The sequence below is a fragment of the Gorilla gorilla genome, chromosome 14 (genome assembly GCF_029281585.2).
Source record: "Gorilla gorilla gorilla isolate KB3781 chromosome 14, NHGRI_mGorGor1-v2.1_pri, whole genome shotgun sequence".
Classification (NCBI taxonomy): domain Eukaryota; kingdom Metazoa; phylum Chordata; class Mammalia; order Primates; family Hominidae; genus Gorilla; species Gorilla gorilla.
In genome coordinates this window covers 38,948,471-39,019,602 of record NC_073238.2, presented here as the reverse complement: position 1 = coordinate 39,019,602, position 71,132 = coordinate 38,948,471, and the positions used below count along the sequence as shown (strand labels likewise).

Sequence of the window (71,132 nt, the reverse complement as noted above, 5' to 3'; positions counted from 1 at the left end):
GGTTCAAGCAATTCTCCTGCCTCAGCCTCCTGAGTAGCTGGCATTATAGGCACATGCCACCACACCCAGCTAATTTTTGTATTCTTAGTAGAGATGGGGTTTCACCAGGTTGGCCAGGCTGGTCTCGAACTCTTGACCTCGTGATCCACCCACCTCAGCACGCCTGTTTATGATTTTCATCATAAACTACTGTGCCAGAAACAACCTCTTACTCTGAACGCAAGTGACATAAAGATAGATCTGCTGGGAGACACTTCCTCCTGCTGCCACTGAACCACACAGTTGAGTACATCTTGAAGTTGTTCTCTAATTTTTAACACAGCAAAGCTTTTTTCCAAAAATCCAAATGCAGCAATGGCCATGGGGCAAATTGCTACAGCACACATGGAAATAAGGCACAGCTAATGCACCTCTTACCATGAACCGGTAGGTCTCACCTCTGGCTGCACATTAGGATCACATGGGGGCTTTTAAATATCCCCCTAAACCCAAGTTGCAACAGACCAATGAACCCAGAATTCTTGGAGTGAAACCAGGACATCAGTATTGTTAAAAGCTCCCCAGGAATGGAGAGGGGTGGTGGTTCACACCTCTAATTTCAGCACTTTTGGTGGCTGAGGTGGAGGATACTTTGAGCCCAGGAGTTGGAGGATGTAGTGAGCTATGATTACGACACTGCACTCCAGCCTGGGTGATGGTGACAGAGCCAGATTTCATCTTAAAAATAAATAAATAAATAAATAAACAACAGCTTTCCATAGCGTGCAGCCAGTCCTCAAAACTGCTGCTTTAAACTAACATTTTTTGGTAAACTCTTTGCAAGTGTTTCTCAAATGAATGTAAAAACATTTGCTGCTGAGTTGCGGCCTTTCAATCTTCCTTGCATTACCTATTTACTTCTCTTGGAAGGAACTGACCTCTACTTCATGTTTTGTCCCAAATCTAACCCAGATTTACAAGTTTCCCAGGGCACTGTGCTAGGTGCCAGGGCCTTGGTGAGCAGCACGGTTGGGGGAGGACTTTGCTGAAAAAAAGTGCATCATGAAAAATAAAAACCATGCCACTTACCAAGGGTTAGGACATGAATAAATATCTCAAAATATTAAAAGTCATCTGACAATGCCATGAGTGAACATATCCTGTTTTAAAACAAACAACAGTGCTGCCATTGTTCTGAGATGCTGTTAGGATTTTTGTGTTTAAATGTAATATTTAAAATTGTTATTGATATTGTAACATGCATACAGAAATGCATGCACAAAGCATTCATGTAAAGCTCAGTGCATTATTACAAAGTGGATAAACTTGTGTGACCAAGAAATAGAATCAGCCTCTATCATGCCTGAAAATCACTTTTTCTTGCCCTCCCCTGAAAAGATAACCAAAATTTTAAGAACATTGTAGATAACTTGTCTTTTTAGACCAGTGTTTTATTATAGAAAATTTTAAACACAAAGTAGACAAAATAGTATAATAGACCTGTCACCCAGCCTCAAAAACTACTATTCATGTGCCATTTTTATTTCATCTATACTTCAACCCATTTTCAATCCCATTATTTCTTTTAGTTCTTTTTTTAAAAAAATGAGCTCAAATGTACATATATTCATAGGCACAAAAATTAACTGTATATTTTTGACAATTAAATACACCCATATAACCTTCACCCATTTTAAGAATAGAATAATTAGGCAGGGCACGGTGGCTCATGCCTGTAACCTCAGCACTTTGGGAGGCCAAAGTGGGTGGATCACCTGAAGTCCGGAGTTCAAGACCAGCCTGACCAACATGGCAAAATTCCGTCTCTACTAAAAATACAAAAATTAGCCACTTGTAGTGGCAGGTGCCTATAATCTCAGCTACTCAGGAGGCTGAGGCAGGAGAATTGCTTGAACCCAGGAGACAGAGGTTGCAGTGAGCTGAAATTTTGCCATTGCACTAAGAATAGAATAATTTTGGCTGGGTGCAGGGGCTCACGCCTGTAATCCTAGCACTTTGGGAGGCCAAGGTGGGTGGATCATGAGGTCAGGAGATCGAGACCATCCTGGCTAACATGATGAAACAACGTCTCTACTAAAAATACAAAAAATTAGCTGGGCGTGGTGGCGGGCGCCTGTAATCCCAGCTACTCGGGAGGCTGAGGCAGGAGAATGGCGTGAACCCAGGAGGCGGAGCTTGTAGTGAGCCGAGATCATGCCACTGTACTCCAGCCTGGGCTACAGAGCGAGACTCCATCTCAAAAAAGAATAGAATAATTCCATTATCCCCAGGAATTTTCTCATATTCCTTCCCAGGCAAATTTTTCTTTCCCCAGGGGTTATTTTTATTCTGACTTTTTTCACCATAGGTTCATTTTGCCTGAAATCACACAATATGTATTATTTGGTGTCCAGCTTGTCTCACGTAGCAAGTTTAGGAGATTCGTCTATGGTGTGTTCTTCAGTAGTTTGTTCCTTTCTGTGGTTAAAGAGTCTGCTGTTGCATGAATGCTCTACAGTTTGTTCATCTGTTTTCCTAGTGATGAACATTTTGTTTGTTTGTTTGTTTTACTTTTATTTTAAGTTCAGGGGTACATGTGCAGGTTTGTTACGTAGGTAAATGTATGTCATGGGGGTCTGTTATACAAAATACATATAATATTTTGCCTAACCCTCTCCCTCAATGCACCTCCACCCTCCACTAGGTCCGAGTGTATGTTGTTCCCCTCTATGTGTCCATGTGTTCTCATCATTTAGCTCCCACTTATAAGTAAGAACATGCGGTATTTGGTTTTCTGTTCCTATGTTAGTCTGCTAAGGATAATGGCTTCCAGCTCCATCCATGTCCCTGGAAAGGACACGATCTCATTCTTTTTTTATGGCTGCATAGTATTCCATGGTGTATATATACTGCATTTTCTTTATCCACTCTATCATTGATGGGCATTTAGGTTGATTCTATGTCTTTGCTATTGTGAATAGTACTAGATTGAACATACATGTGCATGTGTGCTCATAATAGAATGATTTATATTCCTTTGGGTAGATACCCAATGGGATTGCTGGGTTGAATGGTATTTCTGTCTTTAGGTCTTTGAGGAATTGCCACACTGTCTTCCATAATGTGTTGCAGGAAGTCATGGACCCCAAACGGCAGGACCGGCTGGAGCCACAGCAGAGGAACATAAATTGTGAAGATTTCATGGACATTTATCAGTTCCCAAATAATACTTTCATAATTTCTTATGCCTGTCTTTATTTTAATCTCTTAATCCTGTTATCTTCGTAAACTAAGGTTGTACATCACCTCAGGACCACTGTGATAATTTTGTTAACTGTACAAATTGATTGTAAAACATGTGTGTTTGAACAATATGAAATCAGTGCACCTTGAGAAAGAACAGAATAACAGTGATTTTTAGGGAACAAGGGAAGACAACCATAAGGTCTGACTGCCTGCGGGGTCAGGCAAAAAGAGCCATATTTTTCTTATTGCAGAGAGCCTATAAACTGACGTGCAAATAGGAGAGATATTGCTAAATTCTTTTCCTAGCAAGGAATATTAATATTAACACCCTGGGAAAGGAATGCATTCCTCGCGGGAGGTCTATAAATGGCTGCTCTGAGAATGTCTGTCTTATGCAGTTGAGATAAGGACTGAGATATGCCCTGGTCTCCTGCAGTACCCTCAGGCTTACTAGGGTGGGGAAAAACTCTGCCCTGGTAAATTTGTGGTCACACTGTTTCTCTGCTCTCGAACCCTGTTTTCTGTTATTTAAGATGTTTATCAAGACAATATGTGCACTGCTGAACATAGACCCTTATCAGTAGTTCTGCTTTTGCCCTTTGCCTTGTGACCTTCATTGGACGCTTATCAGTAGTTCTGCTTTTGCCCTTTGTCCTGTTCCCTCAGAAGCATGTGATCTTTGTTAGACCCTTACGAGCAGTTCTGCTTTTTGCCTTTTGAAGCATGTGATCTTTGTACCTACTCCCTGTTCTTACACCCCCTCCCCTTTTGAAACCCTTAATAAAAACTTGCTGGTCTGAGACTCAGGCAGGCATCATGGTCCTACCGATAGGTGATGTCACCCCTGGTGGCCCAGCTGTAAAATTCCTCTCTTTGTACTGTCTCTCTTTATTTCTCAGCCGGCCGACACTTATGGAAAATAGAAAGAACCTATGTTGAAATATTGGGGGCAGCTTCCCCCAATAATAGTAGTTGAACTAATTTACATTCCCACAAGTGTTCCCTTTTTTCCCAGAACCTCAACAGCATCTGCAATTTTTTGACTATTTAATAATAGTCATTCTGTCTGGAGTGAGATGGTGTCTCATTGTGGTTTTGATTTGCATTTCTCTAATGGTTAGTGATGTTGAGCATTTTTTCATATACTTGTTAGCCACATGCATGTCTTCTTTTGGAAAGTGTCTATTCATGTCTCTTGCCTACTCCCCTCCACCCTCATTTTGTACCACTTCTCTTTACCCTGTTCCAGATATGCTAGCTCTCTTTCAGTTGTATAAGTAGGTCAAGCTCTTTCTAGCCTCAGAATCTTCTGCCTAGAACTCTTTTCCCTGCGCTACTTAAAAAATACTATCAAATATTTTAGCCACACGAAAAAGAATAAAGAAGTATCTGTGCCCGTGTACCTTCCAACCAATTTAATAAATAACCTAGTTTTATTAATAAATCTAGATTTATTCACGTGTTGGCCGATTCTTTATTCTTCCTTGTGTTTCATACCTTCTTTCTACAGTAATTTTTGTTCTTCAAGGACATTCTGAAGAAGTGCCTTTAGCTGAGGGTATGCTATTGGTGAATGATGTCAGTTTTTAATTGGATAAAAACGTATTTTTATCTCACCCTCATTCTCGAGTAATTGTTTAGTAATATAAAAGTCTAGGCTGACAGGTTTTTTTTTTGTTTTTCTAAATTTGAAAATATAATTTTATTGATTTCTGACTTCTATTACTGCTATCGAGAAATTTTCTTACAGTCAAATTGTCTTTCCATATAGGTAAGTTATTATTTTTCTTTGGTATTATATACATTCATTATGATAATAAGGTGTAGATATTCATTTACCCTGCTTGGGATTGATTATAATTCTTGGATTTGGGCATTCTTGTCTTATTGGTCTGGGAAATTGTTAGTCATTTGTCTCTTTAAATTTTACCTCTTCCTTGTCATTTTCTTCTAGAACTGCTATTAGGCAGTAAATTGGACCTTCTCACTCTGCACTTTGTTTCTGTTAACCTCTGTTTTATATTTTCCATTTCTTTCTCTCTCTGTGCTGCATTCTGAATAATTTTTTCAAATATATATTTCAGTTAATTAATTTTCACTTTAACTGGATTGAATCTACTATTTAACATAACCATTAAGTTTTAAAATTTAAATGACTAGATGTTCTTTTTAAAAAAAAAAAAAAACTTCCAGGCCAGGCTCAGTGGCTCACGCCTGCAATCCCAGCACTTTGGGAGGCCCAGAAGGGTGGATCACCTGAGGTTGGGAGTTCAAGACCAGCCTGACCAACATGGAGAAACCCTGTCTCTACCAAAAATACAAAATTAGCTGGGCATCGTGGCACATGCCTGTAATCCCAGCTACTTGGGAGGCTGAGGCACAAGAATCACTTGAACCTGGGAGGTGGAGGTTGTGGTAAGCCAAGATCGTGCCATTGCACTCCAGCCTGGACAAGAAGAGCGAAACTCTTTCTCAAAAAAAAAAAAAAAAAAAAAAAAAAAATCCAAATCTGACCAATTTTTTGGTCATGTTTGGTCCTTTCTTATGTTTTTGATTTCATCTTTTATTTCTTTAATATTTTAAATACATTTATGTCTCCCAAAATTTCTTTCTCTGACATTCTTGAAGGGTCTAATTCTGCAATTTATTACTTTTACTTATTCTTATGCATGACAATTTATTTCCTCATGTATTTTGTAATTTTAGATTATAAACTCATGTTTGAAAGGGTTGACTTGTGGGAATACTGTGAGGCCTGTATTAAGGGTACATTTCTCCAGATTTTGTTTTTGTTTTGTTAAGGTGCTCCAAGGCACTGTGAGTCTAGGGCTACTATAATTTCTTGGCTTGTATTTTCCTGGACTACTTGAAGATCATTATATTGAATCCTAAGCCCACCCGAGGGCAGATGTGCTTAGATTATCAGGGGAGTTTTCTGGGTTTTTTTTCTGCACTCAAATGTATACAAGATAGAAAACTTTTTTGCTTTTTAGCCTCCCTGTTCACTCCCACCTGCAGTATATGAATCTTCTATGAAAATACTTAGAAAAACACTTGACAGCTGTTTTGTTTTGTTTTGTTTTTTGTCTTATTTTTGCTAACTCATTGAAGGCACTATGAGAGCTCCTTGTGGCTTTAGTTTGCATTTCTCTAATGACTAAGGAACCTAACATCTTTTTCATGTTTATTGGTAATTTAGGCTTTTGTATTATTACTTGCCTTTTGGGTTGTCTCTTACAGTTTTGTAGCTATTATTTATTTATTTTAGATCCCATTGCAAATATACTCTCCCAGGCTATGACTTGCTCTTTAACTTTGTTTATATCTCTTATTGTCGAAAGATGTTTTATTTTTCTATGGTATTTTCATTAAGATTTATGATTTTCAAGTATGGTTTGAGAAATCCTTTCTGATTCATTGTATTTATTTTCCATAATTTGTTTTGTATTCCATTCCATGTTTATTCCATAAATATCTTCCATATTTGTTCTCTTCCATAAGCTTCATTGCCTTCTTTTCCTGTTTAAAATTCAGCTTTGTTGTTGTTAGTATTTTTGCAGGAGTGGGGTGCTGTTGGGTGCAATAGAAAACTCAAGAGCCCACTAATTGATACAGACAGGGTCATGAACCTTGATTTATCTTTTACACATTGCTGTAGTGCCATCTCAAAACATGGAGGGAGAGAGAGAGAGACAGACAGACAGACAAGCATAGATATTCTATGATGGCATTTTATTGGGTTTTTTTTTTTTTTTTTTTTTTTGAGATGGAGTCTCGCTCTGTCACCCAGGCTGGAGTGCAGTGGTGCAATCTCGGCTCACTGCCACCTCTGCCTCCCAGGTTCACGCCATTCTCCTGCCTCAGCCTCCCGAGTAGCTGGGACTACAGGCGCCCGCCACCATGCCTGGCTAATTTTTTTGTATTTTTAATAGAGACGGGGTTTCACCATGTTAGCCAGGATGGTCTCGATCTCCTGATCTTGTGATCCATCCACCTCGGCCTCCGAAAGTGCTGGGATTATAGGCGTGAGCCACCGCGCCTGGCCATTTTATTGTGGTTTTTAATAAAGGCTCAAGTATATTTTAACTTTGAGCCTGTTTTTGTTTTAATAAAACCTTGCATTTACCATTTTTCTTCTAGATTTACTGAAAGTATCAGGTGGTAATTAAAATAATTTATAGTCTGGGTGTGGTGGCTCATGCCTGTGATCACAGCATTTGGGAGGCCGAGGCGAGTGGATCACCTGAGGTCTAGAGTTTGAGACAAACCTGGCCAACATGGTGAAACACCATCTATACTAAAAAAAAAATACAAAAAATTAGTCGGGTGTGGTGGCGGGCACCTGTAATCCCAGCCACTCCGGAGGCTGAGAAGGGATAATCGCTTGAACCCGGGAGGTGGAGGTTGCAGTGAGCCAAGATCGTGCCATTGCACTCCAGCCTGGGCAACAAGAATGAAACTCCGTCTCAAAATAACAATAATAATAATAATAATAATTTATAATACAGCACTCTCAGCATATACAGCATGTGCTCACATGTCAGACCACAGATGGCAGCAGGGAGAACTTAGCACCAGCCAGCATGACACAGTCTCAAAACACACCAGAGGGCGCCAGACCCACACCAAACCATTTTTTTTTTTTTTTTTTTTTTTTTTTTTTTTTTTTTTTTTTGAGACAAAGTCTCTGTTGCCAGGCTGGAGTGCAGTGGCGCGATCTTGGCTCACTGCAAACTCCACCTCCCAGGTTCAAGCAGTTCTCCTGCCTCAGCCTCCTGAGTATCCGGGACTACAGGTGCACTCTGCCAAGCCCAGCTAATTTTTTGTATTTTATTAGAGACGAGGTTTCAGCGTGTTGCACAGGCTGGTTTCAAACTCCTGAGCTCAGGCAATTCGCCCGCCTCGGCCTCCCACAGTGGTGGGATTGCAGGCGTGAGCCACCGTGCCCAGCCACCAAATGATATTAGTAGTTTGGTTTTTGCAGTTAGTTTTTGAAGGTAGTTTTCAAGTCCTTTGCCACTTTGCCTCTGACCTTTCTATCCTTAGTCACTAAAAGCAGAGGTGAGCAGTGAAAAGGTTCAAGCTGTTCTCCATACATGTTTCAGAGGAGGTGGAATACCCAACTCTATGACGAAGTGGCTGGCTTTTTTCTTAGAAATTATAGGGCAGTGGAGGAGGAATGACTTTTAGAAATTCCAGAATCCCACCTCCTCGTTTAGGATGGGACAGCTGAAGCTAAGAACCACTCTAACCTTCTTGGGATTGAGCAAGAGCCCTGGGGGTCCTGATTTTCAGACATGCTCCTGCACTTAAAAACTCTTGCTTTGGGAATTACAACAGAGAAGGACTACACAAACATGAATTTTTGGATAAATGGAGAGATACTATTGCTGCTTCAGGCCAGATTTGAGGACCTTTTTGTAGCAATCAGCAAACTTCAAACTTGCTGCTATGAGGAGTTAGGGGACAAGACGGGGCTACTATTTTTTCTTGAGAAATAGCCCCATATTGAGCTCTGGGGCATTATAACTAAAAGTTGGGTAGGTGACCCTGCAGAGCCTGAGGACATGTGCCCTGTGAGCCTCCCTACGGGGGGGGGAGGGCAGAGCATTAGGGCCCACCCACTGTCCTCTCCCTCACTCCTTCAGGACTCCAACACTAGCCCTCACTGACCCTTCCTCCATCCATTCATCAGAGGACTTCTCCATCTGCCTGTCAGGGTGGAGGACTGCTCTCCTGACCAAGCAGGGTGTGGGCGACAGGTAGAGAGCTCAGACACCTCCAGCTTAAAAATCCCTTTCTTGGAGAGGCTGCAGATGTCCCAGCCCTGGAGGTTCTGATTCAGGAGGTTGGAGATGGAGCCCAGGCCAGTGTCCTTTTACAGCTGTCCTGGTGCTGGATGTGCCTAGACTGCATCCTGCATTGAGAGAGAGCTTGCCTTGCCTTACAGAGTTGAGGCTGCATCTTCTGACTCCTCGGTGGTTCACATGCATTTCTCTAGTTCCTTCCATTCCCTGGCATACGTTCACTGCTGCGCGCATCAGCGTTTCTCCTTCCAAGAACATGAAGCTGTAGACACTGTGAAACAATATCTATGTTTCCAGGGATTGCGTTTGTTTCCACTGAGGCAAGTTATTATGCTTAGGAAACCTCAGAAGGGCACCAGTCCTAGCCCATGCCCTGCGTCTACTCTATTGTGAGGCTGGCCAAAGGAAGCAAGTTTGGGATTGACTTTTCTTTCTTTTTTCTCTTTTTTTTGAGTCTGAATCTCCCTATGTTGCCCAGGCTGGCCTCCAGCTCCTGGGTTCAAGTGATCCTCCTGCTTCAGCCTCCCCAGTAGCTCGGAGGGGCTGACTTTTAAGAGCAAAATGCAGCCTGTTGTTTTAGATGGCCACAGAATGGATCCATGTTAGTCACTGATGGTGCCCGCCACTGGCTGCTGGGTGCCGGCCCCAGGGCATTTCCTGGGAGCTACCACAGGCACCTGGCTGGGGTGGAGTTGTGGGGGTCCACACACCTGCAGCTGCTCCTCCTGCGTGGCCAAACTCTGATCTGGCCTCCTCTGTGGTGGGAAGACTCTCCATCCCTCCTTCCAGCATCATAATAGAATAAGAAGTTGAATAGATCCCAAAGCAAAGTCCCGTCTCGGCTCTCATGGGCTCATCACAGCAGTTTTTGGCTACCACTGTCTGTCCTGCATGCCTTCCTACTCTCTCATTCTCTAGTTGGATGTGCATTCCATGCAGCTCACCAACCCTGGTTACGATTCCAATGCAGATGGATCCATTTCAACAATGGCTTCAGAGAGAAGATGAAGAAACAAATGAGGGCCTGTTGAAGCCTAATGGGGTAAGGGGAATTTGAGATTGTGGAAGATTGGCAGCCAGATCATGAGGTCAAGAGATCGAGATCATCCTGGCCGACATGGTGAAACCCCGTCTGTACTAAAAATATTTTTAAAATTAGCCGAGTGTGGTGGCAGGTGCCTGTAATCCCAGCTACTGAGGAGGCTGAGGCAGGAGAATCGCTTCAACCCAGGAGGCGGAGGTTTCAGTGAGCCGAGATCGTGCCACTGTACTTCAGCCTGGCGACAGAGACTCCATCTCAAAAAAAAGAAAAGGAAAAAGAAGAAAAGAATGGCAGCCCAGTGGAGTGGGCACCCCGAGACACAGCACACTCACAAGTGGAATGCAATTCTGAGCCTTCTTTCCCTTCTCAGAGCTTCTCTTCTTATTTCTCCCCACTCCCTCTTCTTTCATCATACAGGCAAGTAAAACTCCCATCTGAATTGACAAGTACTTCTGAAAATACTTATTCCACATGCATGAGCCTATCTGTTTTAGTGAAACAGTATCTTAAATGTCGAAGTTCACCACTGTACTGACACCTTAAGCTGCTTCCAAATCCCCAGTGCCTCCTTCAGACTTCCCCACTCACCAGCACCACCTGCTCTTCAGATCCCTGTCCTTATCAGCACCCTCCATCCTGGCACACAATTATGCATACTCTTTTACTGGTCTTTAACTGTTTCACCTGGGTTAGTCTTGTTTTTGAGGCTAATTGCATGTTCCTAAAGACGGCCACCATCCGATGTCACCCTATATGCTCCCCTTTAATGTAATATTGACCCTCTTCCAGTTGGTGGTGGGTCTGGAAGCTGGTGGATAAGGAAGAGAGTGATACCCAGTGATGCTGGGGAGGTGGGCAAAGGCAGGCCTGGCAGAGCGTGGCAGGTGTGATGAAACATTGTCCTTTATCACGCAGGGGAATGATGTAATCCAACTGCTTTTTCTCTCTTTCATGCTATAAGAAGCAGTTGGTAGCAATGAATACAAGAGCTGCAGTTTTGTTTTTTTAGCTCCAGGATAAGGATGTTATAAAAAATTATGAGGTCATTATTTTGGACTAAGATCCTGCACTGGGCTCCAGCTCACCAGACCAGAAGCCAAGATGGAGTCACTCATACTAAAGTTCCGTGTCACCAAACCAAATCATCTGACTCTTGGAGAAATCAGGAGATAGAGATAATATCCCCAAATAGGCCAGTTTCAGTCAACATGATAATAAAGTTCCCTCTGCCTTTAATCTGCACAACAAAAAGTAACCTGAAATAGGCCAGGCATAGTGGCTCATGCCTGTAATCCCAGCCTTTTGGGAGGCCGAGGTGGGTGGATCACCTGAGGTCAGGAGTTCAAGACCAGCCTGGCCAACATGGTGAAACCCTATCTCTACTAAAAATACAAAAATTAGCCGGCATGGTGGCGGGCATCTGTAGTCCCAGCCACTCGGGAGGCTGAGGCAGGAGAATTGCTTGAACCCAGGAGGTGGAGGCTGCTGTGAAGCCGAGATTGTGCCACTGCACTCCAGCCTGGGCAACAGAGCAAGACTCTGTCTCAATTAAAAAAAAAAAAAAAAGTAACCTGAAATAACTTGATGTTAACTAATCAGTTACCTTTCTATTGTTCTGTTTTCCTGTTTCCACCTTACAAGGAAAGTAACTTTGAAAGGATCAATACTCTTTTTCTTGTTTGTTTCTGCTTTCTTCTACCCTTTTTTGTCTATAAAACCAACTCCTTCTGCTCAGTTTATTGGAACACTTATCCTATTTTACAGAATGGAGTGTTGCCTGATTCTAGAATCACAAAGCCAATTAAGATCTTCAAATTCATTCGAATTCTGTCTTTTGACAAAGAGCTATTATAGCTGGGAGACTCTCCTACCCAGGATCTTGTTCAGGAGGAGGAGAAGAAGGGAAATGGGCCTCCACCACAGGGCGGGGCAGTGTAGTAGGAAGGCTCAGGTCCAGCAAACTGGACTATATGGACACCTATGAGCTATGTGACCTTGGGGCAAGTTGTATCCTCTCTGAGCCTCTGTTTCCTCATCTGCAAAATGGGGATGATAATGGTGCCCACCTGGACAACCTGCCCAGGATGGGGATGATAATGGTGCCCACCAGCACCTGCCCCACGGAGGGATCTGGTGAACACAGGAATAAGAACAGGAGCTCCTGATTCCCAGCTTGCTCAGCCTCTGGTTTAGTCTCTCCACCTTTAAAGACTTTAAGTGAGGTGTGCACTGGAGTCATGAAGGGAGGCAGGTAGGCGCGAGTCAGTCACTGACTATCCGAGCGACTTTAGGCAAATTGTTCTCTCAGGAACTCATTCTCTTCCCCTGTGAACTGCCCAGATCATTTCTAATGTCGGTTATGAGGATCAACTTGAAAGGGCTTTGCAAACGTCTGTTGCGAACGAGTGTGAGGTATGCGTGTTGTTCTTAATTGACATTTGACCTCCCATGTTCCCAGAGCTACTAATGTGTGGACAGAGTCTGGGGCCATGGCAGGTGGCACACACTGGCAATGATGACCAGAGCCACGGTGACAGTGGCAGCCTGCTCCCTGGACTCTGCGTCCCGAAGCACGTGCCAGGCTGCAGCAGCATCCACAGTGGACAGGGAGCCGTGGGAAGCAGGCTGCCATCAAGCCACAGTTTCACCAGCTCTGCTCTTGGGTGGAACCACTACTTCCCGCCAGAGCTTGCAGATGAAGCAAAGAGGGGCCATGGAGGGATCCAGGGCTGACTGCTTGGAGCCTTGGTTTTCCTGCATTTTACAAATGGAGTTGTAGTCATAAACCTGCCACCTCATTTAATTTCCAATGATGCTGTAAAACTAAACGAAATTTTGAAAATTGTATGACCATTCAAATGCTTTTGAGGTTTTATTTTTTATGTTAATATATAGCTGTATTAATATAATGCAATATAATAATGCAATACTTTCACTATGGAAAGTATTCTTGGGGAATGCGAGCTCTTCAAGTAGAAGAGACTCAACTAAATATTTTTGGATTTACCAGGCATTAGTTAAGCCACTGTTTATGAGAAATGGTGTCACACAATGACTAAAAGCACAGACTTTGGAGTCAGGCTGATCAGGCTTGATTCCTGACTTTGCTGCTTAAAGCTAATTTTGCATGCCTGGGCAACTTAGCCTCTCTGCATCGCAGTTTTCTAATCTGCAAGACGGGTTGATAACATAGTTGTCCCTCAGTATTCGTGGGGAATTGGTTCTAGTATTCCCCTTGGATACCAAAATCCACTGATGCTTAAGTCCCTGATGTAACATGGTGTATTTGTATATAACCTACACACATCCTCCCATATATGTTAAATAACCTCTAGATTACTCATAACTCATACAATGTAAATGCTATGTAAATTGTTGTTGTACTGTATTGTTTAAGCAATAATGACAAGGAAAAATAGTCTATATATTCAGTACAGAAGCAAACCATCCTTTTTTTTTTTTCTGAGATGGAGTCTCACTCTGTCGCAGGCTGGAGTGCAGCGGCATTATCTCGGCTCACCGCAGCCTCCGCCTCCTGAGTTCAAGTGATTCTCCTGCCTCAGCCTCCCAAGTAGCTGGCATTATAGGTGCCTGCCAGCATGCCCAGCTAATTTTTGAGTTTTAGTAGAGACAGGGTTTCACCATGTTGGCCAGGCTGGTCTCAAACTCCTGACCTCAAGTGATCCGCCCGTCTGGGCATCCCAAAGTGCTGGGATTACAGGCATGAGCCACTGCCACCGGCCATCCATATATTTTTCCAAATACTTTCAATCCCCAGTTGGTTTAATCCATGGATTCGGAGGGCTGACTGTATAGTACTTACCTCTTAAGGTTATTATGAGAATTCAATGAGTTAACCTGTATCAAAGTGCTTTGAAGAGTGTCTGGCAAATAATAAGCACCATGGAAGGCCCTGCAGTGGGTGCCTAGCATGATTCTGGGCATGCCACAGGGGCTCTGTAACCTGTACCGTAGTTTCTTTATACTTGTTCTCTTCTCCCACTGAGCACACTGAATTCAGACATGCCCTGTGTAATAGAGTCTGACCCAATTTTTTTTTTTCTTTTTTTAGACAGAGTCTGACTCCATTGCCTAGGCTGGAGTGCAGTGGCGTGATCTCGGCTTACTGCAACTTCCGCCTCTCAAGTTCAAGCAATTCTTGTGCCTTAGCCACCTGAGTAGCTGGGATTACACACGCATGCCGCCAGGCCGGGCTAATTTTTTGCTATTTTTATTAGAGATGGGGTTTCACTATGTTGTCCAGGCTGGTCTCGAACTCCTGGCCTCCAGTGATCTACCTGCCTCAGCCTCCCAAAGTGCTAGGATTACAGGTGAGAGCCACCATGCCCAGCCTGACTCCATTTTTTTGATGTCTGCTGCTAATAGCTTTTAAGCATCACTCCTTTCTTTCCCTTTCTGAGATTCATTCTCCTCACCTGTGAATTGCCCCACATCTTGGCAAGCTGATCAGAAAGCCTGGATGTTTTCTCTTTCAGACACCTCTTTAAAAACTGCATGCCAGTCTTCTCTCCCTGCTCTCTCAAGCCATTTTTTTAGATGGAGTCTTGCTCTGTCACCCAGGCTGGAGTGCAGTGGCAAGATCTTGGCTCACTGCAAGCTCCACCTCAAGGGTTCACACCATTCTCCTGCCTCAGCCTCCCGGGTAGCTGGGACTACAGGCACCCACCACCACACCTGGCTAATTTTTTTGTATTTTTTTAGTAGAGACAGGGTTTCACTGTGTTAGCCAGGATGGTCTCAATCTCCTGACCTCGTGATCCACCCGCCTTGGCCTCCCAAAGTGCTGGGATTACAGGCGTGAGCCACCGCGCTTGGCCAAGCCATTTTTGGAGTTGCTTGGGAACCACCTTGGGAGAAAGTTTCATTATGTGAGTAATAAACCTTTTAACACCTTCTTGGTGTGTGTGTGTGGCATCAACAGTCTTGGCATCTGAACCAAATTTTGGGTGGAGTCTATTCTGTTTCTACAGAGTGGCTACAATGGTTTCTCTCTAATAATGCAATATGTGAAAAGGCCAATTACTGCTTATGAAGGAGCTAGATGAACTAATGTATAATATAAATGGAATGGCTGCTAGCTTCTGGAGACTCTAGTCTAATCACAAGGGAAAGATGACACAAATTTGTCCTGTTGCCCTAAATCTTCCATTTTTGGTGGTAAAATACAGCTTTTTAGAGACAAACGGGACACATACTGGGATGCAGCCATCCTTAAGATAGCCTGAGCATTGGGTTTTAGTGTCTGAAGATTAAAGCAATTTGCTAGACCTGCCTTTGTAGAAGCAGGTTCAATGGGTGGTGGTTAGAAGAGGCAAGTTTCCCCTGAGAAAACATGACAGCTCTGTCCTCCTTCGCCCGACCCCCAGTTTGCCCTCACTTCCCGATGGCACCCAATCCATCCCTGGCTCTTGCTTCCTGAGACCCTCCTCAGGATCTCCCAGCACAAACCAAATCCTATCATATGTCCCTCACGATGCCATCTTACCAGAACCCCATGGTTTTCTTGGTGCACTCTCTCCGTTGAAGCACAAGTTAATTAAACCTAACTCTGACCACAGGTGTGTTCCTGGTAGTCTTGGTTGGTGGCTCTGACAAAACCCAAGTGGTCCTACTCCAGGGCTAGCTTTTCCTGATGCTACTCTGACTTCCAGTGAAGTGTCACAGGTGTTTGGCAATGTCATATCAACATGGCCCACTCTCTGCCTACCCAGTGAGGGTGCAGAACCTGGGAAACCATAGAGAGAGGAATTTCTAGGACATGGCGTAAAATGCTGCTGAGAGGCTAAGCACCACGAGGACTGAAGAAGGGCTGCTGGACCTAGTGAGAGTAGCCACAGTGAAGAAAGAAGTCAGATCCCAAGGACAGGGGAGCAGGTGCAGCTGGGGACCCTACTTTGCCAATGAAGTTTGAGAATGCAGGGGACAGAGATCACTTCTCTCTGAGCTCAAACTACAAACTATAATGGCCATTAGTGACCTTTTACTAATGTACCCATTGGACATAACCTGCCCCCAGCCTGGGCTCAGCTTGCTTGCTAATTTGTTTTTTGGATGAGTATTGAGAGCTTTTTATTTGTCTAAAACTAGACTCAGTTCCATGAAGAATATAAAAGAACTAGAGGACACTATCCCTAAGTCTAGCAGTTGAATAAATCTGTTTTTTCTTTCTTTCTTCTTTCTTTCTTTCTCTTTCTTTCTTTTTTCTTTCTTTTTCTTTTCCTCCTCCTCCTCCTCCTCCTCCTCCTCCTTCTTCTTCCTCTTTTCTTATTTTGTAGACAGGGTCTTGCTCTGTCACTCAGGCTGGAGTACAGTGGCACAATCATAGCTCACTGCCTCCTTGAACTCCTGGGCTCAAGCAATCCCTCTGCCTCAGTATCCCAGGTAGCTGGGAGTACAGGTGTGGGCCACCACACTCAGCTAATTTTTAAATTTTTTGTAGAGATGGAATCTCGCGATGTTGCCAGAGTCCATCTCAAACTCCTGAGCTCATGCAATCCTCCCGCCTTGGCCTCCCAAATTGCTGGAATTATAGGCATGCGCCATCACCCCGGGGCTCCTCCTGCCTTCTGAGTGCAGGTCTTTCCACGGTTCTAAGCCTCTTTTCTTGACTCGTTCCCTTGTTGACAATCTGTTCCACTCCCCCAGGATCCTTCATCAAACATTCACTGAGCGATCCTGAGTGCCAGGCACTCCTGTGGCTCCAGTGGGGACTCCAGGAGGCAAGGTCCCATCCTCCTGGAGCTAGAGTCCAGGGCTTGTAGGTCGGGAGGTGGCAATAAGAAAGCCGTGAAAATATGAGGTGTCAGAGGCTGAGAAAATTGTGCTGAAAAGCGAAGGTGGAGGGGGCAGGGAGTGTGGGGGGAGGGTACCGGGGTGTTAGTAGGGTGGGCAGGTCTGGGAAGGTGGGGGAAGAGCTGAGGACGTTGGCAGAAGCATTCCCAGCAAGCAAGCAGCATGCGGAGGCCGTTGCAGAGGCTGCTGAGGTCCTAGGGGCAGGCTCCAAGCCCGCGTGCAGGGTCAGAGGCGCGCGATGAGGCGGGGAGCGCCAATGTGAGGACGCTGCGAACACCTTCCGAGCCTCTTGGGGGGCCCCGGGACTCTTCCAAGGCACTCAACGCGTCCACGCTTGTTCAATCCTCACAAGCCACCAGGAGCTGGCGCTTTGTGTCCTCCACTGCCCGGGAACGTGGTCCTGACTCACCCCCTGCGCCCTCGTGCCCTCACAGCCGCGCTGCAGGCCCGCACCAGCCCTGCCTTCCCATGCCGGGGTCTGCCCGGGCCGTGGCCTCCGGGGCGTTGATGGCTCACAGAGGCTGATTCCACCACGACTAGGTGCATTCATACAGTCTCGGTGACATTGCCCAGGGCTAGGGGTCTTCACATCCCCCAGCCGGCCTCTTGCCCGGGTTGGGTCACAAGTCAGAAGGTTGGCAGGCCAGTGCGGAGTTAAGAGTCAGCAGATGTGGCTTTGCATCCTGACACCCGGTTCCCAAATTAAGCCCAGGCCTGCCTGGGATGCCATCCTCATGCCTCAGCATGACCAGGCCCCTCCCGTGCCAAGGGTTTGGGGACACACCAACGGGCCTCAGGGCCTGACCCTTTTCTTGGTCTCTGCTACAAATGGGCCCTTTTCTTCTTTTTTTAAATTTATTTTTTTATTTTTATTTTAGGTTCAGATGTGCAGGTTTGTTACTTGGATCTGTTTCGTGGTGCTGAAGTTTGGGTTTCTAATGATCCTGTCCCCCAAGGGGTAAACATACTGCTCAGTAGGTAGTTGTTCAATACCTGCCTCCCTTCCTCCCTCCCTCCACCCCCGTTTTGGAGTCTCCAGTGTCTGTTGTTCTCATCTTTGTGTTCGTGGGTACCCAGTGTTTAGCTGCTACTTGTAAGTGAGAGCATGCGGTATTTGATTTTCTGTTTTTGCATTAATTTGCTTAAGGTAATAGTTTCAGCTGCATCCGTGTTGCTGGGAAGGACATCTTTTTCTATGGCTACATAAGCCCCTTTCTGATGGACAGCCTTTAGCATCCTGGCTCCTGTGTAAGGTGGCTTTCTGCAGATCTCTAATACAGCCCTTGCTGGGCTGATTAGAGTTCTCCTCCCACAGGCAATCTTATTTCTGTCTGTAGGGATTTGGTCAATGGATACTGCAGTCCCCCTAGGAATACCAGGTGGAATGCTAGACCCAGGTCATGGGGTTTCTGCCCCACATTGACTTTGTCCTGGAGGGAGCCGACTCACAGGGACATGGCTGTGACCCACCTGGGCACATCTTTGGCCCCTACCCCTTCCTCTGCTTCACCTCTGCAATTGGAACCCTACTCCTCAAGGCTGAGTTGGATGCCTTGCCTCCTGGCACACTCCACTGTTGCCCACCAAAGATGGTCTCCCTGGACACCCACAGCACTGTATACCTCTCAAGGCCTCGGCCAAATCCTGCCCCGATTGACAGTTTATTTGCAAACATGCCTGGTCTTCCCTATTACGTCATTTTGTCCTCTCAGACCAGCACAGCATTGTTCTGCACTGTGCTGTGTACCTAGCAGGTGCTTGATTTGAAACAACGAAAGTGGTTGGGTGTGGTGGTTCACACCTGTAGTCCCAGCACTTTGGGAGGCCAAGGTGGGTGGATCACTTGAGCCCAGGAGTTCAAGACCAGCCTGGGCAGTATAGCCAAACCCCCTTTTTTACAAAAAATACGAAAATTAGCTGGGCGTGATGGAGTGCACCTGTAGTCCCAGCTACTCAAGAGGCTGAGGCTTGAGCCCAGGAGGCAGAGGTTGCAGCTGAGATCACACCATTGCACTCACTCTAGCACCCCAGCCTGGATGACTGAGACCCTGTCTCAAAAAAAAAAAAAAGAAAAGAAAAAAGATTGAAAGCAGAGGCGGCGGGGGTGGGTGGAGTGGAAGAAATCCCTTTGTGTAAATAGAAAATGTAAAAAAAAAAAAAAAAATTAGAAAAAAAGAAATCCCCCAAACTGCAAATAAACTCTTGCACTGAACTGCTTCACTCCACTGAATCTCTATCTACCTGCACAGCAAGTCTGAGGAGGGCAGCTTCTATCCCTTTAAAATTAATCAGGCTTTTACCTTAAATTTCCAGTTAACTTTATCTTAGAACCTCTGGACCAAGAAGATAAAATCCCCCAAGCTTGGTTCTGGTATGTCAGAGGGGAGGGTGGGAAAGTAGGAATGGGGATGGGGAAGAAGGAGCTTGCTGAGAGAACTGGTCAGAAGCAGAAAAAAACGGCATCCCTGCCCAATAGCAGAATGGCCCTGGAGTGTGCGGGGGTTCAGGATCTCGGACTGGCTGGGTGCCTGGCTCCACGGAGGGGCTGAGAAGGACCCTAAATGAGGAGGGAATTGTGTTCTTCTTCCTCTGTTCATGGTGTAAGGATAATTTTTTCATACAGATATAACAGTGAACACATATTAAAGATTTTTTTTTTAAAGCTCGCCACTTAAATAGGAAACTAGGCAGTTGTTAAAATCTACTGAGAGGAGCAAGGGGGCACGCTTTTATCTGGAATCAGGAATGTTGGCTGATTGTGCAAAGGGAGCAAAACTGGCTTTTCCAAGGAGGAAAGATCTTCACCCACTGGGTAGGATTCATTTGCATATCTATAGAAATACTTTGTGTTGCTCTCAGTTATCAGTAACCTGCAGAGCTGTAAGACAGAACTCAACACCTGCAGGCTATGCTCTAGAGGCATCTATATTCCATCGAAGGGCAAACTCTCCCTAAACCACTTTCCAGATTCTACAGTGGAACCTCTTAGTGGTCAGGAGAGGTCACAGTGCCAGGAAGTCACTGGGCCTCTAGGCTTAACTTCCTGAGTGTAAAGCACGGCTGATGCCACAGCTGACGGGGCCGTTGTGAGCGTTAATAAGATCATGCTGTTAGGAACCCAGAACATAATAGATACTTAACAAATATCAGTGACTGCCACTGTCTTTTTTTTTTTTTTTTTTTTTTTTTTTGAGATGGAGTCTTGCTCTTTCACCCAGGCTGGAGTGCAGCGGTGCCATCTCGGCTCACTGCAACCTCCGCCTCCTGGGTTCACGCCATTCTCCTGCCTCAGCCTCCTGAGTAGCTGGGACTACAGGTGTCTGCCACCGTGCCCGGCTAATTTTTTTGTATTTTTAGTAGTTATAGGGTATCACTGTGTTAGCTGGGATGGTCTCGATCTCCTGACCTTGTGATCCAACCACCTCGGCCTCCCAGTGTTGGGATTACAGGCGTGAGTCACCATGCCCAGCCAGCCACTGTCTTTTTAAGAGACATTAGATGCCACTAGTGGAATGATGATAGCAGAATGAACAAATGTGGAGAACTCATGATCTTTGTAGAGTCAGATGCACCTGTCCAGGCTCTTAAGGAGTGCAGCCGTGTACATTGAGACATGTATCTTGTTCTAGACTCCTGGCGAAATGACACCTGCTTGAGCATCTCCTGTCTCTATCTTGATTGTGATGTGGGCAGTCAGGGCGGTTGTGAGCCTTTCTAGGAGCCTGAGTTGAACATTTATGTCTCGAGTCACCTAGAGGCAACCCCCCTTAAGAAACTCCTCCATTGAGTCTGTGTATTCCGTTGAAGGTACACTCACACCAGTTACCACAGCCTGGTCTGCCTCCCATCCTCTACACAGAAGCCAAAGTGATCTGAACATGTCAACTGGATCAGGTCACCTCTTTTATTAATTGCCTTCAATAGCTTGTTTATTCGTTTTTGTAGAGATGGGGTCTCCCTATGTTGCCCAGGCTGGTCTCAAACTTCTGGTCTCAAGTGATTCTCCTGCCTCAGCCTCCCAAAGTGCTGAGATTAAAGGTGTGAGCCACTGCACTGGGCCTAATAGCTTGTTTTGAAATTAAAGGCAACCTCCTTCATTTGGTCTCTGAACCCCTCTAGGGGGAGATTCTTGCCTGTCCCTCCAGTTCCCCGTTCCAAGGTCTTCCCTGGCTGTGTGTTCCTGCTAGGCCCCTCTGACCTCTCAGAGCTTTTGCTCATGCTCTTCCCTCTTCCTGTCATTCTGTCTGCTTCTTTGCATTCAGCTCCTCAAAAAGGACTTTGCTAGGCCGGGCATGGTGGCTCACGCCTATAATCTCAGCACTTTGAGAGGCCGAGGTAGATGGATCACCTGAGGTCAGGAGTTCAAGAGCAGCCTGGCTAACATGGTGAAACCCCATCTCTACTAAAAATACAAAAATTAGCCCAGCGTCATGGTGGGTGCCTGTAGTCCCAGCTACTGGGGAGGCCGAGGCTGGAGAATCACTTGAATCCAGGAGGCGGAGGTTGCAGTGAGCCGAGATTGTGCCACTGCACTCCAGCCTGGGCGACAGTGTGATACTTCGTCTCAACAACAACAACAAAAAGGACTTTTCTGACTACCCTATTTAAAAGGACTTAGCTGCCGGGCGCGGTGGCTCACGCCTGTAATCCCAGCACTTTGGGAGGCCGAGGCGGGCGGATCACAAGGTCAGGAGATCGAGACCATCCTGGCTAACACGGTGAAACACCGTCTCTACTAAAAATACAAAAAATTAGCCGGGCGTGGTAGTGGGCGCCTGTAGTCCCAGCTACTCGGGAGGCTGAGGCAGGAGAATGGCGTGAACCCGGGAGGTGGAGCTTGCAGTGAGCCGAGATCGCGCCACTGCACTCCAGCCTGGGCGACAAAGCAAGACTCCGTCTCAAAAAAAAAAAAAAAAAAAAAAAAAGGACTTAGCTGACCGCCCTCAATCCTATCACCTGATTATCTAAGCCCCATTATGCCTTTTCAAGACCTTATCACAATTTGTATTTTCCTTTCACCCCTCTGCTGGTGTGCTGGCTCCATGCTCTATCTTGTTCTGGGCTGTGTTCTCAAGCCATGCAGGAGCACTTCCTACATCTCTGTCGAATTATGGAAAGCTCTTTGGTTGACTGAGCATTCACATCTTAATGATAGGCAAGATAAATATTCTTTTTCTATTGCTGGTGGGGGTGTAAACTGATACAGCTTATCTAAAGATAAATTAGGCAATGTGTGGCCAGAGCCTTAGGAATGCTCTGAATGCCTTAATTCCAATCTGAGGAATCTTCTATAAAATGGAGATGTGTGGTACAATATTGAGGATAAGATGCAGCCTTTTTGAGAAAGATGCCTAGTAGGAAATTAATGAGCTATCTCACCATGCAGATATAGTTGGTGAAAGCACTCTCAGTCTACAATACTGTGCAGTCATTAACACCATGTTTTTGATGTTAAATTAAAAAGGCAGAATTGAAAACTTTATTTAATTTTACCTAAAAATAAATATATGTGTGGAAAAACTCCAAAGAAATGATTACTCTTTCATTTAGGTATATGACTACATAGTGAGATTCAGGGTGATTTTAATTTACTCTTTAATCTCATTTATTCTAAATTTTCTATTTAAGAAAATAAGTCATTTAGAGCTGCAATTTTATAATCAGAATAAATTAGATTGTTTTAAAAAGCAAAGACTCTAGGAATTCAGCCTCATGTTTATGTCTCTGAGATACTCTACCACATCAATTAGATTTAAATTGACATTGTTTTTCTCCTATAATAAAAGACATCTAGGCTTCAGAGGGTCAATTAAATAGTCCCTCCAAAAACACCCTCTGAAATGGATTTTATTGCCTTTTTCTGTCTACAACTTAATAAAGCCACTCAATAATGCTAGAGTCTTTTCTGGGATTTCTTAAGTTAGTTATTTGTTAATTTTATAAATATTTGAGTGTCAACTTTTTGCAGGAGTAAGTAAGCACAAATAGGAACGTTATTTCATACATAGTTCCTGCTATGAAGAGGCTTCTAATTCCAAGTTAACTCCTTTCAACCCTAATCCAACCCCAAGTTAAACCTTGCAGCTTTGTGCTAAATTGATGGCCTTGTCCTGCTGGCATTGGCAGGACCAAGAGCTGCCAAGCGTTGCAGCCATGAGCACTCAGGCAGCCCGTCAGGAAAGAGTAAGTAAGGTCAAGTTATTCTTAGCTGAAGTCTAGAAAGCATTAGCTGCCTTGTCGAGACTGGAACAAGAAAGCCATGACCACACTGCCCAAACCACTCTGGGAAGTGTTTCCAGTTCACTGGAACTACTGATAGATTAGCCCAGTGATAATTGTGGCTGAACATAGATTACAAATCTCCTGAGGACAGCAACATTATTTTAGCTTACATGGCTGCACACAATATGCACTGGAACCTATATACATAAAGTTACAAGGATAGTCTCCTTCCCTCTTTCCTGCTCCTACATGTGACCCCAAGAGCATGGTGACTCTAAGGCTGCCTTTTCCTGTCCAGGAGATGCCAACCTAGAGCCATCAGCCCCAGATGCCCCCAAGTGAGATGGTAATGGAGAGAGGTGATGGGGCAGGCCACTAGATGAGGAAAGCTTAACTAAACATAATTCTCAGGTTCTGTCAAATGAGTTAGTGCAAGGTGTGCAGTTGATGGAAAGGCTGTAGAACCCTTCTCTCGAGTGCTGCTGCAGAAAGACAGGCCCTCCCACAGGCGTCCGACCAAGAATCGAGGGCACATCAGAGGCCCCGGCTGGAGCCCTGGGGTCATGAGGAAGAGTTTGAAAGAAAAATCCTACATTTCCAGATCTTCCACAGATAAGTAAAATGACCAGAAGGAGCAACGAAAAGAAAATAAGAAATCATATCTTATTTTTTTGTCCCATGCTCTTCATTCTAGAAAAATGTGAACCAATTAGAACACCACAATTAAACCTGGGTTTATAAAACATCTTTTAGTTAAAAATGAGGCCTTTCCGGGCCTGTCAACATGGAAGTGTCACACATGAATACACCTAAGTTAAAACATGAAACATGACTGACAAAACGTTATTGCTGGAGAGCACCTGGCAACTGTTTTACAAGAAATAAATATGACTATTGAAACCATAACAGCTCTCTACTAGGGTTGAATCCTGGTAAAGAAAGCCCCCTTGGATTAGCTGAGCATTTTGAGTTAGGATATGCAAAATGAACTGGGAGCTCAGTTTTGGAGGAGCTGATGTAGGGGTGGAGGGCGACAGGGGCATAAAGGGCTGGGGAGATGACCAGAGGTGGGATGGGGTGGCGTGGCCAGGGAAACTGTGGCAAGGGCCTTCAAGAAGGACGTCTCAGAGTTAAACGAGTCAAAGCTGAGGTCATGCGTGCTGCTGTGATGTAAACCTGCCACCACTTCCATCTCCTGCAGACCCTCGGGTGAGTTGGCCTTTTTTGAGCAAGGAGACCATGAAAACATACCTTCTCAGGTGATCTGCAGAAATCTTAGGGAGGTCATGGGGCCTTTAATAGCATGTGGAAAGGAGTTCTGAGCAATCCTAGCTAGAACTTAAGGCAGGCCCCAGTAGATGCCTGGGTTACACAAGACTATTAACACAAGGAGTTTCAAATACATATAAACACATTCTTCCCTATACCATTACCTCGAAATGTATGTATTTTTTAATGAGGAGATGGAGATAGAAAAGAAAATCCTATATAAAGAGTTGAATTTCAGTTTTAAAGTGCAAAACATCAGTGAGCATCCTGCATACAGCTTTCTGCATGAAAATTTCCTCTTGTATGAATTTTGACGATGTCTGCACTGCAGGGGAATAGCCCAGCAAACGGTCAGAAGATGAACAAGTGTGCCCCGACGTGCTGCTGAGAGACATAGGAGGTGAGGTGATCTTAATAATACATGTTCTTATCCCACCAGCCTGTAGAGGTAGAAAAAAGTACATCAGAAATGGAGAGTCTGTTGAAGTGGGTAAACAGAGCCTCTAAAATCATAGGCTACTCACTTCCAGGGTAGAGCCTGATGAAGAGCTTCCGCACCTCATCATATGCCCAGATCAGGATGGCGTGCGGCACAGCCACAAACCAGTACTGAGCCCTGGAAGCAAAGGGATGGAAAGTGAACCCTGACTCATCCACAGGGATAGCCCAACCCTGCCCAATGGGAATGGGGCTTCTCGTTCATTTGTCTTGCTTTACTGCAAAGAACGACAAATCCACGAGGTCCCACAAAATAAAAGTGGAAAGCTCCTTGTTTAACCTGCACTGTGACTGCTAGAAGCAATGTCTGCCTTTGAAGCAACCTGTTGGATGAGGATGAAGGTGGGTTGGTGAGGTCTAGAAAACCCATTTCCACTTCTGGAAAATGCAGATCAAAGCTTTGGGCTCATAGGGCATGGGATCAGTTTGACATCTTTTGAAAGACTTGGGGAAGAACCCTGGGAATCCTCAGGTTTATTTAGGCTGCGACAGCTCAAAGCAGAGGCTGGCTCTTTCCTCCATGCTGTTGAGGGTGAACTCACCTAAGCATAGTGAAACTCAAGGCTGTGACACTTCCGAGGCCATAGGAGAGGATCAGACCAATGATGATCTGTGAGGTGATCCCCACCCAGATGACTTTATTTCTGCAAGACACACAAAAGCAGACAGACTTGGGATTCTTGTGGCTTCATGATCATACACCCAGCAGACCATGCCACCAGAAAAGTCAATGCCTCTGGGGTTACAAGTGTGGCCAGAACTCGGTCTTGTGAAAAACAAATCATCATCATCCTTGCACGGCAGGCCCAGGGCTGCCCCAGGAGGCCGGGCACTGGCAGTACCTGAAGAGACCCTGCTGGAAGATGGAATTCCTCCGGGTTTTCCTGATGATCAGATCTGCTATTTGCTGGACTAGGATGCCAACAAAGAAAGCCGTGTAGCCCGTCCATTCTAGGTATTCCCTCTGGTACCTTGTCTGTTAATGGGCAGAGAAGGAAGAGACCTTGAGGCCTAAAGGAAAACTTCTAGGAAATTCCAATGCAGTTCTCTAAAGCTTCATGTTCTTTCCACACCTCACCCGGACTGAGAGTGGACCACCTTCTAGTGTTTGGAAAGAAACATTTTTCTTTCTTGAACCAGCTGAGTAGAGAAAAATGTTAATTTTTTAAAAAATTATCATTACTATTATTTCTAACACAGGCAGGGTCTCACTGTGTTGGCCAGGCTGGTCTCAAACTCCTGGGCTCAAGTGATTCTCCCTCCTCAGCCTCCCAAAGTGCTGGGATTACAGGCATGAATGAGCCACTGCACCCGGCCTGAAAGATGTAAATTTATTTGGCCCCACTGTGGGTGTGGCTGGGCTGGTCACTCTTCTATACCAATGGCAAAGCTAAAGTAAAAAAAGGGACCTCTTGGCATCTAGCCCAAGAGAGGAGGCTGTGCCATGAGACCTGGCAAAGGCCAAACACGTGTCAGCAAGGGGGCCCTGAGCCCTATTAATTGAAGCTTTCCCAGGCTGTTCAGGGACATGGAGGTTCTATGTAAGTCTGAGCAGGGCAATGAGCGTGGAGAGAATCAGGTGGACTCTGCAGCAGGGCTCCCACCACTCACCCATTCCTGCCCATAGCTGTCTTCCAAGTCATTCACGTAGTCCTTCTCCCATTCTACCCGCAGGTTTATGAGAGTGCGGGGCAGAAAGCCCTCTTGTGCATAGACGGTGAAATACACAAGGAAAGCTCCCAGGGCTTGCATGAGGCCTGAAAGAACAAGAGAGATAGGACACAGGTTCTATGATGGCCTCAGGAAACTGCCTCATCCTGTCTACTCTCGGTTCCCCCTCCCTCCCCAACCCAGGCCCCACAGGAAAACCACACTTTCTGGCTGTGCCCCCGACTCCAGTGAATTCAATTCTCAGGGCAGGCCCTGGTGTGATGGGGAAGACGCGCCCTCATGGTACCAATGTGCAGGTATGAGTACACAGCGAGCGGCTGGTTCACCAGCCTGTCCTTATTCTTGTGGCGAGGCTTCCTGTTCATGATGTCACTTTCAGCTTTCTCGTATGCCAAGGCAATGGAGGGGATCTAGAGGGGAAGAGGCTGGTGAGGTCTAACCCCAGGATGTTCTGCTCTACCCACAGTAGGGGAGGGGGGCTGGGGTGGGTGGGGCACTGGCTGGATGGGGTGGGGGGCATGGAGCTGGCCCATCCAGGCTATAGGCAGTAGAGGGCGTGTTGTCTGTATGGAAATTTAAGAATAGTGCCTTTAGAAATCAGCTGCTTTTTATCACCCTGTGCTGGCAGTTCTGAAGGACGCTGGTTATAAAACACTCTTCCCCTACAGGGAGAATTTCTTGTGCCGTCCTCTCCCTCCAGGTGGGAGGACCTGCTAAGAGACAGATCATTGCGCCCCACCTCCAGACTTCCCAATTCAGGAGGACTGGGCTGGGGCCAGAGAATTTGCATTCATTTCTCTTTCTTTCTTTTCTTTCCTTTCTTTCTTTCCTTTCTTTCTTTCTCTTTCTCTCTGTTTCTCTTTCTCTCTCTCTCTCTCTTTCTCTCTTTCTTTCTCTTTCTTTCTCTTTTTTAAAAGACAATGGGTGTACAACCTATTTCCATTCCTAGCCCAGTTATCTGGAATAACATTTTTATTTTATTTGTTCTTAATTTTTATTTTTTAAGAGACTAGGTCTCTCTGTATTGATCAGGCTGGACTGAAACTCCTGAGCTGAAGCAATCCTCCTGCACTGGCCTCCTGAGTAGCTAGGCTACAGGTGTCCACCAGTGCCCAGAGTGTGCATGTCTAACAAGTTCCCAGGTGATGCCCGCACCAGGCCTGGAGAAGCACTGCAGCACAGCAAAGCAGGCAAATGTGAAGGGCTTGGAAAATGATCCATCAACTTTGGGGACCTCAATGCCCCTCAAAGGGAAAGACATCTCCAGTCTCTCTAGGAATTAGGGATTACCTGGGTGTTGTAGAAAACAAGAGAGGGGAAGGGGGCAATTTGAAGGGGAAGGGGGCAATTTGAAGGGGAAGGGGGCACTTCGAATGGCCAGTTTCCTGCTAAGAATTCAGCTTGCTGTCTGTTGCTTTCCCTGCTTGCCCACATAAGCCACAGCCACATGGGCAGCTTAGATGGGGCTTTCTTTAAATGGATACTGGAAAAGGGGAAGGTTTAGGTGACATTACTGTAGGGCAAGGCTTTATAAAGTCTTCATAACTGCTACTTCTTACTGTGTTTAGGTAAAGGTCTTCCATGTCAGACTCTCTTACTTAACAAGAGGTGGCTGTGAGATTATCACTTTAGTCACTGGGCCCCCAGTGGTTATTTGGGTGATTAATTTGAGTGACAGCTTCATCTTCCCTAAAGAAAAGGGAAGCCCATAGGCTGAAACTGACCAATGGCATTTCTTTTTTTTTGAGGATGAAGACTCATGTCTTGAAAAGCTTGCTATAGCTCAGGTGCAGTGACTCATGCCTGTAATCCCAGCACTTTGGGAGGCCGAGGCAGGTGGATCACTTGAGGCCAGGAAACCCCATCTCTACTAAAAATACAAAGATTAGCCAGGTGTGGTGGCACAAGCCTGTAGTCCCAACTACTTGGGAGGCTGAGGTGGAAGAATCACTTGAGCCTGGGAGGCGGAAGTTGCAGTGAGGCAAGATAGCACCACTGCACTCTAGCCTAGGTGATGAGAGTGAAACTCTGTCTCAAGAAAAAAAAAGCTCACTATAGAGTGTTTTTAATTTCCAAACATTTGGCAGATGCCTCTGGTCCCTTGCTTTGAGGTGTGGCATGTGGACTGGTAGAATGGGCACCACCTGAGAACCTGTGAGAAATGCAGAGCTACAGGCCCCATCACATGGAAGCTGAGAAGCCTTGAGTTAGTCCATCCCCGGCCCTTGAAGGTAGCGACCCTGAACTTGACCTCCCCTGGGGCAGGCATCACAGCCTGTTCCCTTCAGTGTCACTTACAATGTCTGTCCCCAAGTCAATGAACAGAATGGTGATGGTGCCAATGGGCAGGGGGAGCCCGACAATGATGTAGATCAGAAAGGGGCATAGCTCGGCAATGTTCTTGGTCAGGGTATAAGCAATAGTCTTCTTGAGGTTGTCAAAGATCAGGCGACCTAGGCAGAGAGGTTTTTCCTTCAGAACTTACTTCTAGTCCCCCAGACCACCCTGGCCCTTGGGAAGACCCCCTGAGACTCACTCACCTTCCTCCACCCCTGTGACGATGGATGCGAAGTTGTCGTCCAGCAAGACCATGTCGGCTGCATTTTTGGCTGCATCAGAACCTGCTATCCCCATGGCAATCCCAATGTCTGCCTTCTTTAGAGCCGGAGAGTCATTAACTCCATCCCCTGTCACAGCAACAACAGCATCCTATGGCGGGGGACCCAGGGAGAAAGTGGGAGTGAGCAGGCCCAATGGGTTGCAGGCCTGGCAAGAGCAACGAGACCTCCCTTTCTCTTGAGGTTGCGAGGATGATTATGGTTGAATGGAAAGGCCCATTTAGGGGAAAAGATAAAGATGAGAAATCTTAGAAGCAGGACAAGGGTCTCCAAACAAGATATGTGCAAATGAGGAAAACCTAATGTGCAGGTGTTTTGTATCTTATGTCTTCACATTTTTTGTTTTAAATCTTTGCATTTTAAATCTCTCTTTACTCACAACTACCACAGTGGCAAATGCTTCACCGGGCTCTCATCACAAAATGCAGAGAGCTGGGGTGAACCTTTTGGGGAACATGTGGTGGGGGTCTCAAAGGAGGACAGGGGCCAGCCCACCTGAGAGGGTGGAGAGGTCAGGTGATGGGGATGAGCCAAGAACTCTCTCTTGAAGTTTCAAAGGCACCACAGCCTGATGTGAGATCCAGACCTCTGCACTTGCCCATGGACAGTGATGGGCCTGTCAGTCCTCTGGACACTGCTGTCCACCCACCTGCCTCTGACAGCCCTCCACAATGATCAGCTTCTGCTGGGGGGATGTCCGGGCAAAGACAATCTCCTGGTAGTTGGCTAAGATCTCATCCAGCTGTTCTGAGCTCATGTCCTTCAGCTCCATGCCAGTCACCACAGCGGCCTTGGCATCCCTAGAAGGGCCAGAAGAAACTGGGTGAGGCCCAAGGGCAGATCTTAGGTTGAAACACTGTTCCAGGCAGGATGCTGGCTGAAGCCTCTCTGACTTGACCTGGAACCCAGTGTCCTTGATACCTAATGCTCTAGTGAGGTAACAGGAGTCCTGGGAACACTTTAGTCTCCATTTCAAGAGGGCAAACTGAGGCTAAAATATAACACCATTTCTTGGTACCATATAACAATAGGAATAAAAAACCAGGTAGCCTTATCCCTACTAGAACAGGTGAGAGTGGTACTTCCTAGAGCAACGCTTTACTTCCGAAGTAAAAGGAAGTTAAAAAACTGCCCATTCATGGCCAAACGCAGTGGCTCATGCCTGTAATCCCAGCACTGTGGGAGCCTGAGTAGGAGGATCACTTGAGGCCAAGAGTTCAAGACCAGCCTGGGCAACATAGTGAGAGCCCCTGTCTCTACAAAAAATTTTAAAAAATTAGCCAGGTATGGTGGCATGTGCCTGTGGTCCCAGCTACTCAGCAGGCTGAGGCAGGAGGATTGCTTGAGCCTGGGGGGTTGAGGCTGCAGTGAGCCATGATCATGCCACTACACTCAAGCCTGGGTGACAAAGTGAGACCCTGTCTCAAAAACAAAAATAAAAATAAAACCCCCAAACTGCCTGTTCATATGTTTTGGGTCCTAGAATTCTTTTATGGCCAAACAAGGGGTAATAATTACTTGCCGTTGGGTATTTCAGATTTACAGAGTGTCATCTTTGTGCAATGTGCTACGTAGGCAGAAGTTTACCGAAGTCTTTGAGCAGTGCTATTGCCTGCTGACTATAAAAGTAAGGTTCTAGGGCCTATTGATTATGCAGAGCTGCCTGAGCCAGTCCCCTGCTAAAACTCTTCAGGGGCTTCCCACCGTGCTTGGAGCAGACCCCGGAATCCCTAACTTTAGCCAGCGAGCCCAGGTGGGGCCTGCGTTGTCAAGCTTCGCCTCACCTTGGGCTCTCCCTCCTGCCCGCTGGATGCTCTCAGTTCTGACATCCTCCATCCCCCATACCCTAAGGCCTTCACGGGTCTCGCTCCCTGACCAGGAATGGGCATCTCTCACCTCAGCTTCTCATGGCTAACACTACATTTCAGCCTTCAAATCTCAGCTTAAACAATGTAGGTACAAACTGCTGCAGGTCTTTTTCTTTACAATTTGCAAGTTTTGAGCTTTCTAGGTCTGTTTTACCTCTTGGTGCTAAATACTGGAATTCTAGCACTTGACTCAAACTACAGGTCTCCTTAACTGCTGGCAAAAAAACAAAACAAAACAAAACAAAACAAAAGAAAGTAAGAGAAGAAAGAAGGGGTGTTTCCTTTCCCCTTACACCTGCTAAGATGCAATTTTTATATGGTCATGAAACTAGAGCTGATGAAGTGAATAACTGAAAACATTCACAAAAGCATCCACTTCACTCAGTGTGGTGATTTGTATACAAATGTGTAATCCACTCTTCCCTTTTGTGGCCATGAGCAGACTGGCAGTGACCAAGAGGAAGTTCAGTCCCTTTGTGACTTTTGATTGAGGCAAGAATCATAAAAGTCATTTCAATGCACCTTCCCACATTCGTAGGAAGATTATGTCTTTCTCTCGTTCCAAAGAGCTGAGACAGAAGCACATTCTGGAGTCTGCTACAAGCACAGTTCCATCCATGCCCATCCGAAAGGATGAGGAAGTTGAGGTTGCACAAAGACACTATACGGGCCAGCAAATTGGCAAAGCAGTCCGGGTTTGTAGGAAGAAATGTGCCACCTATACTGAACAGGAGTACAGGAGGAGGCTAAGGGTAGGACCGTCGTGTGCACATCACCCAGCACATGGCCATCACCAGGCTAAAACTAGACAAAGACCACAAAAGATCCTTGAATGGAAGGCCAAACAAATCTTCCTAAGTAGGGAAGGAAGGGCAAATATAAAAAAGAAGCAATTGAGAAGATGCAGGAATAAGGTATCTTATATACAACTTTCATTAAAAATTGCTAAAATGGGCCAGGCGCAGTGGCTTACGCCTGTAATCCCTACACTCTGGGAAGCCAAGGTGAGTAGAACCCTTGCAGTCAGGAGTTAAAGACCAGCCTGGCCAACATCGTGAAACCCCGTCTCTACTAAAAGTACAAAAACTAGCCGGTGTGGTGGCGCATGCCTGTAATCCCAGCTACTCAGGAGGCTGAGGCAGGAGAATTGCTTGAACCCAGGAGGTGGAGGCTGCAATGAGATTTCACCACTGCACTCCACACCCCAGCCTAGGCAACAGAGAAAGACTCCATCTCAAAAAAAAAAAAAATCTGCTAAAATTTTAAATTAAAGTCCCAGCTACTTGGGAGGCTGAGAGGGGAGGATCCCTTGAACCCAGGAGGTCGAGGCTGCAATGAGATTTCACCACTGCACTCCACACTCCAGCCTAGGCAACAGAGAAAGACTCCATCTCAAAAAAAAAAAATCTGCTAAAATGAAGCTGGGTGCAGTGGCACAAGCCTGTAGTCCCAGCTACTTGGGAGGCTGAGAGGGGAGGATCCCTTGAACCCAGGAGGTCAAGGCTGCAGTGAGCTATGATCACACCATTGCACTCCAGCCTGGGTGATCTAACAGGACACCTTGTATCTAAAGAAAGAAGACTCGGCTGGCCTGAAGGTAGTAGTGAATTAGCTCAACTGATTGTTCACAGTCAGTTACAGATCAAACTTCTACTCTTTCCCCTCTTCTCACTACTGCACTTGACTACTCTTAAAAAAATTTATTTTAGGCCAGGTGTGGTGGCTCACGCCTGTAAGCCCAGCACTTTGGGAGGCTAAGGTGGGTGGATCACTTGAGGTCAGGAGTTTGAGACCAGCCTGGCCAACATGGCAAAGCCCCGTCTCTACTAAAAATACAAAATTAGCCAGGCATGGTGGTGGGCGCCTGTAATCCCAGCTATTCAGGAGGCTGAGGCAGGAGAATCGCTTGAACCCAGGAGGTGGAGATTGCAGTGAGCTGAGATCACACCACTGCACTCCAGCCTGGGTGACAGAGAGAGACTCTGTCTAAAAAAACAAACAAACAAACAAACAAAATTTGTTTAAAATTCTAAAGTGAAAAAAAGTATAATCCGATTATCTTACAAAACCAAACAAATAAACAAGCTCCAAAGTTGTTTTCATAGAGGGATGTTATGTATACTAAAGGGCACTGCAAGACTCTTAGACTTCAGGTACTGCTGCTGTGCCCAGAGGCGGGAACCCTGGTTGGTTGTCTAACTTGATAATTTGTTATGACCTGACAGCTGTGTGTCCCTAAAAGACCTAAGTACTTGGGGAAACTGAAGAGGTGCATTGGTCTTTCCCTCATCTCCCGCATGAGTGAAAGCATAACCCAGCTAATTAACATTACTTCTCAACCTGAGAATTCGGAGTCTTTGACTCATGGAGACCAGGCACAGTCCAGGCCACTCTCCTGCATGCCCAGCTCCCTAGCCTTGTGTGGCTCCCTCATTACACTGACCACATCATTGTTAGCTTTGTTTGTGTCTCCTTGGCTCGATAGAAAGATCCCTAACGGTGTGGATAGTATCGTTCAGTTTGCTACTGTAGTTCCAGGTCTTGCCTGGTATATAGTTGGCACGCAGTAAATACTTGTTGAAAGAACAAACACATGAGTGAATGTACAGTTGGATGAACATGATTAAAAGGATAAGGATAAACATGATTAAAAGAATTAGGAGAAACAAGGAAAAAAACTTTCCTTAGGAAGCTTCCATTCTATCTATTACCAAATATAAAAGAAGGGTGTGTTTACATAGCTACACGTTATGAAACCAGGTGGATAAATACCCAAGATGCTTACCAAGGAGGGTGCATGAAACAACCCACAGGGTTCTTACAATTCCAAATTATGCAACTGCATCTATGGCAAGTAATTTCACATAAACCCTTTGTTTCAGTTTTTCTTATTCTAAATTGGGCACATAGGTTTTGTGCCCAGGGCACACTGGATTTTGAAATTTCAAACAAGGAACACATAAAGGGTCATTTCATGGTATCAGTACTGTGCCTGGCACATATTAGCTGCTCAGTGAAATTAGAGTGAATACATGGATATGCAAATAATAGCTCAAACCAGCCTAGCATAACTCTGAGAGCAAAAAGCTGATTTGTTCCAAGTAGTGCAGCTCTTTAGAGCCAGTGGGGCCCCATGGGTATGAACTGGAATTTTTGCGATGCTGCTCCTGTGCTTACCGTTTGTTAACTTGCTCCACAGCAATGTTGAGGCGATGTGCAATGTCTTCCACTGTTTCACTGTTGGCTGAAATGATCCCCACACTCTTGGCGATAGCTTTGGCTGTGATGGGATGATCACCAGTAACCATAATAACCTAGAGCACAGACAACGAGAAGGCCCATGGGTAATGAAGAACTCGGTTGGCCAAAGTGGGGATGGTTCAGTATTACCTACTCTGTAGTGCCCTGGGAGAATGTGGTTGGTGATTACAGTGGCAGCTCTGGATCTACGAGACAACTGTCTTTGTCTTTGGAGGAAACACTAATCCCATTGGGTCTGCCCTTGCTCCTAAGCTTCATACGCTTCCTCCTCTGACATGAAAGGAAGCCCTTCCCCTTTGATGCCACTTTATTTGTGAAAGGGCTGGTGAGTGTCTACTTGGGGGTAGCCCCATGTTACTTCAACAGTCTTAATATTAACCTAGTAATGATGAACATGGATTATGGGGGCTGAGCCTCAAGACTGGGTAATAAAGCCTTTTTTCTTTCTTTTTTTCTTTTCTTTTTTTTTTTTTTTTTTTTTTTTTGAGACAGAGTTTCACTCTTGTTCCCAAGCTGGAGTGCAATGGCGTGATCTCGGCTCACTGCAACCTCCACCTCCTGGATTCAAGAGATTCTCCTGCCTCAGCCTCCCGAGTAGCTGGGATTACAGGTGTGTGCCACCACGCCTGGCTAATTTTTTTGTATTTTTAGTAGAAACAGGGTTTCACCATGTTGGCCATGGCTGGTCTGCAACTCCTGACCTCAGATGATCCGCCTGCCTCAGCCTCCCAAAGTGCTGGGATTTCAGGCGTGAGCCACTGCGCCCAGCCAATAAAGCCTTTTAGTAACTACCGTGGACTAGGGCGAGATATGGTCACTTCAAGGCACTAGGAGATTCTTCTCATTGCATTTACTGTTTATGTGGTTCATTCCACATAGACACAATCATTTTCTTTTTGTGGGACAGTTTCAGTAAACTTAGCACAGTGAAACTAGAAATAAAATAGGAATTATGATATTTACTTGAAGACACCTAAATACTGACCATCTGCTATGAAAACCATTATTAGAAAGGAACACGACATAAAGACAGAACTTCTTGAGTCAGGAAAATAACTCCCACCTTGATCCCTGCACTCCGGCATTTGGTGACTGCATCTGGCACGGTGGACCGAGGGGGATCGATCATTGACAAGAGTCCCACAAAACAGAGGTTGGAGGTCGGAAAGTTCATAGCATCTATGTCAAATGAGTAGGTTTCTGGAAACTCGTCTGCTGGCAGGTAGAGATGACAGAAACCTGTAATACAGATGAATTAGTGAGTCAGTGAAACTAGAACAGGAAACGAAAAAAAATAAGAGGAGAACATGCTGATACACCTTGGTCCTCTGCTGTTTCACCAATACATCAGAATAAGCCAGAATTGTTTAATTTCTTCAACTCCATAATGCATTTTTTTAGGAAAGACATATTTCATCCAAATATAATTCACTGTGTGCTCATTAGGCTCTGTGTTCTAGAAATATATCTTGCTATATTGCCAAGTTCTAGGGCAATACACAGTCTTGACTTCTGAAGCTTAGCGGGGCACAGAGTTAAAGGGATCAAGCACAGGGTACATCTCAGGGCAGAGACACACTTCAGCTGCCTGGAGGATCAGGAGAGACTTCCCCAAGGAGGTCACATGTGAGGTGAAGCTTGAGAGGGGCAAAGATGATTTCTAGGGAAAAAAGGGAGGGTGGAGGTGGGAAGGCCATTTTCAGCAGAGAAAACAGCATGTGAAGGAACAAGGGGGTTCAGTGGAGGGGCACAAAGTTCAGTGTTAGATCAAGATGAGCCCAAGAGAAAGGCCAGCAGGAATGGGGCCGAGCCATCCTTTTCTCAGAAGCCATCAGCCTCTCATAGGCTGAGGTGGAAGGGACTCTTATGTCTGGTGGGACCTCCAAGACTGTGTGATCAGCTTTCACATCCAATTTATTTTCAGCCTGGCCCACTGCTTTGCAAATGTCAGTGGAGCAGGCTTTGAGAAATCAAACGCAAGTGGGCATCAATCCCGTGTAGAATACCCAGTACTGTGGGTTATTGGATGCCTAAAGCATCACCTTCTCATTTATATGCTTTATCTGCTTTGCCAACTCCAATAGCCTTTAGAAACACACATTCCACAGACTGCATCTATATTGGTGAGGACTTCCATGGTGTTTAATGAGCCGGATCGTCAACCATACATTTCTGTTTCCTTGAATTTGTCATTCTGTGGTCCTGATGGGGCACCATTCCGCCAGCCCTGGTGCTGACAACAGGACACACTGTCCCCTTTGACAACACCGCAGGCACCCCCATTGAGTCCTCCTCTTGTTGCATTTCTAAGGTTCCTTCCTTCCTGACACTTCGTCTGCATCACTGGCATCACTCTCTTCCTAGTCGTTAAATGGGAAGCTTAATCATTTTTAAACTGACTATCCTCATCTGATAGGTTCTAAATCTTACCAACTCTACCTCTATGAAGTCTCTTGCCCTGATCTCTCCTTCCCATTCCCATCACCCTGAAAAAATTCCCATCCCTTTTGCCTGAGCAAGGGCAGCTGCTTCCTATGGAGATGTGCATCTCTCCTCTCCCTGCTGCTGCCAAGGACATTTAAAGAAGTTAAAGAAATTTAACTCCTTCCATAAAGTCTTCCCCAGCCCTGCGACCGCCCAGCTCACTCTAGTGGCACAGCCCTCAGTGCTCTCTACTGACTGCAGGATGAAACCTGGCTCCTCACCCAAATGTTCAAGACCTCCATCTCATGACCTCCAGTCCAGCCCTTGAACCCTGTTTCTGTGACGGTGCCATCTCACCTGCTGGCAGCACCCAATGTGCCCCACGCCATTCTGCCTCTGTGATTGGCCTGTGCTGTTCCCTGGGCCCTGGATACTTTCCCCTATCTCCCCTCAAATGCAGTCACTTAAGGCCCAGTTTGAAATTTAACTCCTTCCATAAAGTCTTCCCTGAGCTTGCCTCTCTGGAGGCCATCCCACCCTGCTTGGTGCTGTCACACAGCGTCCTCTCCTCGTTCCCATCCTGCTTATCATGTTCTCCTTTACATGCTTCACGTGGATGCCATGGCCACTCGGCTAAGTCACAGGTCCTCAAGGCGCCTGCCTCATCTCTGTGCCCACCAGGTGATGGGCAGGGCCCTGCTGCCGCACTCACCCAGCACACGCTCGCCCAACCCGCCCAGCTCCATGTAGGCTGTGTGGAAGGTCTTGGCGGTGCTCTTGTCCAGTGGGTGCTCCTCGCCATTGATCATGATGGTGCTGCATTTCTCTAGGATGCGCTCAGGGGCCCCCTTCATCACCATGAGGAAGCGCTTGCCGTGGGGGTCATCCGTCTCGTGGATGGAGAGCTGGGAAGGAATGAACCGAGCGTGTTACTTACAGAAAGGTGAAACGCATTCCTTCTTCTCTACTGTTCCATTAAATGTAAAGGAGGAAGAGGCACAATGGCATCCTCAGCATGTTCCGCCCTTTTTCTTTCTGTGGCCAAGTAAGACGAAGAGCTCTAGACTTGGCCCCAGCCCAGAGTGGGGCACCCACTCTGGATAAGTGGAGCTCATCTTTCAAGCAAAACTGGCTGCTTTAGGCAGGCTAGACGTGGCCGTCAGCGTGTGAAATCTTGTGCCTTGAACAAGATCTCCCAGGGTGCCCGTGAGAGTTAGGGGGCTGCGAGCCTCTGCATCTCACCTCCTCTACCTCCCTGTGGGGAGCAGCCGTCTTTCAGACCCAAACTATTCTGAGCTCAGGAGGGCAGGAGGCGACAGGAATTTCTGCACCTCCTCACCTCATTGTCCACCCAGTTTTCCTGCTTGGATGTCATAGAAAATGGCAGGGTGTGAGGAAGTGGACACTTCCATGTATAATGTTTCAGGAAGACAGCCGAGTCACAGGAGTCTCCATTTTAATAGGAATGCTCTTGACCCAGCAATTCTACTTCTAGATCCATCCTAATAAGATATGCAAAAAAAATCGATATACAAGAATAAAAGAACTAACTCTTATCTAGCCCTTCTGATAAGCCAGGTACTCTTCTAAGCACTCAAGAGAAATCTCAGGAAGCTGGAGTGTTTGGGAGAAAATAAGTTGCAAAGAAAAGTGCTACAATTTTGGGTATAACAGTTCTTTACAAATCAGTATTTCTTAGACTTTTGGGTATCAAAGATGAGTACAAAAAGAAGTATAGGGCAAATAGGGTTACCAGCTGCTGCTGCTGCTTTTTTTAATGATCAAGTAAAGACATTGAGAAAACCAACCAACAAAAACCAAACCAAACAAAAAACCTCCCATCTAATTATCACTATCACTTTCTAAAACATAGGCTTTTTCTTTTTCTTTCTCTCTTTCTCTCTTAATTTTTTTTTTTTTTTTGAGACGGGGTCCCACTCTGTGCCCCAGGCTAGAGTGCAGTGGCACGATCACAGCTCACTGCAGCCTCGACCTCCCAGGCTCAAGCAATCCTCCCACCTCAGCCTCCCAAGTAGCTGGGACTACAGGTATGTGCCACCATGCCCAGCTAATTTCGTTTTTTGTTTTTTTTGTAGAGATAATGTCTTGGTATATTGCTCAGGCTGGTCTTGAACTCCTGGGCTCAAGCAATCTGCCTTCTTCGGTCTCCCAAAGTGCTGTGATTACAGGTGTGAGCCACTGTACCTGGCCAAGATAAGGCTTTTTACATTTAAAACATAGGGATAATATGAAACACTTTTACGGTGTGTACCACGTGCCAGGCACTGTTCTAAGTGCTGTCCACATCGACTTATTTATTCTCAAAACAACTTTAAGGCCATGGGTACTATTATTATTCCCTTTTACAAAGGAGGAAACTGAGGCACAGAGGTTCAATGCTTCACTCAGGGTCACTGAGCAATAGGTGGCTATCTGGTGGCTGAGCTGGGATTTGAGCCCAGGCTAGCAGGCTCCAGAGTCCCTGCCCTTAATCATGGTGGCTACAAAGGATAATCTTTTAAATTAAATACATCCATCCTTATATAAAACTTTATAAAACATTTTCCAATTTGCCGTAAACTGTTTCAAATGTCTTAACAGACCAGTGTGTTTGGGGCATCACCATTCTAATCAATAAGACACAGGCTTTCCATTTTATTTCCTTCCCGCAGAGACGTCTCCTTCCAAGGCCATGACATCTAAAGCCCTGGTGAGGCTGAGCACCGCTCATGTGTAGATATAAAATGACCCTAACAGCATCCAGACAGCACCTCCGACCTCTTCAGCAGGAACTCACACAGGCCCCTCTCCCCTTTCTAGTCCCACTCTGTGTAGCCACTTTCTCCTCCAACTTGTACATGAGGCCTCATGGAACCTGCTTTTTCTCCCTTTTGCAACAGGGCATGCCTTTACCATGGGAGATGGAGCTTCAGCAGGGCTCCAAGTCCTGCTGCTGATGGAGGCATCATCTAACCCCATCTTCACACTGTGCACTGATGCGCAGCACCTCAACCTCCTCATCCTCTAGCCACCCCACAGCGTTGTCGTGCGAATGAATAATTTAATACTTGTGGAAATTAGCACAGAATAGCTCCTATTATTACTAGTATTATTAGTATAATAATACTCATCCTAAAACAGTCTTTTAGGACTGTTGCGCACTCTATTTTCACTTTGGTTTTACGTAAGAGATGTGATTTCTTGGCTTGAGTATTTTACATCATATGTTTCTGGTTAGTTGTCTATTTAGCTAACTGTGTTTCTCTGTTGGCTCACTATCCACAAAGAAGACATTTGCAACACAAGAGTTCTTCTCTAGGCTGGGCTTGGTGGCTCACGCCTGTAATCCCAGCACTTTGCGAGGCCAAGGCCGATAGATCACCGGAGGTCAGGAGTTCGAGGCCAGCGCAGCCAACAAGGTGAAACCCTGTCTCTACTAAAAATACAAAAAAATTAGCTGGGCAGGGGGTGCATTCCTGTAGTCCCAGCTACTCAGGAGGCTGAGGCAAGAGAATTGCTTATACCTGGGAGGCGGAGGTTGCAGTGAGCCGAGATTGTGCCACTGCATTCCAGCCTGGGTGACAAGAGTGAAACTCCTTCTCAAAAAAAAAAAAAAAAAAAAAAGAGTTCTTCCCTAACCCTAAATGCCATCCGAACTAAGATGGGTGGATAATCACCAAATCTCCACACGTACAGTTGTGGTTATTCTATTTCTATACTTTACTGTTGTGCAAAGCCCAAGTCCAGATCCAGTGTGGGCTCTGTGGAAAATCCCATCTGCATGGGGATCTGGGGCTCCCAACTGTCATTTGTCTTAACATGGGGAGGCTGTGATGGCTGACTGTCCGCCAGCCCTGCCTGCTGAGATAACCAGGCAAGGAGGGCCGTCTTCTACCTGAGCAGGGGATGGAAAGGAGACCCCCACCCACAGCACAGGGGCTGGCCCCAGAAAACGACGGGGCTGTCACCCCAGGGGCCGCTCACCGGTCCCCCCAAAGGGCAGGGCTTGTTCCCATGGCCTGAACTGTGCCGCACTCCCTCTGTGTGATGGTGGAAGAATCGTGGACCTGGTGTCAGGCTTGGGAACACTGGGTGCTGTGTGACTCTGGTCTCTCAACACTTTCTAAGGGCCTGCTTCCTCCTCTGAGTCAGGATTCGTCAGTCCTACCTCACAGGCCGGATGTGAACATGGAACAAGGCCACGTAGGTCAAGGGCCTGATGCACTAGAGGTGAGAGGAGCAGGTGTTCGGCCTCCCTGCTGCCCACCTGGCATTTATGCTTTGGAGTATGGCTGCTGCTCCTCACGGCAGAAGGTACCTGATAGTGGTGGTGTGAGTGTGTGTGTGTGTGTGAGAGAGAGTGTGTGCCTGTGACAGAGATGGCTAATTCATAGGAGCAGCCAGGCCCTGATGAGGTCCTTGCCTTTCTTTCTTTCTCTGCCCTGCTTCAGGGCTAGGAAGGAGGCCAGCAAGGGAGCTTGACCTAGGGGACCAGATGCCCGGGTGCTGTATCCCTGATGACTGTCTTTGAAGTCAGGTATCCTTCAAAATATGAGGTAAGCAAAGGATGCATGCAAGTAGAAAGGTCATGCTGCCGATGACAGAGATTACCGGTTGTGAGGAAAAACTCACCTGAAATTTATTAGTAGAGTTAAAAGGTATTTCAGCTACTTTGCGGTTTCTTTTTCTAATTTCCATCACATCACCCAAAATGACCTCTGAGAATTTTAAAAGAGCAGTTTCTGAGGCATCTCCAATCACAGCTTTCTGGGAATCAAAGAAGAAAAATATTTGCAGCACATATTTAATGAACCAACATGCCCTCAGCATAGGACCCAAAACACACCTCCTGATCCCATTACCACCTAGCTGGAGAGACATTATCACGTGATCAGGGAGCGCCGCAAGACAGTGGTAAGCGTGTAAACAATAGTGCCACCTACTGGCATTAGGGATGTTTGGAGAAGCTGGACCTCTGTGAGGACTGAAGATTTCGTGGAAAACAGCAGCTACGAACTAGATCTTGATAGATAGGTGGGTTACCGATACACAGAGAAGAAAGCCTTCCAGAAACCAGGATGCGGGTGCAGGGGCATGAGGGGCAGGCTCGTCCGTGAGTGTTCAAGGTACAAGAGGACGTGGAGGGTGTGGCAAGACCTGGAGGGCCCTGAAAGGTAGCCTGAGGTCTAGACTTGAGAAGCAGAAAACAGGGAAGTACAGAAAGATTTTCAGCAAAGTTAAGTGACTATAAAAGTCCCATTAAGGGAAATTAGTGGCATTCGAGAAAGACTGCAGGAGGGATAAACCGGAATCAAAGAGGTTTAATTCCAATCAGCCGGTAATCGGCTATTTAGATGCAAGGTACTGCTGATAAATACTAAAGTTATGTATATTTTGAAGCAAGAATGATAGAACTTAGTGACTTACTGGATATAAGGAAAGGATAAAGTCAAAGATGACTTCCAAATATTCTGTTCCAATGACAAATAGAATGGTTATATCATAGACAATTAGAAAATTGGGGCAAGGCACTGATGTGCAGCCAGGCTGGGTACGGGTGGAAGTTAACAAGCATGATTTGTGCAACTTCCTAGCGGAAGCACACAGCCAGCCGGAGATTCGGGTTGGAGTTGAGGTAAGAAATTAGAACCGGACATAAAGATTTGGAAGATATTGACAAAGAAGCAATTGGCCAAAAAGAGCATTCATGAGCTGTCTGACGGAGAGAAAAGCAAACAAACAAACAAAAAAATAAGAAAGAAAAAGAGTCAGGGAAGGAAACAGATGGCAAATAGAAAAGCCAGGAGAACAGAGATTCAGTGACTCATTGAGATGGAGAGGAAAAGGGAGGAAGGAAAGGAGGAGAGGGAGGGAGGGGGAGAGTTTATTGTATGTTCCGATATTCCAGGACCCCGTAGAGCTTTGTCTGCAGCCATATTCTAGTTAACAGGAGTCCTTTTATTTTTATCCAATCACACTTTAAATTTCCATGAATGGCGTGTATATTAAAAGGAACTTTGATTATATCCACTTAGCTGGCAGAAAAGTCAGGAAAGTAACTTAGAAGTGCATTCATTTCCAGAATTTTCTGAAGACGCTAAAGCAATATTCTGAAACCTTTTAAGTATCTTTGTATTCTCAAAGCTAGTGTGCATAAAGAAAAATTTCTGGATGTCTTGTGAGTCCGACTTGCTCTTGCAAGCACTGAACAAACTTTAAGCAACTGGAGAGATGAAATCAAGCACCCAATCAGACCTCAGCAAGTGACTACAAACTGGCTGTGATTTAAGACCGAGTGCTGCAGAAGCATTACCTTCATGATGGGGACATTTTCCTGTCCTGGCTTGAACTCTGCTCGGTTACACAATGTTATTATCTTGGATAAAGAGGCCCAAGTCCTAGAGCTTTGGTCAAAGACTTGGTCTGGAAGACAGAGAAAGAACAGTGGCTGCTGTGGGTTGGGCTGGCCGTCCATGAGTCACTGTCCAGCAATCCTCTGGCTGCAGACCCTGCTGTGTGCTCAGCTCAGCCCCAGGATGGAGTCCACAGCTTTGGCCAGACCGAGCTCTCCATAAGACTTACTTGAATGGTCTTCACTGGTGTCAGCCACAAAGATCTGATTGTCGAACCACAGATGGGCCACTGTCATCCTGTTCTGGGTCAGTGTCCCAGTCTTGTCCGAGCAGATGATGGAGGTGGAGCCGAGGGTCTCCACAGCCTCCAGGTTCTTCACCAGGCAGTTCTTCTTGGCCATCCGTTTTGCTGTCAGCGACAGGGTCACCTAGCAGGAGAGGGAAGGACGCTTTGGGAAAAATCCTCATTTGAACTCAGGTCCAATAATACAGAAATAGCCAATGTGAGCTGTGATTGAATTTTAGGAGACAGCTGGACTAGTTTTAGGGGAGAGGTGTGGTTGTCAGCGCAGCTAAGCTGACCTGGTGGCTTATACGCCGCCAAGAGCCCTCTATGCCACAATCCTCTTTTAAAGATTAAATATGAGACGCTTTTCTTGTTCCTTCATGACTTGAAGAAAACAAGGGACCCACGGGCAGCAAACACGGACACGCTGCTGTGGCTCGTGTTCACGTACAATCACGACGCCTCCTGTGATCCCTAAGCAGGAGTGTGTAAGAGAGACTGACCAGTGCATGCCAAAGAGTTGTCCCAAAGGACACACTTGTTGCTTTGGGGAATTCAGCAGCCTTTACGTTGTTTCATTTTAAAAGCTCCATATTTTAAAGATTCTTTTAAACACCTAGATCTCAAAGGGTTCTTTTGGCTCCAATTTCCCCAAATTACTGTCTCCTGGAGTCAGAGGGTACCTGGACTTCAAAAACTTCTTCTCTTTTCTTTGGTCAGGACAATAGCAGGCCAATGATCATGTAGTCACAAAACTGGAAACATAAACCCCCTCCTCTTCTACCCCTTGAGACCCCCACAGGAGAGACTGAGGAGGAGGGGGCTCTTCTCTAGGGACTGAATGACATGGGCCCATACAAACAGCTGGGTCTAGGGTTGGCCAGGAAAGGGCTGGAGTCCTCGGCAGGAAAAATGGGAGGATTTTTTTTTTTTTTCCTAAGAGAGGTAAGTGGAGTGTGGCAATGTGCCTAAATGCCTAAGTTGTAGAAACTGCCAAAGAAATGTGCGGAAGGCATCAGGCTTCTAGAAAACCTGTGAATGGTGGAGTCTGTCTTATCTAGATCTTATGGGGCAGAGTAAGCTGTGTGAATTGCAGATTGAAAGCATAACGTTTTCAAGGAAAACGCAGTCAAATATTAAAAATATGACAAATTTTTTGTCTCTGTAAGGAACAGTCTATGCAGAATGTTCCAGGGTTGTCGCTGGTGGGGAGGGCGTGGTGCTCTGGACTTGGGGAAGATTGCAGTTTGTGTGGGTGCCTCCCCAGCACCAGTGCTGTGTCCACAGGGCCAGGTGCAGGCTGTCTAACAGCATGGACTCACAGTGACAGTGGCCAGGAGGCCCTCGGGCACATTGGCCACAATGATGCCAATGAGGAAGATGATGGAGTCCAGGACTTGATACTTCAGGGACACAGCGATGATGAAGAAAAGGATGCCGATGGAGACAGCCACTCCTGCCACAATGTGAACAAAGTGCTCGATCTCAATGGCAATGGGCGTCTTCTCATTTCCAACTCCTGAGGCCAAGGAGGCAATATGGCCAATGATGGTGCGGTCACCCGTGTTGATGACCATGCCGGTGACAGTGCCTACAGGGGAAGTAGACGCTTTATTCAAGGGGTCCTCAGCCAGGAGGGGTGTGCAGCCAGCTTGCAGCCCTCTCTGGGGGCTGGCACAATCAATAGGCACACCACATTCCCGAGGCCAAGCATCGTCCTCTAGGCCCTTCAGTTCCATGCTTCCCCTGGGATGAGCTTTGTAACGGGGTGTGGCAAAGGACAGACCTCAGAGCCCAGGAGGGAGAAAGGACACAGGTGGACATGTGGGCTGAGAGCCAGAGGCCTTTTACCTTCCAGACACGTTGTGGAATAGAAGCAGATGTTCTTTGTTTCCAGGGGGTTTTCATGGGTAAACTCAGAGGAGCGGGGCTGGGGCTCAGACTCCCCCGTGAGAGATGAGTTATCCACCTAGAAGAAATGTTGAAGATGGTTCACAGCTGGGTACCTCATTCCCTGCCTCTTATACTGATGCTGGGAAAGACCACAGAGCCAGCAGGTTTGGAACATAGTCCTTGGGGTGGATACCCCTTGCCGCTTACCCGACACCCCTGAGAAGACAGCACCCTGATGTCTGCAGGGATCTGGTCTCCTCCTTTGACCTCCACAATGTCCCCCACCACCAGCTGCTCTGAAGGGATGGTCTTCTTCTCAGAATCTCGGATGACGAGAGCTTGCTGCAGAAACAAACCATGACAGATGCCTCAGACCCTGGAAGGACACCGGCCCTCCCCCAAGTCTGTGCCGCACCGAACCCCAAGACAGAGGCCTTGGAACTTCCTGGTCACTCTCACTGTTGAGTCCATGCTGTTATGCAGCCTGCACCTGGCCCTGTGGACACAGCATTGCTGCTGGAGCGTGAGGCTGTCAGAACAGCAAGAATGAAACAGAAGACTGCTTCACCCGAGGCCTGAAGACTCTAAGAACTACTTTTTCTTGAGCTTATGGAGAGTTCTTGGAACAGAAGAGCCGCTGTTGGCCAGATCTGGCCAAGCCAGAGCCCTGGGCCTCCTAGAAAAGGAGACCACTAAGGGTGAGCAATCCTGGCTGGGCGTCTGGGCAGAACACTGAAGGTGGGGCTGGGGAGGCTGATAATCTTTCGAGTGTCAGGGAAAGTTTAACGAGGTGATCTCCTGCTTCAAGCTTGGCAGGAGGCATCTTTTCCACCCAGAATCTCTCCAGCCCACAGTTCTCTGGGCCAGAGACAGTGTGGACACCTGACAGGGGTTTTTGGGGAAGAAGGGAGCACTGGGCTTCCCCGCCAAATGCATTCTGGGGCTCAGGAGCAAAAATGGTCACAGATAAACAATTGCAGGCTGGTCTCCTTGGCTGCCAGTGAAAGAACACTCTCTGACCTTCCACAGGTCCCTTCCAGAACCCAGAAGGACTATCCACAAACACTGAGGAGCAGGAACAGAAGATGCCTTGCGCTAACCAGCACTGCCCTGGGTGGTGCCTCATTTGACCATCAAAATCCTGTGAGGAACTGGGGTTCTGACAGATGGGTTAATTCACCCACGATTGCTCCGACAGGGAAGGAAGTGGGAACCTGCAGCCCTCAGGGCCCTGTGCCCCTCCCAGCTGAGGCTTCCTCACCCGGGAGTCACCAGAGGCCAGAGGATAGGTGGCTGCCACTCACCTGAGGGATCATCTTATTGAAGCTGGACATGATGTTGGTGCTTTTTGCCTCTTGGTAATAAGCAAAGATCCCCGTTAAAATGACCACCAGACCAAGCACACAGCCCAAGTACACCTGGGTGAGAAGGAGGGCGTCAGTCAGAGAAACCAGCAGTGGGAAGCAGCCAGGCCCTGGGGCTAGAGCTCTCCACGGGAGGATGCAATGCAGGCAGTTATGCCCTAGTATAATTTACAGGCCATGGAATTCGCCCATGTTAAGTGCGCAACTTACTGATTTTTTTTTTAAGTTTACAGAGCCATGAAACCACCCTCCACCGCAGCCTCAGAGCATCTCCATCCTGCCCGGAGATCCCCCCGGCCCCTCTGCCGTCACTCCCTGCTCCTGTCCCGTGCCCTGGCATCACCGATCTGGTTCCTGCTTCCAAGGATGTGCCTGTTCTGCATATTTCATGCCAATCCAATCCTATGACATGTAGCTTGTTGCCTCTGGCTTCTGTCTCTTGGCATCACGTTGGCCAATTCAGTTTTGTGGATTTGGTACTCATGTCTCGGCAGGCACAGCTGCTCTCCGTGTTAAAGGAAGAGGTTAGCTTGGGGGAGACAGAACCCCAAACTACTTCACATGGATGCAGATTTTCTCCCCCTTAAAAATTCAAGGTGTTTTGTGTATCCCTCTTCATGCCCACACTGCCTCTAGAAGATCAGAAAGCCAGACAGAATTTCTGTTTTACAGCTGGGAAAATGCCTGACTTTCCCATACCTAGGCAGTGGCATTCAGCCCCCAGCTGTGCCCCCAAGGCCTCACTGGATGGCTCTGCCAGCAAAACCAGGAGGGGACACCCCAGAGCCTTACGTTGTTCAGGGATGCAGACTTGTCGCTGGAGTACTGAATCCCATATGCAATCCAACAGAGAAAGGCGCCCACCCACAGGAGGATAGAGAACCCCCCCACCATCTGCTTGAGGAACTTGACGATCTCAGGCGTCTGCTTGGGAGGGGTGAGGGAGTTGGGCCCATCCCGGGCCAGGAGCTCGGCAGCTCTGGTGCTGGAGAGACCCTGGGAAAGCCAAACAAAGCACATGCACAACCAAGACAAATACGAATTAGACATTCCTCCTCCCTCAGGGGTTGGGCTGCATATTTTTGCAGCTTGGGGTGAGGCATTAATGTGCCCAAAGAAGGTCCTGAGAAAAGCAGACCGTGCCTCACTTCTCCAGCTGCCCAGCTTTTTTGAAAGACTATAAAATACTTAATACCAGCCAGGCACTGTGCTCTGTATATTCACTCATTTAGTCTTTAAAATAACCCTTGAGGCAGGGGCCATTATTCCTCCCTCTCGTCGTCATTCGCAGAGGTGGAATTTGAGGCACAGAGAAATTACGTAACCTGTCGAAGGGACCTGGCCTGTCAATGGTAGCGACCAGGTTCAACGTGGTGACTGGGTCCAGAGCCACTGCACTCTGCTCTGCTAAGGGGTTTTAGTTTCTTAGAGGTTTATCCGGCGAGAGGACTAATTTGATGAAGGAGGACTTGGAATGAAGAAGCTGCTCACCAGGGCTAAGGGCAATGCAGTAACTCCCCAGGAAATAGGGAAGCTTCTGGAATCCTGCATAGAGAGCATGTGGCTTTAGTTTCCATCCTTACGCCTGCTCCTTTTCTACCTTTCTACACATCCAGCCTAAGTTCTCATTCATCTTGACAGGCATAAATCCTACCCAAGCCCTGAGCCCATGTGAGCAGCCCCTGCCCTGGGGGGCCTGCCATCCGTGAGGCACCCTCACCTTTGAAACCCTACATGTTCGCAGGAATTTCCCCCACAAACGATCTTTGGTGGACAAGTCTGTAGATACCTCTTCTCCCTAATTATGTTGTAAGCTACTTAAAGGGCAGGACTCTGTCTTGGTCTTTTTTTTTTGAGACAGAGTCTCGCTCTGTTGCCCAAGCTGGAGTGCATTGGTGCGATCTCGGCTCACTGCAACCTCCTCCTCCTGGGTTCAAGCGATTCTCCTGCCTCAGCCTCCCAAATAGCTGGGATTACAGGCAGCGGCCACCACACTTGGCTAATTTTTAAAATATTTTTAGTAGAGACAGGGTTTCACCATGTTGGCCAGGCTGGTTTCGAACTCCTGACCTCAAGTGATCTGCCCACCTTGGCCTCCCAAAGTGCTATGATTACAGGCCTGAGCCACCATGACAGGCCAGTCTTGGTCATTTTTGTGTTCTCTCCTGGGTCTCATGCTTTTTCTGTGGTAGTGATTCAAATATCTGTTGAATGGCTAGATTCAGGCTCACCACCTCGATCCCATCTCCCTCCACTCCAATTCCTTTTCCAGAACCCCAGACTCATCTTTCTGAATAACTGTGGAACGTTTCCTCAGGGGTGTTCCGGAGAGACTTCTCCTGGTATAACTCACAATAAGTTCATCATCGCCTCCACCCTCCTGCCTTCCCTGCTCTCACCTCCCTGCCCCCACCCCAGCCCATCACCCGACCGGCTCTCCTCCTCCTGCTGCTGTGACATGACTAGCGAGATGAGGGGCTCAATAAAAATCCCCGCAAGTCCTGCTGGTTGTGTCTCTCTGCAATTTCTTTCTTTCTTTCCTTCCTTCTTTCTTTCTTTCTTTCTTTCTTTCCTTCCTTCTTTCTTTCTTTCTTTTCTTTCGACACAGTCTCGCTCTGTCGCCCAGGCTGGAGGGCAGTGGCGCGATCTCCGCTCACTGCAAGCTCCGCCTCCCAGGTTCACGCCATTCTCCTGCCTCAGCCTCCGGAGTAGCTGGGACTACAGGCGCCCGCCACCGCGCCCGACTAATTTTTGTATTTTTAGTAGAGACGGGGTTTCACCGTGTTAGCCAGGATGGTCTCGATCTCCTGACCTCGTGATCCGCCCGTCTCGGCCTCCCAAAGTGCTGGGATTACAGGCGTGAGCCATCACGCCCGGCCCTTTTTTTTTTTTTTTGAGATGGAGTTTTGCTCTTGTTGCCCAGGCTGGAATGCAATGGCATGATCTCGGCTCACCGCAACCTCTGCCTCCTGGGTTTCAGAGATTCTCCTGCCTCAGCCTCCTGAGTAGCTGAGATTACAGGCATGTGCCACCATGCCCTGCCAATTGTTTGTATTTTTAGTAGAAACGGGGTTTCACTATGTTGGTCAGGCTGGTCTCAAACTCCCGACCTCAGGTGATCTGCCCACCTCAGTCTCCCAAAGTGCTGGGATTACAGGCCTGAGCCACCATGTCCCGCCCCTGTAATGTCTTTCGACATTATTTCAGATCCTCATTTCACAGTCCTGGGCTGTTGTTCCATTCTTCTAGACCCTTCCATTTCTCACTTTAAAAAAAGAATCTTCTATGAGAACTGCCTTTTGAAAACCAATGAAAGCACCTCCATGTGTGGAAACCATGTCCCTTCTGCCTCTAAGACAGCTCCTACTCATTAGTTTAATGTGAATACTTTGACAGCTTCACCCAGATGACCTTCCTGGCTTCATTCCTGCTGCACCTGTCCCCTCTCCACACATGCTAGCTTCCGGCAAGCCCAGATTCTCTCCAAGCAGGCTCTGTGCTTACTGGCCCTGGGGTCCCCCACCAGCTTAAATCTGAAGCATTTTGAGTCCCAGCGCAAACATGGCAGCAGCCCGAGAGCTGGCTCTGGCCCCTTCCGTCAGAATCCACCTTTCTCCCAGCATAGCGTTTCTACTTCTTGTAGCCATCCCAGGGGGATAGAGTGAATCTCAGGACACTTCCGTACACATTTGCCTCCCCTACCCAGCCACTTTCTCCTTGAGGCCAGGGGTCATCTGTCCCTCTTGGTCCCCCTCACTGCCAGGCCAGTGTGAGCCCCACAGTAGGTTTTTCTGTTGACTTGAACTGTGTCCAGATGCAAATAACTGCAGTCTCAAAGGCGCTGCAGGGGCCCCTCCTCCTAAAGGTGCCGCTACTCTTCCACACACCCCCTGCCACACACAGCCTTCCCTCTGCAGAGTTGGGAGGCTTCTCTTCCAAATCCCTGGTTCCCACGACTCACCATAATGATGTCTGTGCCATATTTCTCTTCCAATTCCCTATTGCTGAGTTTGTGGTCATCCTGAAGTCCATGAAAGGAAGAACAGAGTGAATTAGATAATTCCAAAAGACTCAAGCCCCAGGCTTTGACCAGCCATGGAAGCTGGGAGTAGCAGCCCTGAGGATGGGAGGGGATCGAGGAGTGTGGGGGACAGGAGAGAAAGAACCCCTGTGCCAGGCAGCTGCCCAGTGAAGGATGGCACTGCCTCAGGAGTGACTGTCCCTGAGTCGGCACAATCCTGCACTTGCTGTTACTACCAAGAAGCTGCCTGCAGCTTTTCTGAACAAAGCCATGCACCTCGCTTCAACCTGAACTCCAGGGCATACAGGTTCTGGCACCCTCGTCTTCCAGGTGCCAGTGAGCTAGAGGCTTCCCTCAGGCCTGAACCCTGGGATTGGCTGAGGCTGATGGCAAAACCACACTAGAACCGCTTCCTGGGCTGGCACAACTCCTCCTCCTTCGCTGTGTGGGCTCTGGCAGGGAAAAGCAGCTTCCCTCACTCAAGCTGTGACGCTCAGGGAGCTCACTGGGCAGAGAAACCCTGCAGGTAAAAGTTCTGCTGAATAAACCCACACCATTGTGGCTGCCACTTGTGAATTCTGCTACAGAATCATTAGACTACAGCAGGGTTTCTCACCCGTGGCCCTGCTGCCATTTTGGGCGAATAATTCTTTGTTGTGGGCTCCACCCACTAACATCCTCCCCTCAGTTGTGGTAACCAAAAATGTTTCCATTTTTCCCCTGGGAGAGGGATGGGGGAATCCTCCTCTCCCTTTGAGAACCACTGGGCTAAAGGACAAGAAGTCTCTTCCTGTAGCAGAAAATCTAGGGTAAGTCTTCCTCACTCGCCCTAGAAAGTCCAGCACTCAGGATTTTTTAAACCCTGATTGTCTGAAACAATGATTGATACTGTTGACTGGTGCTCACATCATCTCTTGTCTTAAGTATATGCAAAAAATAGTTCCATGTTGCAATAAGAGACTAGGCTTCCAATAAAGCAGAATTCATTATTATCATTATTATCTTGCTTCTAGCCCTCTTCTCAGCCAGATTCTGTTTTGCTCCTTCATCCCTTCTACTAATACTGATTGAGTGTGATATTGCTGGGGATTCAGAAGATTAAGGCTGTGTTCTGCACAGAGCACAGCACAACCCACTAAGTTTTGGGCAGATACAAGTAGTGGATGATCCGAGCCATTGTTTGCATGCATGGACCTCAGACTTTAAGGTCCCTTCACCCTGGGCTTGGGGATGAGAGCATGGGGGAGGGGTGGGGCGAGGTGGTGGTGGTTATCTGGGGTGCCCTCTGCTGGCCAGCACTGGACTAGCACAGGGCAGCACCCCACCCACCCCTCGGGTCATTGCCTGGCCCTTTCATTCAAAGGCCGGGATACTTCAGTTGTCATTAGGCACTAATTTGCCAAGAAAGGTTGGGAGGCAAAAGCATTCAATACGCTGCTGAAAATCACAGGACCCTTGTAATGTCAAGGGAAAAACAGATATGTCTTCAATCTTAAATGCTAGAGATAATGGGAAATAATAAGAACAATCTATCGTCTGGTGCTGTGCTGTCTTTTCCCTGTTTTATCTCATTTAATCTTCCTAGTAACCCTAAGAGGTAGAAAAAAAATTCTTATATTTTTCAAAATAGGAAACTGAACTTCACTTATACTGGGATTTGAATTGAGGTCAGTCCAGTTTCAGGGAAGTGTTCTTAAATGTCTCTCATGATAGATACGGACAAATGCCCAGTGGTGTGCTGTTAAATGTTTAACAAACTCTCCAGGAAAGATAAATACAAAGCTCGGATTTGTAGAGTTTGCTGATTTCTCACTAGAACCAAGTTTGAAGCTGCTAACAGGATGTCAGTCAGCCTGCCAAGTTTCTGAATACTTAACAAATGGCTCTCTAGCACAAAAGAGACTCCCCTCAGGAGTCACAGAGCTTTAAGATCTGCCAAAGACGGTGGGGACAATCCAGCCCATCTCAAGCTCCGTGTAGAAGTTTCCCCTTCAGTGTTCCCAAGATAAAATCTGTCACATTTCAGACCCAAGGCAGTTTTATTATTAAAGTGGCCAGTTTGGGCTGGACACAGTGGCTCACGCCTGTAATCCCAGCACTTTGGGAAGCTGAGGCGGGTGGATCATCTGAGGTCAGGAGTTCGAGAGCAGCCTGGCCAACATGGGGAAACCCCGTCTCTACTAAAAACAACAAAAATTAGCTGGGTGTAATGGCGGCCGCCTGTAATCCCAGTGACTCGGGAGGCCGAGGCAAGAGAATCGCTTGAACCCAGGAGGTGGAGGTTGCAGTGAGCCGAGATAGCGCCATTGCACTCCAGCCTGGGCAACAAGAGCGAAACTCTGTCTCAAAAAAAAAAAAAAAAAAAAGGCTAGTTTTAATAACTCCAGAGCTCTTCCTTAATAATAATAATATTGTACTCCCCTAAAGCACATGAATTACAAAATCCTCATCTCATTTTTTCCCCTCATAGACCCCAGCAAATTATTTATTTCCCATTTTACATAAAGGAAATGGACCTTCAGTTAGGGTCAGTCATTTGTTGCCAGTTTCAGCTCAGTGGAGAAGTGGGACTCTGATGGGGCCTGAGGTCCTCCCAATCCAAGCTCCACATTTTTACCACTGAAACTGCTTTTCCATGAGGTTTCACACCTGCAATCTAGCATGGCCTAGGGGCTTTGGTTTTCCTCCTCAGAAGTTCCAGCTCAAATAGTTTTACTAATCAGTTGAAAACTGGCAAGTGGTTACTTAACTCTCACTGAAGCAGCTGCGGGGAGAGAGGTCTGGCCATGCCTGTGGGGCCTGGAATCAGAGGCTCTTCCTTCTGAGTTCTACAGGGACTGCCTCCAACCAGAATGCAGGAATCCTGCAGAGGCCCTGACCTCTGGGTGGATACTATCACACCATTCAAAACACACACACATACACACACACACACGTGCGTGCGCACACACACACATCACACACACACCACACACACAGCACACACCACACATACACACCACACACTACACACACACCACACACACAGCACACACCACACATACACACCACACACTACACACACACCACATGCTACACACACACCACACATACCATGCACATACACACACCAGACACACACACCACACACATATACACACCACACACACACACCATACACACACATACACCACACACACACACCATACACACACACCACACACATACACACACCATATACACACACCACACACCATACACACACACCACACACCATACACACACACCACACACCATATACACACACCACACACGATACACCACACACCACACATACACACATACCGCACATACACCACACACACACCACACAGACACACCACGCAGACACCACACACCACACACAAGGAGACCAATCTCAAGGGGATTTCAAATCCCTCAGACTGAATGTCTGTGGTAAGAGGTGGGTTCTAGGGGCAAGCTCTTGCGGGGAAGGGCCATAGCCGGCAGGACCCCTGTGGCTTAAGGCTACTGACCAGATGGAGTTCTTTCTGAAACTCCTCTTTGTGATTTTTCTTTTTGAGTTCCAGGCAGTTGTTCTTCAGACCTCTGTACTTCTCCTTGCCATCCCCCTTGTCTGTTTTCACGATGTCCTTAGTTCCGCTGAGCTCCACGGAGTAAATTTCTGGGGTTTTCTGAAAGAGAAGCCCAGGTGCAATATTGGCCCCAAATGGGGTTTCCGAAGAGGTGCTGAGCGCCCCTCTGCAGGGTCAGGACCTGCAGGAGTCAGGAGCCCCTTCTCCCTTTCCTTCCCTCCTCTGGGGAGGCCGGAGGGAGTCGGACAGTGGAGTCTCTCCCCCACCTCCCGCCGACCTTGGCTTCCTCTCCGTCCGTGTAGAGGGGAGGCGGAGTGGGCACAGGCCAGCCAGCAGCTCCTCAGGGTGACCCTTCTCTGGGTGGAGCAGGTGGGAAGTTACCCCCCCAACTCCTGACTGATGCCTCCAAGGAGCTGTGAGGTTTCCTCTGAGGTGTCCTTCCCAGGGGACACAACAGCTTTGCGTCCTGTTTCTTGGGGAGGGGGCACCCACTAAGCTTACGACCCTCAGTCCTGATCAGGGGGCCCTAACCGGAGGGCTTTTCAGACCGCAACGAATCCATGTCACCCCATCCTCCGAGTCGGAGCCCGCAGGTGCCATGGAGCTGGCCTAGGACCACTTGGCCCCTTCTCGCTCCTCTGGACTGGCTTCTTTCCCCAGCCAGCCCCGGCGGCCGCACGGAGCCGTGGCGGGGAGTCAGAGAAGCGGTGCCCAGGCCGGGGGCGCTCAGAGGAAAGGCGGCCTCCCCTTGCCCCGGGACGGGGCGTTTCTCCTCTTCGCCTTTTCCTCGCTTCCCGTCAGCCTGCTCCGGTCCCCGGGGGCCTTGGCCCAGCGTCTCGCGTCCTCGGCCGGCGCGGGGGCTGCACGCACCTGGTGCATGCTGGGCTGGTGGCGCCGCGGGCTGCGGGCGTGGAGCGCGGATCCGGGACCGCAGCGGCGGAGCGCACGGTGGGGGGCCTCGTGTGGCTGTGGCAGTGGCAGTGGCTGAGGTGTTGGCGGTGGAGATACCGGCGGCGACGCGGGCCCTGCACGCACCTCCGCGGCCGATCGCCAGCCGCTGCACCGGGGAGGTGGCACCAGCCTTAAAAGCTGCCCGCCCCGCCCACGTCCCCGCCAGGGCGCAGGCCAGCGGACGCCTCAGAGGGTAGGAAACCCGCCGGCGAGCGCGCAGGGAAGGGGACCGACAGCTAGGGGTCGGGAGAGTCCAGGATTGGGGACCCCCCTGGGAATCCCCTTCCCTTTAGTAGCCGAACGCCAGGGGGCGGGGTCTCTAGGGGGCGGGTCCGGCGTCCAGGTGAGTACAGCCCTGGTGCCCGCTGGGCGCCCAGAGCCGGACCAGCTGCTCCGGCGAGCTCCCGGCGCGCCCACGTCCTGTCCAGGCTTCCCTGAAAACCCACACACGCCTTTTTTTAAAAATGTAATTTGCCTACCAATAAATCAATTTATAAAAATGTGTATGCAGAGAAGGGGGAATTGCAGTTTCTAACAGCAACTACTGTTGGAGATGTCCCGGCTAGAAAAGACCAATGTGTTTTTGAGAATGGGTTTAGATAGGTAAATTCAAGCTTCCGAGAGAATTTGGGAATAACTGAGAGACTCTGAAGAGTAGCTGAATTAATTTGCCGGATCCAGATAAGAATTTGGAATTCTGAAACAATTTGGAGAGGGAGTGGGGAGGAGAGATGAGAGGATTAGGGTGGGTGAGACCACAGGAACCTGGGGCCCCAGGCTGCGGGTGCGCAGGAGCGGAGGCTGTTGGCTGGACTGGGCTGGAGAGGTCTGTCTCCACCTATTTATGTCACTCCCAGCTGAGACTCTATACATGAAGGAGAAAAGAATTTCTGACCCTGAAAGTTGATGTGCATACTAAAGCAGTGGTTGTTTTATACTGCTAAGTTTGGGTTGGTTTGTTAAGCAGCAATAGATAACTGGGACATGCTCCATGCTCTTAGTGCCCAGCATGAGTTTTTGCACAGGATAGAAAAGGTATTTTCCCCCTGATACTTGAAACATAATTACTCCAGATGAGAAAGATAGCCTGAAAACAATATTATCAGAGAGATATTTAGCAGTTAACAGCGGAGGAAATCAAACACGTTCTTTTAAAAGAATGAATCGTGAAGTCTTAAAGTCAGTGAAGAATATTAATTAATGGAGAGGAACATAAAAAATGAAACCCACGAATAGAGTTTAGTAATCAGCACCTATTTAGAAGAACAATAAGAAATTGACATGATTGAAATATATGAAAGGGAGTAGAGATAAGTTTCAAAAGAGGGGGCACTTTATTGGGCCCTTGATGCTCTGCTAGTAAGTTTCCATTTAGATAAGGACTAATAGGAGGGTGCTAAGTTTTATTCTTTTTGAAAGTTATATATCAAATACGGTAAGAAAGATTGTCATTTTGACCATATTTAAAATGACTAAGAGTGAGGAGTCCAGAGAAGCAGCAAAAGTAACAATCCCATCATGCAGTGACTAGAACATCTGGCAGAGAACATGAAGAGCATTGGGTACATTTAGAAAAGGTAGAAGAAAAACAATAAGCTTGTGCCCGGCCGGGCGCGGTGGCTCACGCCTGTAATCCCAACGCTTTGGGAGGCCGAGGCGGGCGGATCACGAAGTCAGGAGATTGAGACCATCCTGGCTAACACGGTGAAACCCCGTCTCTACTAAAAATACAAAAAAATTAGCCGGGCATGGTGGTGGGCGCCTGTAGTCCCAGCTGCTCGGGAGGCTGAGGCAGGAGAATGGCGTGAACCCGGGAGACGGTGGAGCTTGCAGTGAGCGGAGATCGCGCCACTGCACTGCAGCCTGGGCGACAGAGCGAGACTCCGTCACAATAAAAAAAAAAAAAAAAAAAAAAAAAAAGCTTGTGCCCAATTCTAATTAGGAATTAATTATAACTTCCTGTTTCTTTCAGATGCTAAATTTCCATAATAATTTCAGAGCATGACTATAGTTGGTAGTGAGGGACAATTGGGAAAAGAAGCTTATTTTGAGGGAATTTGAAGTGTTAGCAGTTAGAGACGTGGTTTTGTAAAGTAGCAGTAGAAACAAAGATACTTTCTCATGGCATATTTGTGATCTTAGATTTTCCACACCTCTCTGTTCATCATGGCTTTCAAATGAGACTAAGGGAATGTGTTGTACTCGACATAGTGAACTGTCTCCATAGTGCTGCACACACAGGTCTTTCCCCACTCTCCCTCCTTCTTCCGTTCCAAAAGGGCAGAATCTGAAGCCTGGGTTCCTCCCTCTGTGAAGCAAGGATGACAGCAATGAGTCACATCTTAACTAAAATGATAAGGGACAGGAAGACTCCTAGTGGCATCTGGTGTAAAGATACACATCATGAATTCTCTAGAGTTGGAAGAAACATTAAATTCTAGTCCCAACCCAAGCAACAGTGTGCTTCTGGGGAGCTCTGGGTTCCATTCTTGGAATACTCTTCAAAGGAAAGGTTTGCAGATGGGGTGAGAAATACAAAATGTGTACGAAACTGATGTTCCACTGTCTGCTGATAATCCAAGCTAAGGGTTTTTTGGGAACAGGTGGCTGCTGCTCACCTTAAGCTGTTCCAGCCCCTGCTCCAACTATTGGGACAGATGTAGAATAGAGAAGCAGGGTCCGCAGAGAGACGTCTCTGAGTTCAAGGCCAGTTCAAGCTCCAAAAGCAAACTCAGATCCTAGGGACTTGACTGAGGGATGGGGAGGGGGGAGGGGAAATGGGCTAAAAAGAGATGATGACACAGCTTTAGAAAGTACTAACTGATGGCACCCTCCCTTGATCCTTGGAGAAGATTGCCGCTTTTTTTTTTTTTTTTCTTAAGACGGTCTTGCTCTGTTGCCCAGGATGGAGTGCAGTGTGATTACAGCTCACTGCAACTTCTGCCTCCTGGGCTCAAGCCATTCTCTCTCCCACCTCAGCCTCCTGAGTAGCTGGGGCTACAGGCACAGCTAATTTTTGTGGGTTTTTTTGTACAGAAGGGATTTCACCATGTTGCCCAGGCTGGCCTCCAACTCCTGGGCTCAAGCGATCCGCTCACCTCTGCCCCAGAAATACTGGGATTACAGGTGTGAGCCATTGAGCCCAAGATTGCTGCTTATTCCTTTTGGTATCAAGGGTGGAAGAGGGTTTATTACTACCAGCCTGGACAAAAACATTTCCATGGTCAGGTTTTCTGGCACCTCTCTGATCCTGCAGAGTTCTTGGCTTCTGCCAGGGACCAGTCTCAGCTGTCACTGCTATGGCCCTTGTGGCAGCCTCTGGTGCCATTCAGGTGTCTTGGAGTGTTGACTTCTACCAAAGAAGGAAAATGGGGCCATTCCCCAACCCTAACTCCAGAATCGTGTCCTTTGCTGCCTCTAGTCATCTGGATACCCGACTCTGCCTTGAGGTGGGTAGGCCCTGGGTAACTGTGATGCAGGCATCTGGAGGCACTTACCTGTAGAACCAGGAATTGGATTTCTCCTGAGACACATTCAGTCCCAGGGCCATCAACCACAATGTTCTGAGCAATGTACCCTGATCCCACCCAGTGCAAATGGCTCCTAGAGGGTTGGCCATAGAGGCCAGGCTGCAGCCAGGAGACTTCCTCAGCCCACATGTGCTAGTAGCAGCTTCTGCTTGAGGTTTTGCTGCTTTTCAAAACAAGCCTATCCACGCCAAGGTTCTCTATTATACCTGCTCATATTGACAAACATTATATATTTGGGATAGGATGTCATGATATATGTATTTTCAGCTTGTTTTAATTAAATTATATACTTCATGTATTTAAGCTGTACTAGATATAGGGATGGTGGGGAGATATGGTACTAAAATCATGCCATCCTCTGCCCTCTAGGAAGTTGGACTTGAGTTGGAGAGACCAAATCAGTGAAGAACCAATAGTAAACGGGCCAAAAGGGAAAATAATTTAGCACTAACTGGTATGGGCTCTAAGTGCCTTCAGAGTTTAGAGGAAAGAGGTTTCTCTGGGGGAAATGGCATAACTTGTACTACTTAGGATTAGTTATTCAGATTTTTTTCCATCCCTTTGCACCCGCTAAGAAAGTGGGGAGAGAGTCTGGGAGAGCAGCTGAGTTGGGGCCTTGTGTGTGTGGCTTCCCTTGGGGGCCCCAGGAGGTCCCTCCTGTGCGCAGGCTGGCCACCAGCTGGCTCAAAGAGGTGTGACTGTGAGGATCCCCACACGGAGGGGGAGGATCCAGATGACAACGGGAAGAGGAAGCTCCACTTCCTGCTTTGCGTCCGACTGGCCTGTCCCTCTGCTGCCCACTCGGCCTCTCCCTGTCCCTGGATTCCTCTCCTACACATGGGACAGTCCCCACCTGGAGCCCTCCCTACGCACCCGTATCCACTCAGCACGCCTGGCTGTGACTCGGCCAGTGTTCCTCTCCCGACGAGAGGAGGGCCGCCTGGGGTTGGAGCCAGGATGAAAAAACAAAACAAAGCTTCAGGCAAGCACGCTTCCACACTGTGTCCTCATTTCTTCATGCACAGGAAATCCTGAGATTGGCATATGAACATCCTCCAGAAAAGAAATACTGGCTTTTCAGAAATTAGCAAGTCAGCTCCAGCGATGATCGTGCCTGGAGCTGTAAACACCATGACTGATGGGAATCAGCAGTGGCGTTTCCAGAAGCAGGTGCGGGCCTGTGAGGGGCTCAGACAGGCACACCTTCTCCTTCCGTGGGTACAGCTCCCCCGAAATGTCACAATGGCTGGGGTACTTTAGGTTCCCACAGTTTTCATTCCCTGTGACTTATGTTGTGTAATAAGATGCTTTTTATTATATTTAAAGTGTACAACGTGATATTTTGATATACTTATGCACAGTGAGATAGTTATGATTATCAAGCAAATTCACATATCCATCCCCTCCCACAGTTATCCTCTGCATGTGGGGTGGCGGGGAGAGGGCCTGTGTGATAGGAGCATGGAAAATCTACTCTGTGCACGTTTCCTGGATCTAATACAATGTTGCCACTATAGGGCTCATGCTGGGCCTCGGATCTCTAGACTTCTCACCCCACATGTCTGCGGCTTTGGGTCCTTTGCCCTACATCTCTCCATTCCCCCAAGTCCCCCATAATGAGATGCTTTTTCAGAAAATTACCATTTTCCATTTAATAGGTGATTGAAAAACAAACTTCATTCTGAGTTTTTTGATTTTTGTTTTTCAATCTTAGAATGAAAATAGGTTCACCCCATGTGAATCATCTCCACTTTTATCATAGAAAGTTGTAACACATATAAGCCCGGGCGAGGTGGCTCACGCTTGTAATCCCAGCACTTTGGGAGGCCGAGGCAGGTGGATCATGAGGACAAGAGATGGAGACCATCCTGGCCAACATTGTGAAACCCCGTCTCTACTAAAAATACAAAAATTAGCCGGGCGTGGTGGCGGACACCTGTAGTCCCAGCTATTCAGGAGGCTGAGGCAGGAGAATCACTTGAACCCAGGAGGCAGAGGTTGCAGTGAGCCAAGATCGTGCCACTGCACTCCAGCATGGGGACAGAGCGAAACTCCATCTCAAAAAAAAAAAAAGTTATAACACATATAACATATACACAACACATATATGTATGTAAACTGTATATAACAAAAAAAACATTATTCACACAAATATGCTCGTTAACTCGGGAGGAATGTGGCTCTTTGATAAGTGAGAGCTGCCCTCTTGGTCATTGGCTCCCATGCTTTCCAGAGCTGGGGGGACAAACACAGACACACAAACATTTATTTATTCCTGAACTATTGATTGGAGGCTTGTGACATGTGTGCAGCATCATACCAGGCCCATCCCCTGAAAGAGCTTTCAACCTGTCTGGGGAGATAAGACATCACCCTTAGATGAGAATATTGACGTAAGAGGAGTCCGAAGCCAGCCCAAGGCCAGTGCTGGCTCAACAGGTCAGACCTTTTGTTCAGAGCAGCAAGGAAGGGATGAGCTCTAGGCAAGGAAAGAGGAGCAATTCTGGAAGGGGCTCAAGTTCAAGTGGATTCTGAAGGCTGGGTAAGCTGAGGAGGAGGGCAGTGTGTAATGTGGGAGAAAAGGAGGCAGGAGGAGACTGGCTCCTGCAGAGTCCAGGGTAGGTGCATGGTGGCCCAGCAGGCAGTCCCATCAGAGCACAGCAGGAGTCTGGCTGTCAAGCCAGGTGGGCTTTGCAGACACTGGGCTTTATCCTTGTGCTTTGAGGCCCTTGAGAATGAGAGCAGCATGATGGAAACAACATTTAGGAGAAGATGAGAGGTTCTCACAAGAGCCCTCCTGACTTCGTGAGGTTGCTTGGCCTGCAGCTGTTCCAGCCTGAGACTCCGGCCTGGGTTCCCCTGTGCTGGCTCCTGCCAGGAGCAGATCTGTACCAGCAGGCTCCTGCTTCTGGCAGATGCAGTTGAGCCCCCCACCCTGCCAATTTCCCTGAGACCATTTCAGACACTATTTATTTGCCCTATCAAGAGTCTTTGAGATGAAACCAGGAAAAGGGCAAATGCCAGTCACCCAATCTAAGTTAGAGAAATTTCTATGTCTCCTCCCCTCTCCATGCCCCTGATACATGGATATTTATCCATGTTTCCAGGGTGAACCAAGCTGCTCTAAGAGTTGCGTAGGGAAGCGGGAGCTAGGGAATGAGAGAATGTCACAAAGGACCTGGCTGCCTTGGTCATAAAGATCAGCTTCAATCTAATAATGATGGGGCTGTCATTCTTAAATGATGATCTAAATTAATTTTTTAAAAAGTAGGATTTGAGATCATGGCTTTTTTTTTTTTTTTTTTTTTGAGACGGAGTTTTTTTGCTCTTGTTGCCCAGGCTGGAGTGCAGTGGTGCAATCTCAGCTCACTGCAACCTCCACCTCCCTGGTTCAAGTGATTCTCCTACCTCAGCCTCCCAAGTAGCTGGGATTACAGGCACCTGCCACTACGCCCGGCTAATTTTTGGTATTTAGTAGAGATGGGGTTTCACCCCATGTCGGTCAGGCTGGTCTCGAACTTGTGACTTCAGGTGATCCACCCGCCTTGGCCTCCCAAAGTCCTGGGATTACAGGTGTGAGCTGCTGCGCCCGGCATGGTTCTTTTTCTAGTTAATAGAGCTGTGTTCATCCCCCCACATTTTCATGCCAGATCTGTCCCTTGTGAGATGCCAGGCTGGGTTTTGGGGTGCATTAGAATGACCTTGTCCTTTTGGGGCCAGTGTCCCTCCAGGGCAGGCGCAGATGATAATGATTACTTCATTATCTTGGCCGCCTTTCTTTCTCTCTGAGGTGCTTTAAATAACTGTCTATGGTAACCCAACATCTAAGTCAGCATGAAACAAGCTGGTCTAGCTCTGTGAACACATCGATCTTGGGATCAGCTCTTCACAAAGACAGGACATTTACTCTTGGGAGAAGGGGGAAAAAAGAGAAGGAGCACAGCCCACATCCCACTCTCACACACGCCAGGCCCTGACTTAGTCCTTGCTAACCCAGAAAGGCATACAGAGTGGGCTGTCCACTGCCAGTGAAGGGTTTAAAAACACACCTAGGGATTTTAGGCAAGAAAAAAACAAGTAAAGAGAATGAAAAAACAACTGTGCTGTCATGGGATGACCAGGAGAAAACTGGTAGCTGCTTGGCTGCAGGTTCTCTTGGAAAGTCTGCCTGAGAGGTGGCGGTGGCTGAGGCCCTGAGGTCTCATCCACCACTCACGTAGGTTGGGTGGTGCCAGGCCAGCTCCTAAAGTGGACTTGGGTGCAGGGAGATGGAAGTGGGAAAGGCCCAGCTTAACCTCAGGACACCCTCTCCTGGTTCATGTGAGGGGAAAAAAGGTAAATTTATGGGTGATGTTTTTGTGCCTGTGAAATGTCCCCTTAGGAAACAAAGCCACTGGCTGCTGAAGCACAGTACGTGTTAATATGCAACCAGCATGAGTATAGCCTGGGAAACAGGCAAAGTCACACAAGCAGGACCAGCGGCATTTGATTAATCAGTTGATAAATGGAGGAGCGGGGCCTGGCTGGAGGAGGTAAAACTGCAGGGAAGAGCTCCATAACACTGGGATTGAAACCAAGGCTTTGAAGATGATAAGACCAAAGTATTTTACTAAGGTTCTTTAAAGTGTCTCGTAATAAATAGGTTGTGTAAAAAAGACAAGATGGTGAGATTTAAATCAGCCCTGCAGAGATGGCAGAGAACAGATTCTTCCCAGTCTGAGCTCTTGCAATAGCACCCCACACAGAAGACTTATGCCGGGGTCTCCTTGGGGCAGTCTATCATCTCTGGTCTAGTGGCTCAGCTGTCACCAGCTTCCAGGCACCAGCACGTTTGAGCAGCTGGCATCCAAGAGCCTTTTAAGCCTCTAGACTGAGCTTTCTCCTCCTCCTAGTTCCTCTTTCCTCACCTTTAGGGTTGCCTGATAAAACACAGGGAGCCTTGTGAGATTTATTACTATGTCTCAAGTATTAAATGGGACATACTTATACTTTACACACTGTTTGTTGTTTAACTGAAATGCACTTTTTTTTTTTTTTTTTTTTTTTTGAGACAGTCTTGCTCTGCAGCCCAGGCTGGAGTGTGGTGGTGCAATCATCAAATTCCTGGGCTCACGCGATCCTCCCGCCTCATCCTCATGAGTAACCAGGACTACACTGAAATGCATATTTAACTGGCCCTCTGGTGTTTTTATTTGCTGACTCCGGTGGCCCTCGTCCTCCTAGATACCTTAGGTGTGAGTCCTTTACAGCTTGTCCGTGGGCACATCTGAGGACATTGCCCAAGCTGCCCTGCTCTGCTCGTTGCTGGGCCAACTATGAAAATAAACACATTCTGATTTTCTCTTTTCACCATAGCATTCTCTTCCAAGGGCCCATGTGAGCCGGATTTGTCTAAGGTGGTCAACCTGAATGAGTCTAGGAGTCAGGTTGTTGTTGTTTTAAACAAAAAAATCGCTTTAGCCAGAAAATTCTAATCACTCTGCAGAGGTCAGATTCTTGGATCTGAGGAGAGAGCACTGTGGGAATTCAAGTCCGTTTCAAAACCAAGTTTTCGTTTTTAGAGGGAACCAGCAGAGGGAGCACATTCTACAACGCTCGGGGCTCCAGACACAGGGATGAGATCCTCATTCATGCAGGACACCTGGAATCACTCAAGCACCAGGAATTTATAGAACAGCCCCAGGCTTCGCAACCATGTGTCAAATACTTCATTTCTGACTGAGCAAAGGATTGCTTGGGTGAAAGACAACCCCAAGCAAACTAACAAAAATCAAAAGAAACAACAAAACACTCCAACAATGACAGCACCAAGGAACGAGGAACTAGAAAATCTAAAAGAAAAATCAAACGGTGACTGTTTCCCTTCTTCTAGGGTTGGATGGGGCTTGGAGCCGTATTCTGCCTTTCAGGCTTGTTTTGCTAAAGGAGCATTGTCTGAGCAACGCTCTCCCCACTCTCCCAAGGGCTGAGGCATCATCGTGTTTGCCCTGCCACCCTCTGGGGGCTCCATATCATTTGTTTGTCTTCCTGGGAAGGAGGTGTGCCCCTGGAGGCCACGTCTTGTACTTCCTTCAGGTCTTTCAAAGACACCGCCACAGTGACAGGCGTGTCAAAGTGGCTTCTGCATCTCAATTCTCTTGGAGAAGTGAAAGAATGTTTTACAAATATCATTTTACAAGGAGCCCTCCCACGTCACCCTTGATTCCAGTAATTGACTTTTGCAGTTAGGAAGGTCTTCCTTATAAGCAACTGAAAACACTCAATTTGGGGCTGGAGTTTATTTCTAGATGAGGGGGTGTTCCTTGATGAAGTAGAAACAACATGTTGTAGTTTTTTGTGACCACTAGCATATGTTTCTTCCTAGCTTGAGAGAGAGATATAATAATTTTTCATAAATGATGCTGAACTGCGAGTTCTGTAGACCTGAATTCTAGTCCTGCTTTCTTGTTTGCTCACTGAATTTGCTGGTAACGGAATGAACATTTCGCCTTTCTGTGGCCTCAGACAGTGTTGGAGCTGAGAAGATCAATGGGTCCCAAACCTGAAACAATCTCCTGGGGAGCTTTAAAAATACAGATTTCCAGACCCCACGTCCAAGTAATTCTGAGACAAGCCCTCGAGGTTTATCTTTATAAAGCTCCGCAGGTGCTTCTTATGAACCAGTGGGCTTGAGAACCCCCGGACCACATCACGTCACTGGTCCTCAGCCTGCCTGTATGGAGGCTGGGGCAGCCCCGAGAATCTAACTGCAGTGGTTAGGGGGAGCTGAGGCCGCTCCCTGGAGGTGTGTTCTAACGTCAAGGGCCCCGGATTAGATGCCGTTTAAGATCTCTGTTGACTCTAGCACTTGCTGGTCTGGACACTGTCACTTTGCCTTGCCTTTATGTACTTATGTGGTAGTTTTATTGCATTTAATTAAAATGGGGTGCTGTGCTCTTATAGCTCCTACCTGTGGACTAAGGGGCAAACATCTCATAGCCATCCCCTGAGAAAGGATTTCACTTGTTAAAGAAAAAGGGGGGTGTGGGAGTGTGGGTGAGCCTGCACAGCCAGTTACACCAGCAGTGGCAGCCCGAGATGAGGTGCACGGCTCACCAAGGGCAAGTTCAAGCATCCTAGCAAGTGCTGGCTTCTGGTTCTTGTATATTGTTGGCATCCACAGAAAACTTTTCAAAAATAAAGATGTAGATTTCATTCTATAAGCAATATATCGAATTAGGATGACCCCACAGTCATCACAGTTCCAATTATTTCTACATTCTTTTTTTTTTTTTTTTTTTTTTGAGAAGGAGTCTTGCCCTGTCACCCAGGCTAGAATGCAGTGACACGATCTTGGCTCACTGCAACCTCCACCTCCTGGATTCAAGCGATTCTTCTGCCTCAGCCTCCCTAGTAGCTGGGACTGCAGGCTCGCGCCACCACACCCGGCTATTTTTTGTATTTTTAGTGGAGACAGGGTTTCGCCACATTGGCCAGGCTGGTCTCGAACTCCTGACCTCATGATCCACCCACCTCGGCCTCCCGGAGTGCTGGGATTACAGGTGTGAGCCACCATGCCTGGCCATTTCTACATTCTTAAATGTAACTAGCATGTGTGTGTTTTACTCAAGGGCAGAGGAACACGTTATCAGCATGGCAGGGTTTCCAGCTTGAGCCTAACTGTGTCCAGCACCGGGATTAAGTGCTGTCCAGGCATGTCTGGTTAACTACCAGAGTGAACCAAAAGGAAAGCAGCCGGTGGAGGTGCCCCCTCACAGAGAAGAAGGTGCCAGGCACACAAAGGTTGGTCCAGGCCAAATCCTTAGTCCCTGGGAGGACAGGAGAGTGTGCTGTAATGCGTATGGTCTCACAGCCTAGCTCATGAACATGTCCCTGGCCTGGGGATGCTGACAGGAAAGCTTCAATGCCTGTTTCACAGACCTCTGTCAGTGCTGAGGTTTTGGCACCTGCAAGCTCTGGGTGGTGCCTGGAAGAGTGAGCTGTTCAGCAGGAACCTGCAGGGAGTGGCTGCAAACCCTTGTGTCTGGTGATGTGGAGTGAGCTGTGGGGTGTGGCCAGGGCTGGATCCCAGGAGAGGGAAGAGAGAGACTCCACCTCTCCTGGTGTCTGGAGGCTGCTGGGGGCCTTTTAGGCATCAGGATTCTGAATTAGCAGAGGACAATGAGGCCAGTAGGACACAGTTTACATCCACTTTGTCAGTTTCCAATTCCAGAGACCCCCATCTCGGGTCTGGGCACCTGTCATCTCTATGAAAGATTTTCCAGTTCAGTTCACTGAATCCTGGGCTTTGTCCATTGCTCTCTACCCTCTGTGGCAGGTTGTTTGGCCTGAGGCTGTCATCAACATGTGGGAGGGCTGCTCTGCTCAGGTGCAGGGCCAGCATTGGTCCCAGTCTAGACAATCGCAGTTGCTCAGATCTCCAAGATCACACACATTTTCTCACAAAATGCCTGTGAAGCTTACCAGCACTTGAGTGGCAACATAGGGGCATCTTTCTTCTCCTTTACCTGCCTCCATGCCTAGGAAAGACTAGTGTGGATAGGGTTTAGGCTAGTCAGGAGGAGTCAGGCTGGGGGCTATGCCCTGAGCCTTCCCCTTCCGAGGGACTGGACACTGGCTCCTCTGCCGAGAGTATCATCCCCTCAGCCTCAGCAAGCAGTGAAAAAGGCATGCCCTGCAGAAGTGAACACACTTGTCTCGGCTCAGCCACTCCACTCACTTTTGATGCAACCTTTCCCTTCTCTGGGAATTCTACATGAATCTCTGGGAAGATTTATTTTACGTGTCAATGTGGCTAATTCACGGTACCCAGTTGTCCAAACACCAATCTAGAAGTCTCTGTGAAGGTGTTTTTCAGATGTGATTAGCAGTTGAATCAGTAGATGTGAGTAAAGCAGAGTCTGCTCCATAACGGGGGTGGGCTTTACCCAATCAGTTAAAGAAGTTAAAACATTTGGGTCCCCCAAGGAGGAGGGAATTCTGCCTTCAGACTGCCCTTGGCCTTTAGCTACATCAACTGTGCCTGGGTCTCCAGCCTATCCTGTAGACTGGATTTGCCAGTCTCACAATCATGTGAGCCAATTCCTTCAAATCTTTCTCTCCTTTCTCTCTCTCTCTCTCAACATCCTATTTGTTTTGTCTCTGGAGAACCCTAATACAATCTCCTTAGGCTCATTAGCCCAACAAACCACATAGAGAACTTCTAGCGTATAGAGAATAAATCAAATCAAATGGCAGTTTTCAGCCATTTGTGTGCATCCGGTAGGAGACCTGTAGGATCCATTTCTTTTTAGAGTGGGGTTTACCTGAAGAAGCTAGTGATGAACGGCCAGATGTTATCAGGAGACTGCTCCGTTTTCATAAACCAGATTTCCTCGTGGTTTGCTCTGAAGCTGGCTTCCTCACGTTGGAGTGACTGGGAGCAGTGGACCAGCAGACAGTGACAGTGAGTTCCAGGCGAGAGAAGCACGGAGTAGGGGCTCTGCTTTCGACTCACTTGAGAGGCTGCAAGGAAGTGATTTGAATTCTGAGTTTTCCCACAAACTCCATGAGGTCAAGTTACTTCCGCTAAATTTCATATTGGTTATGAACTCTGTTTTCAAATGCAGCATGTAAACTCCTTCTGTAAAATAAAAGGAAGTAGGATATTCAGCAATTCTTTACTGGATGTGATCAGCAAAGACAAGACATCTGCAGCTCATGGGATCACCTAGATTTGGAGGTTGGGGAACAGGGAAGATCTAAACACCCTTGTTTTCTTGGCCTCTTTGGTCTCAGCCACATGGAATCAGATTATTTGACTAGGACTATTAATGCATAAGAAGGGAGAAACACAAAAAGGTGATTTCTTGAGGTTTCGGCTTACCTTGTCAATGATTCTGCAACTGTGTGCCATGAATTCTTAGTCCTGCAACATGGTCATAAAGACAGAAACATTCCACAAAGTTGTATATGATGGTCTTCTCCTCCTACTTGGAGAGTTGCCTGCTATTGTTAGCCCTTCTAGGGCCCCCTACTCTCCCTCAAAAAAGCATTTTCTCAAACAGAAGTGCCCACTCTAGAAGGCCACTTTGTTTTTGATTTGGAAAATCAAGCTTGGCTTTGGTAAGTTCATGTTAAATCTGAAAGAAGATGTTGATTAGTCCAGCTATAATTAATAACAGTAAGTATATCATTAGCATGTACAGAATCTAACCAATAAATTATGAAAACGTTTTCTGTCTTTTCAAGCCTGAAGGTTCTTTCATAGATGGCCTGCTTTGGGAACTCGGTGGAGACCCAGTATTACACACACGCCAGGAAGCCGAGGAGGACCTTCATCTCACCCTTGCCACGTGCCCCTCAGGCAGGTATGCAGTTGGCCCTTGAACAATATCAGTTTGAACTGCCTGGGTCCATTTATACAGAATTTTTTTCCAATAAATATATTGGAACATTTTTTTGAGATTTGTGACAATTAGAAAAAGCTCACTAATGAATTGCATAGCCTAGAAATATCAAAAAAAATTAAGAAAAAGTTAGATATGTCATTAATGTATAAAATATATGTAGATACTAGTTTATTTTATCTTTTACTCCCATACAATATATAGAAATCTATAATAAAAAGTTAAAATTTATCAAAACTTAGAATATATGGGACCATTTGCAGTCAGGATAATGTAAACAAACATAAGGATGCAGTTAAATCATAACTGCATAAAATCAGCTGCAGTGCTTACTGTAATGCTGTAATCATTTCATTGCTAGCGGTGAGCTCAAGTGTGAGCTCAAGTGTGTATCTGCTTAAAACGCTGTGTGGGGCCAGTCATGGTGGCTCATGCCTGTAATCCCAGCACTTTGGGAGGCAGAGGTGGGCAGATCACTAGGTCAGGAGATCGAGACCATCCTGGCTAACACGGTGAAACCCCGTCTCTACTAAAAATACAAAAAATTAGCCGGGCGTGATGGCGGGCGCCTGTAGTCCCAGCCGCTGGGGAGGCTGAGGCAGGAGAATGGCGTGAACCTGGGAGGCGGAGCTTGCAGTGAACAGAGATCGCGCCACTGCACTACTCCAGCCTGGTCGACAGAGCGAGACTCCATCTCAAAAAAAAAAAAACGCTGTGTGACGCTCATCGTCTCCACATGAGCAGTTCATCTCTCTAGTAAATTGCAAATTACCATTGGTAAAAGGTGATCTCTCAGGATTCCTGTGTATTTTTCATCGTGTTGAGTGCAATACCTTGGTTAACACCACGGGACCCATACAAAGTGTGACTAGTGATGCTGGAAGTACTCCTGAAAAGCAGAGAAAAATAATGACATTACAAGAAACAGTTGAATTGCTTGCTATGTACCATAGACTGAGGTCTGCAGCTGCAGTTGCCATCATTTCAGACAACTCATCTTGTAAACAGACCATGCAAATTCACAATATTGATAAATACAGTATAGTACTATAAATGTATTTTCTCTTCCTTATAATTTTTCTTAATAACATTTTCTTTTCTCTAGCTTGCTATATTGTAAGAGAATATAGCAGATAATACGTATAACATACACAATATGCGTGAATGGACTGTTTATGTTATCAGTAAGGCTTCCAGTCAACCGTAGGCTATTAGCAGTTAAGTTTTAGAAGAGTCAAAAGTTATACATAGGTTTTTAACTGTGCAGGGGATGGGCACCCCGATCCCTGTGTTCTTCAAGAGTCCACTGTAATTGCAGTGCCTGCAAAGGCCTTGATACTTTGGAGGCTCTGAAGGAGTGGTAAGAATGGCTTTTATTCTCAAGTAGCTTCTGATCTAGCTGAAGAGATGCTAGTTAGGAGGCAGCGTATAGTGAGTGCGGGACATGCTGTGGGGGTTTACACAGGAGGAAACCAGGACAGAACATCACTGCAGTCATGCCTTGCTTAAGGGCGGGGATACAGTCTGAGAAATGCATCGTTGGGCAATTTTGTCATCCTGCGAATACCGTAGCATGTACTCACACAAACCCAGGTGCTATAGCCTACTACATACCAGGCTGTATTGTATAGCCTGTTGCTCCTAGGCTACAAACCTGTACCACATGTTACTGTACTAAATATTGTAGGTAATCGCTACACAATGATAAGTATTTCTGTATCTAAACATATCTAAAGGTAGAAAAGGTAGAGTAAAAATAGAGGGTAAAAGATAAAAAGTGGCATGCCCGCATAGCACACTTACTATGAATGCAGTTTGCAGGACTGGAAGTTGCTTTGGGTGAGTCAGTGAGTAAGTGGTGGGTGGATGTGAAGACCTAGGACATTACTATACACTCCTGTAGACTCAATAAAGCTGTACACTTCGGCTACACTAAATTGATACAAAATATTTTTCTTTCTTCAATAAATTAACCTTAGCTATATTTTTTAAGAGATAAAGTCTCCCTATGTTGCCTGGGCTGGTCTTGAATTCCTCATCTCAAGCAATCCCC

The 71,132-nt window shown here is 47.1% G+C and overlaps 1 protein-coding gene and 1 long non-coding RNA gene across 2 annotated transcripts; one reads left to right on the top strand and one right to left on the bottom strand.

Moving 5' to 3' along the window:
- Nucleotides 1–23,782: 23,782 nt before the first annotated feature.
- On the bottom strand, nucleotides 23,783–55,473 carry ATP12A (ATPase H+/K+ transporting non-gastric alpha2 subunit). Its single transcript, XM_004054265.5, has 23 exons — nucleotides 55,081–55,473; nucleotides 54,151–54,309; nucleotides 50,576–50,635; nucleotides 47,407–47,610; nucleotides 46,555–46,668; nucleotides 45,458–45,592; nucleotides 45,209–45,326; nucleotides 44,680–44,948; nucleotides 43,301–43,499; nucleotides 43,032–43,141; nucleotides 41,351–41,485; nucleotides 37,431–37,623; nucleotides 35,358–35,533; nucleotides 34,211–34,347; nucleotides 29,815–29,965; nucleotides 29,088–29,256; nucleotides 28,846–29,000; nucleotides 26,834–26,957; nucleotides 26,488–26,633; nucleotides 25,719–25,852; nucleotides 25,419–25,520; nucleotides 24,903–24,994; nucleotides 23,783–24,818 (listed from the first exon to the last, which is right to left on the bottom strand). The coding sequence occupies exons 1-23, from the start codon at nucleotides 55,087–55,089 to the stop codon at nucleotides 24,790–24,792; spliced, it is 3,120 nt and encodes a 1,039-aa protein (XP_004054313.1). The 5' UTR covers nucleotides 55,090–55,473; the 3' UTR covers nucleotides 23,783–24,789.
- On the top strand, nucleotides 41,211–46,921 carry LOC129526174 (uncharacterized). Its single transcript, XR_008670789.2, has 3 exons — nucleotides 41,211–41,274; nucleotides 46,280–46,393; nucleotides 46,848–46,921. It is a non-coding gene; the product is annotated as an uncharacterized lncRNA (long non-coding RNA).
- Nucleotides 55,474–71,132: the final 15,659 nt, after the last annotated feature.

Coding starts and splice junctions, on each gene's coding strand:
- ATP12A (XM_004054265.5), bottom strand. Junction 34,348..35,357: donor GCCGGAGTGCAGGGATCAAG/GTGGGAGTTATT, acceptor TCTGTGCTCTAG/GTTATTATGGTTACTGGTGA. Junction 26,634..26,833: donor GTACTCATACCTGCACATTG/GTACCATGAGGG, acceptor TTGTTCTTTCAG/GCCTCATGCAAGCCCTGGGA.